The sequence below is a fragment of the Amphiprion ocellaris genome, chromosome 6 (genome assembly GCF_022539595.1).
Source record: "Amphiprion ocellaris isolate individual 3 ecotype Okinawa chromosome 6, ASM2253959v1, whole genome shotgun sequence".
Taxonomy (NCBI): domain Eukaryota; kingdom Metazoa; phylum Chordata; class Actinopteri; family Pomacentridae; genus Amphiprion; species Amphiprion ocellaris.
In genome coordinates, this window is record NC_072771.1 from 32,510,628 (window position 1) to 32,571,575 (window position 60,948).

Here is a 60,948-nt window from a genome sequence, read left to right on the forward strand (position 1 = left end):
TACTTTGGTTAGGCTTAAGCAACAAAACTCCTTCATTTGGTTTCGGCAATAAAACTACTTTGTAAGTTTAGAAAAAGATCACACGTTTGAGTTAAAATAGACCCTTTCACAATGCTAACCTCATGTTAGAAAGGCTTTCTGGCAGAAAAGCCTGAAGGCAAACTTCTCCCATGTGCACAGGGAGGCTGCCACTGACCTCCTTCCCACAATGCACTCCAGTGGCTTCAGGGCAAAGGGTGTAGCTCAGTGTCGCCAGGGAGCTATCCTCCAACCCTGTACCTACCCTGTAACAAACAGCCTTTATCCTTATTTCAGTTCTGCCTTCTTCTCTGTCCCTTCTCTTCCTCTGTGTTTGAACACAAAATGAAGACACAAAAGGCAGAGGAAGGTTCAAGAGAGAGCGAGAATGGACATAATGAACAAAGCTTTAAAAAAAAGGAATATATTGCATTATGGGAAAAGAGAGCAAGCCAGAGAAATAAAAAGAAAATGGGGGAAAAGAAGGAATAAGTTGACAGAAGAAAGAAAGGGAAGCAGATCAAATTCTGTCCAATTACAGCAGGAGCTGAGGCGTAAAGTGAAATGGTTAGAGAAAGGGAGGAGGTCCTTTCACTAAACTAATGTAACCAGACAGAGAGGAGAGGAGAGGAGAGGAGAGGAGAGGAGAGGAGAGGAGAGGAGAGGAGAGGAGAGGAGAGGAGAGGAGAGGAGAGGAGAGGAGAGGAGAGGAGAGGAGAGGAGAGGAGAGGAGAGGAGAGGAGAGGAGAGGAGAATAAATGCTGAAGGGATGTGAAGCCAGAAAGATGAGAAAACAGCAGGTCACTGAAGGATGATTTAGATAAAGAGGTGACAGAAGTAACAAGAGCGACAACAAGCTCGATTCTCAGTAATGATGAGCAGCCACACTGTCCACTGGAAGGGGGAGATTAATGGAGTTTGTCATAGGAATGTATTTATATTGTGGACAGTCAGACATCCTTTGGCTTTTTAGACAACTGAGTTAGAATCTTGTAAAGTAAAAAAGAAAACTATTGCGATAGATCAACAGTGTATAGCATATTCACAGCACTGTAAGCTAAAGTCAAACACAGCAGCGCAATTAGTGTCCAAGTTAACATTAACTCCAACGACAAGACGAACATGTTAGTTGGTGGCAAGCCTACGAAAGCCAGTGGTGATCTTCAAAACTCAAAATAAAGGCAAGTAAATCCATAAAGGTCACAAGAAAAGAGATAAAAAAGTAAATGATAACACGTAACTTCCCATATGTAGCAATTAAAAGCAATATATAAACATTATGCACATGATTGCTAACACTATAACACTTTTCTTGTGTCTTAATGTAGCTGTAACTTCTGCTCTGATGATATTGTATATTATTACACTGTCATTTATTCTCCACTTATTGAACAGGACTGTGTATTTTATATACACTACCAGTCATTTCTCATTCAATGCTTTTTATATATTTGTGTTGTTTTCTACATTTTACATTAATACTGAAGATGAACACTTTTTTGTTTACAACATAATTCCATGTGCATTCTTTTATAGTTTTGATGTCTTCAGTTTTGATCTGCAATGTATAAAATAATTGAATAAAAACCATTGCATGAGAAGGTGTGTCCAAACTTGACTGATAGTGTACACATGCAAAATGGGGTGATCTTAAATGAAGCGCTGCTAAAATACTGGCATTATACGCTCTCTTGAATTTTGAGGCTAATAAATAAATATTAAAGAATTCAAGAATGCTTTAATGTTTTAATTAAGGTTTCAGTGCTTTAAAATGCATCAAACATGAGCACGGTATCATGTAATTTGTAACCATTAGCTGACAGTAATTTCATTTTCAAGGACAAAATAATCATACAATGCCTCCCACAGACATTTCCTTTTTTATTTAACATCGTGTTTAATATTGCATAAAACCCATGAAGCCGCTTTGTGTAAAGTATCCCAGAAGTCTAAATCCTGCAGACTTTTAATGAGGAGCAAAAAGGAAAGAAGAGGAATTTCTCTGAAGCTGAAATACGTGTCTCCTCACAGAACCCCTGCTTGATCTTCTAACAGTGCCAGATCTTCCAAGGCTCTTTCATGCCATCATTGTTATTCCTTTAAACATATTCAACCCTGAAATTAGCTGTTTTCTTTTATGCTTCTTTCTCGTATACTACTTTGATATTTATATCGGGTAAGGGAAGCATTTAAAGTGGCATTTAAGCGAGTAACACACTACTTCTTGTGTCAACTCTTACTGCAAATGCACATATCTGTATTCAGCTGTTTTGCTGAAATGACTTTTTGGACTTGAAGAATGCAATAAAAGTGCCACAGTCTTGTTATTAAATGAAAATTTAAAGTTTCTTTGTATATCAGCAGTGCAGTCGGTCATGTAATTGCTGTGTTTTTCAGCACTAGATTATCTGTGTGATGGTGAGATAAGCGTGTTTATGCACACACTGTTGTTAACACTGATAGTCAGCCAGTGAATGATAAATTAGAAGCAAGTTTTAATTCAGCCACCACCACAGAGAATTATGATCAAAATAAAACCACACATACAATCACAGAGAGCGATATAAAGAAATGATTATAACGGGGAGGAGATTAGCGAGTAAATGAGTTTAGCCATACTCCATGACACTGATTACTCTTTGAGACAAATACCTTTCCCCCCATGATGCCCTTCCAATCACTGAAATGTCCTACATGTCTCATTATAGAGGGCAAATTACTGAGAAACAGTAAACGGCCTCATATTTAAAGGCGATGCTTAATATTTGCACTTTATTTTTCTTCACTCAGTTAAGTAAAGCTGTAAATAACATTTGATTCATTGTCACTTAATCTGTTGTCATTTTCCTTTAAATTAATTATCTAGTTGATTAAATGTAGGGCATTCAATATCCCAGATTTATAGTGTTTAGTATAATGACTTACTTTGTCCAACTAGCAGTTCAAAATCCAATGATGTTGCATTTACAACTACATAAACCAAAGAAAAGCAGAAAATGTACACAACTGATAAGATGGGATCAGTAAATGTTGAGCTTTTTGGGTTGAAAATGTTAGAAAAATAACCCTTAAAAGAGAAATTGATAAATTTGTTAGTGTCTGCAACTTTGATGAGACTGTGTCCAGGTTTTCTTGCACAAGTACATTCAGTCAGTTCTTGTCAGGTTCCTGCATCCTCTATAAACTGGACATGAAAATGAAATGTGTTCATAAAAACAAAATAAAAATGTACTTTAAGCATTTTTAAAGTGTTTGGTCTATTGTTTCAATCGGCAAGAACAAGGTTCTCAAGAAGTTCTCAAAAGTGTTTTGGTAGATTTCAAAACTGTGCCAAGACGTCATAGACATTAATTAAGATTGATTCAGGCAAAAGAATAGATTTGATACAGTTTACGTGTCCCTGAAGGGGTTTGTAAGGAATTCAAAACCTACAGATGGCATAAAAAGTCTCCTGAACGCCTCGCTGGCTTCTCTCGAAGAAAACCACAGTATCACCTGACAAAATAAAGAAAGAAAATCCACAACTGCCACTCTGACTGAACTAAACCCCAAAACAGACTCTGCAACACGAAGCAGGTCAAACAATTCTTATTTAGCTCTGAAAATGGGATAATGATGATAATGAGTATGATTACCAAAATGGACGTCTCGTAGCACAATAATCTAAACTGTCCGTCACAAAGAGAAAAAAGGTCCTGTGCATTATTTGTGTGTGCCTGCGTGCTACAGCTTACAGTACTACTCTGTAAATGAACTGGCATTAGCATGCACTGAAAGGAGCAGAGCTGGGGTTTGAAGGGAGCAGGTGAAAATCTCACTTTGAATCATTTCCCCTCCCGGTCCCTGCCATTGTTCCTGTCCTCACACATGGCAGAGGCAGAAAGAAAGGATCCTATTATTCCGGCCCAAGCCTGTTCTCCTCGTTTATCGTTTAAAGAGGGGGAAGAGAGGGGGAATATTCTGATGGAAAGCAGGGCCTCTGTGGCAGCCTAGCGGTTGTGTGCCAGCTGAAAAGACTCGGCGGGCTGAAGCTGTGGCGGTGCCCACCACCTGCCGAGTTCTTTCTCCTTCATCTCTCCCTCGCTCTCTACTCTCTTTCTCTGCCTTTCACCGTCAAGCGCTTGGTGACTCAGCAGTCCAGGTTCAATTCAGACTGAGGCCTCATAAAAAAAGGAAAAAAAGGGAGGGCACAAAAAGAGAGAGAAAAGATTAATTTCTTGAGTGGGAGAGTGAAAAGGAGGGGACAGAAGCAGGCAGATACATAGGTACTGTATTTTGTTTGGCATTAAAAGAAAGGCTTAAGCTGCACCTGGCTCAGGATTTTGAAGTGATTTTCACGCATGTTAAAGAAGGATGAGATTTATCGAACTCTGCGATTCCAGGAGCGTAACAAACCAACAAGCTACTTCTAGTTAACATGTCTCGTGCAGTTCACTGGCCGTGGTTTGGCCTGGTGTTCTTGACATAGCTGCAGCACAGACCTTGGATATCCTCCCAGTGGTCCATAAACAGACCCACTGAATTTAAGATCAAGTATTGATGCTCAGAGTGTGCTCAGTCCCCATCAATATTGATGGGTTATTGATGAAGGGTTGAGTGAATCCTTGTACTGCACCATCATGAGACCGGCGCTGTCAGGGAAACATCTGTGTGTGTGATGAAATAATGAGGTAGGGCTAAAGCAAGGTGTTGTCATATATACGTGTGCACACCCGCACGGCAAAAAAATCAATGAAATCCCACACAAATGGAGATATATACATTGCCTGCAGCGTTGCACTTTTGTGCCAAGACATGTGTCTTCCCAGTGGGACGGGATCCATTGCCCTCTTCCCTGAGGAAGAAGGAGAATGGAGGACGGCATAGTTAACTGCATGGATGGAAGGAGTGGCCCCACAGGCAGAGGCAGGGAGATGAAAAGATGCAACTATGAAAAAGAGAAGGAGACGCGTTGGAAGCAGGAGATGAACAGGACAGAGCTTTGTATCAGAGGGGAAGGCAGCAGTGAATCAACATTTCCCCAGCTTCTCCCCCCAATACTCAGCCAGGAACATCTTAAAACGACTGTACGGACAACCTGGGGCTCTGAGGCATTAATTCAACACATTGTTAATAATTGATGTGCATCAAAACATTGAAGATATATGCACACATGATCAGAATGCATAAATTCTACTTGTTGGTGATCCGCTATCTCAAGGGTGTTTTTTTTTTGTTTGTTTTTTTTTATCAGTCTAGTTTGTAGGTAGCAGGTTTATCCATTACAACAACTTTGGACCAATAGAAAACTCTTTGCGTTCATGTTTTGGAATTCGTATCTCTAATAATATTCTTATTTCTACTTTAAATTATACACAACCTGATCACAGAACAAAATAGCCTACAGAAGTCCATGGAACAGCACATTAAATCTCTAGTGTCTCCGTCTTTATAAAATCATGTGTTTTTTCAAGCATTTCTAAAACTCACACACCATAAATATTTTAGTCAGTGCAATCAAACACCTTTGGAGAAGTGCTGGAACAAGCATTTGTAATAATGTAAGAACAAGAATGCAGCCTAAAGAAATTTAAGGAGATAATTCAAGGAGAGCAACAAGGATTTAAAGGAAATGTTTGTAAATCTGGGAAATACATTTATTTGTTTTCTTGCCAAGAGTTGAATGAGGAGAGTGATACTACTCTTATGTGGTATCAATTTAACTCTGTGGTAAATATCAGCAGCCAGTTAGCTTAGCTTAGTATAACGACTGAAAACGGGGAAATAACCAAGCAAACTTGTTTTTCGATCATTACCTCTATTCTCCATTTCACTTGGAATATTTTCCTTTGAATAACATACAACAAGAGAAACATGCTTGCAAGTACACAAATCACCCTTCACTGTACATTTTTAAATGTTTACATCCTCAAAGTGACAGGATCAGAATTCTTTTTAGAGAAATGGAGACCAACACATTTGCCCTTTTTTCATTTACAAAGAGAAAATGAAAGGGAATTTAAAAAAAAAAAAAAGCTCTCTTGCGTCAAGGCCAAAGTAAAAATGGGTTCATATCAGTGTTTCTACAGTTCACAGGTTTATACATTAGATGGCTTTTGTTTAATTTGTGCAAAAAATTAGAGCAGAAGTTCTGTGGAGGTTACGTGAGCTTCTAGTTGTCGCTTCATATTTACTATATAGACATGTTGAAAGTGTTCTCAAATAACTGTCAGCAAAAACACAAATAGGTCTATTAGCAAAAATGCCAAACTATTCCCCACACAGAAGTTCAAACAAAGCCAGTGACCAAGACAAGACTATCTGCTTAATATCAGCACACAGACAGGACGGTCTTCTGGCACTGGAGATAAAGGAGGGTGTGGGTGTGTGTGTTAGTGTGTGTGTTAGTGTGTGTTTGTGTACCACTTATAACAGACGTTGTCCATCTCCCTCGCCCAACATGGGCAGGCCAGGCATCTCTCATCCGCATTCCTCAGATTATAGAGGGCCATCCCAGACGAGCAGAGGCAAGCCTGGACCCACCTGGGCAGACCCTGGTGAATTCCACTCATGCTCGCAGACCCACTAGGATAAGAAAAACTGGGGAGCAAGTGGGGACATTTTAAAGACTTTCGCTCTTAATCAAATTCACCAAAACAACAATAACAACAAATGAATCTACTGGCTGTTTTTGAAGAGCTAAAACAGCGGTCGATGTGAACGACCCCTAGCTGGCAAATCTGTGCTGTGGGTGAAGTCCTCGCTGTACCCACCCAATCCAGCCCCCTCGGCTCACACTATTGTGTCGGCTTGGCGCTGATGTTAGCGCAGAGAGGGACTCGGGTGGGGGAGGGCAGGGTAGGGCTATCGACACCAGGGCCATTGTTTTTCTGCGACCCCCATTCAGGGTCATTTAGCATGTGACACCTCCAGGGGCACAGTGCATTGCTAATGGCACAGAGGAGAAATAAATGTGCCAGCTCTCCACACTCTGACCTGAGCCGGCATGGTGGGATAGATGGATAGATGGATAGATGGGGGGGGGGTACGGAGAGGGAAAGTGAGATTATAGACTCAATATTAGGAACAAGACAACAGAGGGAACTCACAATGCAGGGAAGGCAGTGAGGAAGGTAAAGCAGACCAGACGGCTGAAGGAGCTCATCTACATACCCGAGGAGGGTGTGTCAACGAGCGAGTATGTGTGATCTATGCAAGTGCAATGTAGGTGATTGGCAGGTCAGCAGCCCACAGCCATGGGCATCAAAGGAGAATGTGAAAGAGTCACTGGGGGGTGGGGAATGGAAACAGGCTGGAAAAGGCTTGGTGTTTTAGCACAGCGGGCCTAAGTACAGGAGGTGAAAATGAATGTAGAAACTACTCACAATTACAGGGTGCAGGGTGATGGGCAATGACTTCATAGTAGTTGTAAGGGAAATGTTCGAGCACATTGAACCTTAACTTGTCATTGTTAACCTTTTTTTTTTTTTTTTAAACTGGGAGCTTATACTAGTTCATTTAATACTCATGTTGTCAGTTCAGTGCAGGCTTGTGGACAGTAGATCGTTTCATGTAAGTATCAGCAGGAAGCCAATTGCTTTTGTGGTTCTCTGCTTTGTATTTGGTGCCGTTGTTACCAGCATATTTGCTGTAAATGTCCCTCAATTATGGTTTGTGAGGATCTACTTGTGACCACATGTAGAAACCAGTCTCCCTGTGGCTGGTATTTCTCTTAAGGATTTTTGAGACATTTCCTGTTACCATAAAACATCCTTTTTACCGCGTTTGTCCAGAAGTAAGAAAGGAGCTACACAAGACAGCCATATGAATGCTAATTAGCAACACATGAGAGTACTTCAAAAAGTTCTTGGCCTCACCAAAAAAATGTCACTTCAATGCACTTGGTCGACTGATGTTCAAGCTTAGCTATGTCTTTGTGGAAAAAGGTCAACATTTTCAGCATGGATGACCTCATCTTTACTTTGAAAATGGCAACTATAGAAGTGTGACTTCACTTTGGTAGACAGAAGGTGCAGGTTGAGTGACTAAGGTTCGTGGGGCAACAGTTCAAAGCAACATTTGGCTGCTTCTGCCACTTGTGCTGTGTGGACGGACGCGTTGTCCTGCAGCAACAGCAGACCAGTTCAAAGCTTTCCACTCCATTTTTATTTGCTTCAAGCATTTGAGTTTTGGTGGACAGTAATAAGACCTATGTGACCTTGTGTGAAGTTATGTTCCAAAATGGGAGTTATGTTCCTTGTTTCCAGGTAAGGCCGAAAACATTTTTACATATTCTTGTATCAGACAGAACAAATGTCTGATGATCATGGGAGAGTTTTCAAGGCATCATAACTTACAGTAGCACAACTACGCCAGTAAAAGACACAGTGTGTGTGTGTGTGAACTGCCTGTGGATCACAGGAAAAATTGAGCAATGTTGTAAACGGAAATAACTCAGAGATCATGACATCTGTCAAACACACATAAACCACATTTGCATTAAGTACTTGTTGCCACAAATTGATGCTTTATCGACTTAAGACTCTTGGCACGACACTTGCCTCCTGTAAACTGTGAATTAAAGAATAACTGAATAATTCAGTCAGTGCCGTGTCAAATGCCAAGCGCTGGAAGCTTCACTGAACTAGTAACTACTGCAACGTGTCATTTCATCCCCACCCTTTACTCACTTCATTGTTCCCTATACATGCTGGCCTTATAACTATAGTATGCAAGGAAGACTGCCAACAGGTTTTCATTTCACAAGAATGAATTGCGTATCACGTATCGACACATCACTTAGGCACGTCCGTAGAATCTATACAAATCAACCCTGAGTTAAACTACACAGGGTGGCCATATCTGAAAAGAGAACAAGTGAGTGTGGCGTCCCAACACCACAATCAGAGGGGAAAAAAACAACTAACAAACACAGTTTTGGTTTTCAATCAAGCTTTTAATGAAAAGATCATAAAATAACAGTTTATTTTTCCTCACTGCTGTACATTAAGACTGCAAGGTTGTGAGTGCTGAGGTCAGCTGTATTACACTTTTATGACACTTTGAGTTTGCGAGCCCCATCGCTACGCACGGTGGCGGCTCTGACCTGAATACGAGCTCTCTGAGGAGGAGTGGAGATAAAGAGAGAGCCCTGCCTGGGTGCTGCCAAAAGCCACAAAAAGGGTCAGCGAATTTCACCTTAAATACTGGTGTGTGCATGTTAGGTGGTGCTTGAAGTCTAGACGGTGGCATCCGTGTTTGCACTGGTGGAGGTTTATGCGTATACATGCCATCAAAAGTGCACCTGGGCGTGTACACCTTTGCATGTGAAGTCTGTTTGCCAAGGGGGAGGGCTTCTTGCCCTTTAATTATTCATCAGCAAAGACCCTACATGTCCATTCCAGAGCCTCTCAGCCCATGGATCCTGATACATTATTGAGAGGCTGTTCCTGAAGAAAACCAGAGAGGAAGCTTGATACACCCACCTCATGGGCAGCTCCACGAATCAACTCTTCAAGTAGTGTTTTATTTTTTTTAGCAGCTAATTATGCCTTTCCATTAATGTAGTGCACATCAAGGTGACACTGTGCCTTTATAAATTCATAAACATAAGTAAATGAGAAGTTCTGTATGAAAATACGCTGCTCTAAACTAGTTCAAAAAGGGTATTTTGGTTACAGATGGACGGCAAAAAAAGTATACATGTAATGGCAAGATAGCACATTTCTGTAAACACTGAACGTTTTGAGGTAATTTGGTGTTTTCTGTTTTTTGTCACTACTGTACATTGTCACTGGAGGTACAGTAAATACTGAAAAAAATGCAGCAGAGCAGAGGAAGCAGTCCCCCTCCGCAGTAACAAAGATTACAGAGGGTCAAAGGGCTAAAGCAGGGGTCAGGTGTATCTGAGATAAAGCAAGGGACAATAAAGCTTAGGCAGGGTTTAATGGCACTGGAGGCCATTTTAAAACTGGCTTTGGTTTAGTCTGCCGAGGTAAGAAGGAGCATCTCCATAATAACTGGACAGACCAGCCCCTCTACAATACAAAATGCCTGCAGAGGATGGTAGAAGTAACAACCGCGAAAAGGTGTAACTACAATAATACCAAGAAATGAGATGGAAACTTGAACGCCTGCAGCCGAGCACAGTTTCTCGGTTGAGTTTCCTGCTTTGTATATGCAATTTTAAAGCTTTGTTAACACTGCATAATGATATGATATTTTAACAAACACAGCAACGATGATGAGGTAAGAAGAGAAAGACAAAGAGTAAACCGTCAGTTAAATCGGAACTGATATGAGAGCGTCCGGGTTCTTTTCCGGAGGCTTTGGAAAACATACAAAGTGCACTTAGTAAAGCTATCTCATCCAACGTTTCTAAAATCCTCCGATGTGGAACTAACAGACACTAAAAACTTGAACATCGTGTAAAAGAGATGGAAGAAGTGGCGAGTGGTTTAAGACAAGAAACGTAACAATAGTCAAGAGGAGAACACTACTGTTCAGAGGAGCGAAGTGTGGATTATGTGCATGTTTCTGCTGTGTAAATGGGTTTTTTTCTTTCGTGTCAGCAGCATGGCAACACCCAGGGAGAGCAAGCTTGAAAAGATACAGTAGTCTCCCCTCTGTACAGGCAGTGACAGTGTCCTGCCTGCATCCACAGACACACACAAGAGGTGAAAGTTCAACTCCCCCAGTGTGCAGTTCGTTCAGCGAGAACTCAGCAACGCATGGGCAAAAAAACACCCATAGTGAATTACATGAAATAAAAACCCTACAGACTGTCAGGTATAACTGAGAAGATAATAAATGCCATAGACCATTTTCTTTGAGTTGGAAAAAATAAAGTCAGTTCTCCCACAAAAAAAGGTCAACTTCACAGATTGTGGTTAATGGCTATGTTTTGTGTCTCATTTTTGATTCTCAGCTTGAAATCCTCAAAACAAAAATAAAACAAAAAAGGGGGGTCCTGCCTCCACCTCAGTCTCACACACTGAGCAAATTCTTTGAAGAGGTGAGGGCAGGCCCAGAAATAAATACATTCATCACTGACAATAGACATTTGATAAAAAAAGAACACTGTCAATAAGTGTTTGCACCAACTTTGTTTGAGGCTCGGCCAGCCAGAGGTTTGTGCTGCTTTTACCCACAAAACACAGGCAGCTAAAAAAAAAAAAAAAAAAAAAAGTTTCAAACCATCATAAAAGCAGAAAAAAAGGACAATAACATTCACAGTTAAGACTACCAGAGAAGCCTGTTTACATGCAGTGAACACAAATCAAAAGCTACATTCTCCAGATAGGTTTCAAGGACCGCCAGCATAAGAGATGTACCATGTTAGACGACTAAAACCACCCGAACCATTCAAGCATCACCCACCCACTCCTACATCTTAAGAGACCCACGCAGCAGAGGTAGTCCTCAAGTGCATTTGGGTAAACACAGAGACACAACATTGAGCTAAAGACCCTGACTAACAATGCCTTTTGATTGATACGTCAAGGACGCACTGCTCGCCCACCCCCTCGTCGCTGTGGTCCCATCTGAAGACAGGCCAGAGGGCAGGAGCACTGGGGCGCAGGGTCACCCCCAAAGCCAGCTGGCAAGGAGGGGAGTTTGGGGAGGGAGTGCCCCTAAACCATACACCCTCCCCTTAATTGAATATGCAGTAGTTCACCCCATCTTTAATGCTATGCTTTTGTTTTGGCAGCAACCTCTGTGGAAAAACATCTTCTTCTTTTCAAAACAAAACAAAACAAAACAAAACAAAACAAAAAAACCCCACACAAAACCCACCTCCCTGGTTGGCCGAGCCTCCACTGAGGTCTGTAAAACTGTTAAAGTTTATGTAAACAATGAGATAAATACATATGTTTCTTTTTAGAGCCACACATGGTTCCATAATCATTCAAATGTGCTTTGGTTTAAAAAATAGTTTGTGGATTTGGGTATGAGCTTTTTTTTTTCTTCTTAGTTCTTTGTACAACTTTGCAACTATTTCTGAACATACTGTGTAACTAACTAAAATGTAGACTTGTTTTGAGCTGCCTCGCCTTTGTCAAGGCTTTTTGTGTTAGTTGAAAAAGTACCCCCCTGTTTGTCTTAAATATGAAACTAGTGTTTTGCTTTTCCCATGATTAAAATACAGAGAAATTGATACAATGCTATATCTTACAAATGTAGCTGAGAGCCTGCATTCACAGATGCAGAACAATCCCTGAAGTATTTGAATAGTAGTAGTACTAGTAGTAGTAGTAATAGTAGTAGTAGTAGTAGTAGTAGTATGGTCACAGTTTGGAGTTCGTATTTTTTTTTTCTTTCTTCGTTATGTCATACAAGCAAGCATTCAAATGCAGCTGCAAAATCTTTTGCAGAGATGGCTAGAGATCTTGTTGTACAAAAACACTGCTTGCATTACAGACTTTACGCTGTACTGCAGTAAGTGCTGACAAGTACAATAACGTTTGAAGGCAATGCATTGTGGACTCCCTCTTATGCTAGAAGAGGTCACAAGCAACAATGTATCAGGCGATAAATAACATGTTTGTGGGTTGGGGGGGGGGTTGGGGAGTGTGAAGAAATCAGATGTACCATGCAATCACTAAACAGCAACTGCTCAACAGCAAGACACCGACATCCAACAAAACCAAGTAACAACTCTGGGAGTCCAGGACGCAGGTACCTTAAAACGGTAGTGATGTTTGTGTAACTGTAGCTGCATCCCTATGATAAACATTTCACAGACCATAACATGAGGACGAAGGAGGAATTAAAAAATAAAATCAAGAGGACAGATAAACCAACATAACAGAGGAATGCCTATACCAAAAACTTGTAGTGAAGGTTCATGCTCCACAGTGGAACTGTTAAGAGGCGATACACTGGACAGGTTTCCGTGAAACCTACAGACAACAGAGGGGCCATTTCCAACTTGTGGTTGCTTATGATGAGGTAAAGATTAAAATAGTTTAAAAATAATTTAAAGTCATTCTGTGATATAATGGAATACAATCAGAAACAAAAGGATGCTGCAGGAGACCAACGAGTTGTCCAGCTGTCCAGTGCATCTCTGTTTCTCCCTTCTTATTACAAGTTTTCACAAGTCTGGCTCAAAAAACTAACAAGCAACTTGAACTTCACATTAAAACTCTGATTATAATTCCTATCTTTTTTTTTCCTTTCTTTTCTTTTTTTTTTGGTCTGAACAGAACACATAAAATGTCATCAAGTCCTGTTTTTAAAGTCAGGGAATATAAAGTGATAAGGACTCTGGATACAAACGAAAAGAAACAAAAAAACACATTCAGGGAACATGTCTTTAAACTTTACCAGTTTTTCGTTAGGTGGTAAAGTTTACATTATACCGGCCCACCAATCAGCACAAGCTTTCCTTGCAAACCACAAGAATCTTCGTCAGTCTCAGAGTCATTGGCCAAAACTCCATCAAAAGAGTGAACTTCTTTGTCTGGACTTAGAATATAATTCATAATTTGTTTTATACAGCAAAAAGAAAATCAAAAGTGAAATAATTTAGTATGCTATATATCTTAAGTACATCTTTTTAAAACTTTGGTTATGAACTTGTCTAGCAATGTTTGTTAGTTAGCTCTGTTCTCCTCAACATTCATAAGATCTTTGGAACACTATACATCTAAACTAACCAACTAAGCACTACTTGCTCCAGGCAGGAAGCTACAGTACACTTTGAAGTGGGGCCACAATGAACAGGGCACCTGAAAAAGCTATATTTGACAAGTATAAACAACAGCTAAAAACAATATTAATGTGTAAAATCTATGAGCATCAAAAACCTGTGTTGAGAGATGGGCAGGTTAAAGCATTAGGTGAAAAGTTACCATAATCTACACACTTTTTACAATTAATTACATAGGAACTTTCAACTAATCAACATAGAATTCGTAAGAGTAATCAGAGGTAGCGAGGTCACAAGCCTATATAAATAGACTTTTCTTTTTTTCTGAGGGGAGGAAAGCTATACAGACAGAAAAATAAACGTACCCACTGAGCATAAAGTTCAGTCTAAAACACCCTCTCCCTATCCCCATTAAACCACCCTCCCAAACCCAAACCCACACCCCTCCCCTCCACAAGAAACATCCCAAGACCTTCCAGTTTAAACATTCACTGAAACATTACAAGTTCTTTAAGTAAAACAAGTACCTCAAGGGGTTCATCTTTCCAACCAGGAGTCACTCCTGGCAGCACTAGCAGGCAAAAACTGAAAACAATGAAAACCTTCTCTACATTGACGCAAACAGCCGTAGAGAGGACTTTGAATATTTGTCATCTGTTAAAACTAAAACTTAATCCAATGTCATCCCAAAATGACCCTTCTTCCAGGACTTTCAGTTAAAGCATGGAGATGGTCCCAAACCCAGTTAAACCTCTTCTTACATACAGATACCCATCACCAAGATAATGTAGGATATAAAGCTGTCAGGGTAAAAATAATCTTTTTGCTGAATTATTGCCAGTATTGTTTGCACGGGTTTTCTTTTTTGGTCAAAATAGCTCTGGAGTACAGAGGGGACTCTTCAGTTCATCTGCTTGAGGAACAATCTGAAAAACTCAAAGACTTCAATGCTCAAAGGTAGAAGAGAGGAAGGCTGCTGAAGGGTATGAGGTGAGGGGGCTTGACATTACATCAGTACCCACATTCACATTTAACAGACCAGAAGTCGTGCCACTTCACCATGGCTTCGTGACTTTGGAGAGAGACAGGAGTAAATCGTCCCTCTGGAACTCCTGAGAGGTGAGCAGACGTCATTTGATATAAATGATGACTTGAAGATGCCACCATCACCAAGAGCGTGTTGTGGCTAACAGCTACATCATTCACTTAGCCGGGGCTAAACTGGAATTAATGCGTAGAACTGTTTGTGTCTGCATGTGAATGTGTGTGTGTGTGTGTGTGTGTGTGCGTGCATTTCTTTGCTTTTGAGATGGAAAAAAGGTAGAGAAATGTTTCTTTTTTTTTTTCTATTCCCAGAGTTCTTTGGCTTGACGCATTTCTAAGAGGGTGAGGTGTGCATTCTCAGGTGACTGATGAGGTTGCGCTGCTGGGTAAACTTCCCTCCACATAGCTGGCATTCGTACGGCTTCTCTCCAGAGTGGACACGCATGTGCTCTGTCAGACGGTACTGGCGTGTGAAGCGCATGCCACACTCTTCACATGCAAATGGCTTGAGGCCTAGGTGGCTGCGCATGTGACGTGTCATGGTTCCCCTCTGGGTGAACATTTTGCCACAGATGTTGCAGGGGAAGGGCCTCGTCAGCCAGTGGCTCTTTTCATGTTGTCTCAGCGTCGCTGGGTCTTTGTAGCTCTTACTGCAGACTGTACACTTGAACGGACGCGTTTCAGAGCCAAAGCTGGAGGGACCTACAGGGGCAGAGAGGTCCTCAGCCTCCTCCTCATCTTCCTCTTTCACAAAAGTCCCTCCCTCCTCTTTGATGTAGAGCTCATCCTCAGTGTGTGTCTCCACGTGAGCGTTGAGCTGCTCTGAACTGGGGAAGCCTTTACCACAGGGAATGCACACATAGAGGTTGTCTCCGAATGCTGGCTCAAAACCTTCCTGCCGGTACACATAGTTGGCGCTGTGGTGTCCCCCTCCTGTTCCTCCTCCACCTCCTGCACTCTCCCCATCACTTTGACCACTTTCCTCGCTGTGGTCCTGGCCGTTCTCTCCTCCTTCTTCCTCATCTTTACACTGGAAAGACTGGTCAGATGCAAAGCTGCTACCACTGCCCCCTCCAATCCCACAGGAGCGGCCATCTTTAGGACCCACAATCACACCATTGACCAGGGGCCTGTCGTGATCTTCAGACTTCAACCCTGAAGCCTCCTTCTTAGGCCATTCATTCTTGCGAGCACCGTGCCGGGATTTTTTCTGCGGTGGAGGCCCATCAGGCTGGTTTTGAGTTTCCTCTGTAGTTTTAGAGGAGGAATTGAGCTCCATGGTCTCTGAGGCGCAGGTGTCACCACCTGGTAGGGTAGTAGAAGAGTCGTCCAGTGAGGCACTGTTGGTTGTGGATACTGAGGCAGATTGAGGGGATTCTTGGGAGTTGCTGTGCGGGCTGAGGGCATCAGTGGCTGTGCCCGCAGAAGGAGGACTCTTCTTGGACAGGTCTAGTCCAAGGTCTGGCTCCCCAGCACTTCCTCCACTACTGAGGTTACCGTTACTGCTGCCGTTGCCCCCATTCCCGTTTCTCCCAGAGCTGCCAACAAACATCTCATCATCTGAGAGCTTGTCCCGAAGGCCTTCATCTGGCTGTGTTTGGTCAGTATCGGAAGGGGTTGGAGGATAGTGGTTGTTGGGGCCAGCAGGGGTAGAAGAGGAAAGGCGCTGGTTGTTGAGGCGTAAGCGGCTAAGGGGACCTGGAGTGGAGGGTTTACCTGGCAGGGGTTTCCCACCACTGCGCTTGAGCTTCTTTCTGCACAGAGCAGCGAGGTCATGGAGCTGGAGGTAGCTGGCTGCGGTTAAGAGGGCACTGAAGTTCTGCTCACTGCTCTGGTCTGATGAGGACAGGAGCTTGCCAGTGTAGATGAAGTCCAGAACTTGTCTGAATACAGAGGGGTTAACCATCTCTGTGTCGAGGTTAATGAGGTTATCGTGGAGGACCAAAGATTTGAAGTAGATGCTGCTTGCCGCCAGGATGTTCTTGTGGGCACGGAAGAGCGCATTCTCCACCACGATGATAACATCACACAGGAAGCCCTTGGCTCTCTGCTGGTTGAGTTGCAGCAGCAGTTGTTTGGCATGATTTGGCAGTTCCATTTCCTCCTTCCGTCTTTCCTTCTCTCTCTTCCTACACGAGCACCACCTGAAGCTGGAGGAAAAAAAAAAGAAAAGGTGGTTAGTTTGATGTGAAAAGTATGGTACTGTCAGAAATTCAGCTGATGGGCTGTTTAATACAGTATATGAGCCATAGTAAAGAAATTAAGAGTCGTGATCTTTACAAAAGAGTACAAATAAATGGAGTTGACATCTCATGAGAAAAAAGCAAAAATGTTGAATATGCAGTGTCTTATGTTAGCTTGGTCAAGGCAGAATGCAAAGCTTTAGTACAAAAACAGAGCTTGCTTATCTTCAAAACAGTACTTTTTTTCCCCCCCGAGACTGGTTTAATTAACATGTACAGTGCTTGCATGTCCCACACAACGAACAATTAAGCTACATTTCTTATGACTCCCACTGCGAGTACATCAATCGAAGCTTTTAGCCCTCGTGGGGAAATTAACAAACTATTAGCACAGCATGCCACATAATCACACAGCGGCCTAGAAACTGGAACCTATCCCTCCCTCTCATCTTCCTTTTTAAACAAATTGCAACCCTACATGGATCAAGTTCTGATTGTACACATTGCCACTGTTCTGGCACAAAAGCCACAGGGGTGGAGAAGAGGAAAGGGTAAAGTAACTACTTTTCTAAGGTGCCTCCCTCTCAGCTCGTCTTCCCTATCTCGCTGGAGTAACTCTAGTTTCGGTGGGGTGCCCTCTTTGGAAACTCGGCTCACTCTAGCCTCCATTAGGTCATGGTAATGTCAGCCCTGCCCCATTGTCTGGGGTGGGGGGTCGGTGGCACAGCAGTGCCGGGGGGGAGGGATTAGGTGACACCTGAGCAGGTAAAACTACACAGGAACTTGGGCTGAAGAGGAGGGGGGAGGGTGTGGCTCAAAGACAAGGACAGCACCACTCGATCCTCCAGAGAGGCCTTAATTTATGAAATTAGGACAATCTCATTCACTGTTAAACCACATGCTAATGACCTACTACATGCCACAGAGCTCTGTTTCTAGTCTGACACTAAAAACTTACATTTTGTTAATGAAATTTAATGCAAGAGATTCAAAGATGGTAACAGTAGCAGTGTGCTTTGGTTGAGGCAGGAAGTTCTGGCTGTGGCTCATGTTTAACACAGTCTTAAGGCAATGGGCATGCAAGAAAAATGGACACACATCTTTAATGCCCCTGACTACAGCCGGGTAAACGGTATTACAAGCGATTACACAGTAATGCAGAGAAATACTTAACTCAAGCCGTAAATACATGTGAAAATTTGCCATTTTAACCCCGTGCCAACCTAGAGATTTACTGTTTCATAATACACTGCAAACCCTAGTGACTGATACACGCATGTACTGTGTTTTATCCAAACAAGCTGCTATGCAGGCTCAGAAGCAGCTAGTCTGCTGCAAGTATTTTGTGTGTATACTATCCAAGCACAAATGTATAAAATAAAAAATGCAGTTCATCATTAAGATGGTCTATTGACTTTGAGAAAGTTAGGTTTTAGCACACTTGCATTGGCTCTCTATACATCGTCAAAAAATCTGAAATTTCCAGCCCCATAACTACATTTTGCATCACACCTTTCTCAGATTATCAAATATACTAGCAAACCCCTACATTTAAGTTTAATAATCACCACACAGCCTAGGGACAGTATAACAAACACACAAATTAAGAATGTGTACTGGTGGTAAGAAAATGACAATGTAAGATGAAGGCTTGTAAAGGGTGGTAAACTGAAAGGTTTCCTTCAGTTAAAAGAGTTTTTTTTCCTTTCTCACCGTCACCAAAGAGCTGCTCAAAGGGAATCTTTGGAATTGTTGGGTTTCTCTCTACAATATAACATTCTATGGTCTTCATCTAATTATCTGAAGTGAACTGACAACATGCCATTGTGAAAACTGTCTGGTACTGAAAACCCTACAAGAACAAGCAGGTTAGAACTGTAAAGTGGTGATGGCTGGTTGATGTGTCAAAGCTGGCTCTGCCACAGTCAGACGAGCTGATACAATCAGCTGGAGGATCATTACTCTCTGGTCCAGGCCTGGACTTGCCTGCTCTGCTTTGACACTTCTACTCACGGCCTTCCTCCCTTCCCCCGTTTTTCCTCCGCACCATCTCCACCTTTCTCTTTATCTTCCCACCTTCACCAGCCTCTCACCGGGCACACAAGACGCATCCCAGGAACAGTTCATCATCCCCAATGTGAATCATAATGAGCTATTCGGGAACGGATAACCCAGATCTGTTAATCGCAGAAATGTGCTACAGGGGTCTACGGCATTCAACCCTGCAGGCGGTAATGGAGAAGAGGGCTGCGAGAGAAAGAAGGGCCTCTGCTACGATGCCAGCCAGGAAGCCATATATCATTCAAGTCTCTCGCTTAACATACACACACACCTCTGCAGGCTTTATGGGGGGATTCAAGAGGCTTTTCCAGCAGACCGACATAAAAGGGGGCTGGGCTCAGAGTAGAGAAGCCAGCTCAGGAGGGGAGAAAAAAAAAAAAAAAAAAAAAAGTCCTCCCCCACCCCCTCCTCTTCTCATCCCTCGTTCTCCCTCTCCTCCCCCCATCACCCACACAGCTACGCTCTCCCCCTGGCCCCTCCAGTGCTGTGCCGGCTGGATTCCAGGGAGCTGCTAATGGATTACGGCTGATCTATATGCAGCTAGGGTGGGACACGTGTAGGCCCAGCTCCCCTTCCAGCGATGCTGCCCAGGAAAACAGGAGTTATACCACAGGGGATAGACAGGGCCTGTACCATCACTGTAGCTCCATCTGTGAGTGCATGACACTCTTTGCACTCTAAAAAAAAAAAAAAATTTCAACACTGCATGTTGTCTGTTGTTCTCCCACTGCAGCGTCACAGTTGGAGTGTAAAGTCAGGGATGGGTGAACTGTTAGAAAGATGATCCTAGGAGAACAGCAAGAAAGGTGTTTCCAGTATGCAGGATGACTAGTTCCTATGCATAATGTTACATAGTTGGCCAGCAGCTTTCTGTACAGAGGTTAGATCCCCGTATTTTTAAGCCCCCTGCGATGACTGGCATGGACATTGAGAGGTGGCATGATAGCTGGTCAGGGGGGCAGGAAGAAGGAGACTTGCTCCCACCAAATATGGCACCACATACCAACCAAAGCCAGCCTCGGACTGTAACAGACCAGGGCAGATGTTGCCCTTCAAGCACAGGCACAGGATCAGCTTACCTTGCCTGCAGTGTTAACCTTTTCAAAAACTATGGCTTGATGATGGAGAGGGCAACCTCATTTTAAAAACACAGCACCCCGCTGCTTGGCCTCAACCTTGACTTGTTTCAGAAGCCTGCTGAGGAGGAGATGAGCAGACAGAGATGTTTGCACACAACTGACAGACATGATCAGGATAAAGTATCCGTGTGTGTTGGTTTGGCACTGCAAACTAGCGACTAGCGTCAAAGTGCCCCAAGCTGTGAATAAATGTCTTTCTCTAAATTTAGCTGGTTAAACTGGAGATCTGGATGATTAGGTTTGACTTCATTTACTGCCACCTGTCATTGCATCCTTTTTTAAAAGGAGTTTATGAATTAAACAGCAAGTTAGTAAACCTTTCAGAGCCGGTGTTTGTGCATGCAGGGAAGGTGATCGAGGGAGCAGTGGGCTGTGGCACTAATCTCCTGAGCAGAGGGTAGAGAGCCAAGAGAGGCCAGAGGTGAGGCAAAGTCCTGTGGCGCAATAACAAAGCACACCCTACTACTGCGAAAGGTCATCTGCTGACAACCAATAGAAAACAGGAAGAGCAGGATTTTGAAAAAAACATATTCAGCCAAGGTTTTATTGCAGGGTTTTACTTCCAGGTTTCCTTTAAACAATAGCCAGTAATGACTGTAGAACTGGTATTGTGGAACGGATCGGTAGAGGAGACAGGTAGGTAGGCAGGAGAGACTGAAGTGGACAGAGAATGAGAGGCAATCACGTACAGGAGCCAAAGGACTTGCAGTGCACCAAGAGAGACAGTGCACTTAAACAAACACACACACACACACACACACACACACACACACACACACACACACACACACACACACACACACACACACACACACACACACACACACACACACACACACACACACACACACACACACACACACACACACACACACACACTCAGAGTATGCTGGTGGGCAGAGGCAGTGGGGGAGGGTTTAGGGGGATGGTACAAAGCCAGTTTGAAATACAAACACCAAGCAACCACCTCTGAGCCATTTCAAGATGGCTGACGCTGCTGCATGGGTGAAGGTTGATCCATGCAGCACTTGTGGGCGCCGCAATTATCTGGCTTTTCCTCCGAAGTGAAGGGACAGCTCGACGTACAAGGAGGAGATTAAACCAAACAGCTGGGCTTTTCAGCTATCCACTCTATGTGTTTCTTTACACTTATGTAATGTCTGCAGCATCAGAGGAAAAGCTGCAGGCCTATCACAAAACATTTATTAGGATTCCACACCTTTGTCCACAGCAAGGCAAAAAGTAACAGGTTATTGTTGCAAATCAGGGAACTGGAGAACACATCTGCACTAGCCTTGGTACTGATAAACTTGCAGTTACATGCAGGTGATAAGCAGGTGATTTTAATCCAGGCATACTTAATGAGTATCGGGGCACCTAATTGGGGCACTTAACTGTGCAGTGGGAGAACTTCAGGTATTTCCTCAGTTTGCATGTTTTACAACTTCTTTTTAATGCCAGAGGTTGACTGGCTACAAAGGTGATGAATAATGATGTTTCTTTCCATCCTGCTACTACTACGGATACTTTGCCTGTCTGAACTTTTCACACAAGTAAAACGTCTCTTAAACATACACGTTAAAGAAATTAGGCATCTCCAGCTGAAATCTACCGTTAATTGTTTTATCCTAATCCCTCATCACATTTATGGAAACCTTGCAACTTGTTTCCATCAAATTTACAAATCCAAGTCATGAAGTCAGCAGTACTTTAGTGATTTCGATGGAGAAAGGGAGCAATGCTTCAGTTTTCAATTAGAAAGCATTTTAAACACACAGTTCAATCTGAAAGCTTAGTACAATTACATTTTTTAAAACTATAACCAGTGATAGATCAAGAGAGAGTTCATCATGGGGGCAGAATACACAGATTATTTATTTCATTGACAATGGAGGGTAAAAATAACAATTGAAATCACTTGCTGTGCTCTTTGCTTGAAATAAAATCTTGCCTGTGCTCACGTCTCCATAGCAAATGGTTGAAAAGCTGTGAAGCAGAGAGTCTGCTGGAATTCTGAACACTGATCCAATTCTGGATATAATCTTTTCAGAAAAGCTGCAGGAGAGACGTCCTGCTGTAGTGAAGCTCAAAAACATTAAGACGAGACATAAAGGCAGATCTGAACTGTCTCAGAGGTATGAATTTTTGCAGAACTGCTGGATCTAAAATGCTAGTGAACAGGTGCATGATCAGAGCGCTGCACGGCAGAAGGGGGGCTACATGAATTACAATAACTGTGCCACAGTCTGGGCAGAACCCTTCCAATTAAGACTCATTTTGTGTCAGGCACTTCATGTTGCAGACAAACAAGTCCTGCCTAGGGTGCAGGGGAATGAGAAAAAGTCCCGCTCACTTCATCACAGGACAGCTAGCGGTGGCTGCTGTGTACCTCAGATGTGCCAGCGCTGGGCTGCAATCACTCACAAGAGTCCTCTGCAAGACTAAACCTGTAATCAAACCTTTTTTTTGCATTTCAGGCTCTACTTTGTGCTGGGCATCAACACTAGTCAAAGGAAAAATAACTGCTTTTTTGAGGATTTCCTTTGTGTGATAGAACTGTAAGGTGTGTTTTTTTTTTCCTATATTGTAACTTGACAAACAGGTATGAAGTTATTCAGTACCACAGTTATTCTGTGGTAGCATGTCATCAACAAGCAACCCTAGATGCTACAACTGCAGCCAAATCTAGATGACGACTAGGTATAGAAGACTGCCTTTTCATGTGTGCCATTACTCCTCCTCCACATTTATTTTAGAGGAGGGTGCTAGACGCAGTTGTCTAAACTGGGCCACAAACTCCACCCTTATATTTTATAGACTGTGGCCCACTCCCATTTAAATCAAGTCAAAATAAAACATGAGCATGAAACAATTTAATGTCATGATTTAAAAGCTACAGCTAAACATTAAAAATAAGATGTGAGCCCATTAAAACAGACAGGACAGGGCAGAATAATAATAGAGAACAAAGTAGAAGCCACAGAGACCTTTTGTTTGTAAATTTTCAAACAAAAATTTATGTTTTTGTCTCATAAGAAGACTCATATCCAAAAGAAACATTTAAAGTCTGAGGAAAGTGGATCTGAATGCTTGTCCTTTACAACGGCATATGCAACTAATCCAATATTTCTGAGCTGACAGAACTGCTTTTAAGCTTTAATCAGGTACTGAATAATGATGAATGATCATATCCAAATCCTATCATATGCCTTGTTGAATATTGCAGTTTCAGCATCAAGCAGTTTTAGGTTAAACAAGTTGGACACAGTTTATTTTCAAATACTGTCACAAGAATCAAACATCTAAACATGTAAAACAATGCTTTGGCATATAGAATGTAGAGCTGTATGATTAGTTGATAAATCAGTTTATTGTCAGCTTGCTTGATAATCGATTTGAGCCATTTATTAAGAAAAGAAATTATTTGATTCCAGCTAGCTTCTTACATTTAAATATTTTCTGGTTTCTTTACTCTTCAATGACAGTAAACGTATTATCTTTGGGTTGTGGACAAAACAAGACATTTGAGGTTTTCATCTCTGACTTTGTGGAAATGCTGACGGATATTTTCCACCATTTTTTTCACATGACCAAACAACAAATTAATTGACTGAGAAAATAACTGACAGAATAAACAACAAGGAATATAATCATTGTCTGTTGCAGTCTTAAAAGTCTGCATTTTTCTTTCTTGTTGACTGACGACCTGAATGTGCTTTCATTGTTAAAAAGAAAAAAAATATGAAGGTAGAAGCTTACACAAGCGCTTAGTTAGACTTTAAGAAGAACAATCCAAGTATTTACCAAGATGCCAAATTGGAAACTTCAAAGCCAACTCTACTTGGTGCATTACTACTATTTCTCTCTGTCATGGGTGTATGTACAAATGTGCACCTCTGCTCTGAGTTGTATTTTGTGATTCATCCAAACTGCTCCCTGGAGAAATTAAACCAAGACTGAAACAAACGCTGAGACTTTCAATTGGTATGCACGCACATTGCATCCCACTGTGTTCCCTCGCCAAAAGTAATCAACCACTCCACTGACAAATGAGCAGATGATTGGTGTGATAAAGGGGCCTCTGTCTTGAGAGAATAAACCTGATGGGATAACCTCAACCCACCACCAGCTCACACCTTTAAAAAGCTGCATTAGCACATGACCTGGTGCCTAAAGCCTGGGCTGAGGACAGCATTGCTGGGTGAGGCGAGACCCTGTATGGTCCAAGGTTTAACCAAGCTGCCACCCCCTCCTCCTCCTCCTCCTCCAGCCTTTAAACACTGCGTAACCTTCTGGCTATCAGCACTACATTCCACATTCTTCTTCTTAAAGAACAACAACAACCCTGCCCCGAGGTACTTTATTCACTAAACAAACCAAACTAGCCCTCGGACAGCGAGGCAGCGCAGAACAGAAGACGGATCCGTACGGCTACAGCAGCCGAGCACAATCTATAAGTCCTCGCTCTATATGTCAGCAGAACATATAGCCTAAGTAGCCTTCTTACTGCATTGTGCTGCCCACACATGCCACTGTAAGCCATGATCACACTCTACACAGGTGTGTGTGTTGAGAAGGGGAAGGGACAAGCAGGGTGAGGCAAGACCAGCCGATCATGAGGATCATGAGGCACACAAACAAACACAAACACACACACGCAAGGGCCTCACATTAGCCTCCAGGCCTGACTTTGTAGTCCACAGTAATCAATGAAACTAGTCACTCTGATCAGCTGACTTGACTTGGTCGTTTTAATGGCCTTAATTAACTTGTTTTACTCTTACATCTCCTATGTAAAAGTGCACTGCATTACACTGAATAGTCAGTATTAAACCCTTTCTGGTGTTTCAGTAAAGACACTAGTTTGCTACTGATCTGCCACATGAGCCTAAATAACACATTTTCAGGTTGATATTTATAACACTATCTGGTCAATTACTCACAATTGCACTACTGTCTTCAAACCCTATTGCTGTTACAGATGCAGCACTGATATCATCACACGCTTAAGGCAGGACAGCCAGGAGGCCCTATTCTAGCTTCAGAAGCCTCACAAAATTTGATAATGTACATAAAAGCGCAAAATGTTGTTTGGATGCACCTCGTCCAGGCTTGAAAAATCTTGTGTTTGTTGAAAAGCACAACTGAACTAATCATTCAGCCAGCAGGCGGTTCGACTAAACACTCCAGCAACACTTCAGGCTGGGTGTAGCCAGCCAAAATAACATCTTGTAATCTTCATATTATAGGCTGCAGCGCCCTGCAACTCTGAACAGGATAAGATGTTGTGAAAACAGATGGGATTTATCTTTATATTGCCGTAATACACAACTTTCATAAGACATGAGTTTTAAAGGACAGTGCCAAAAAAAGCAAAAGAAATGCCTGCTTGAAATGAGCTTACAGTAACAACTGCAGAGGGTGTATTCAAAGTAGAGAAAGGCAATTTTGTGCAATTAAACTGCAAACAAGAACATAAATATCATCATCACAGACTTCACTGTAGCACCAACACGAGTGACATATGGTGAGACACATAATTGCCATATAAATGTAAAAACAAACCACAGGGGAAGTCCAGTTGCTTTTTACTGAAGCTCCTATGACCACCGTGACCTGCATGACTGAGAATCTTCACATACATAGAATTTAACTGCATCTTGTTTACTCTGCCATTTTTCCCCCAATCGAAACTAAGCAATGTAAAGCAGAAGTAACGTGAAAATATTTTTGCAGAACTGAAATGTGGTCATACAAAACAGCAGCCAGTCAAGAGAACACACATTACTGGCATTCCTGTGCCTTATTATCGCCATGCCCCTTGGTACTTCAACAACACTAATCACCCGGGGAGCCGAGCTGCCTTCACACCTGAACACATACATTGTTTGATAAGCAACCGGGTGATTTGTGGTTCAATCGAGTTTGATAATCTAATTTTCGATTAGAATTACTTGTTTTTTTCTACCCGAGCGGTCATTTAAAGACAGAAAATCACCGTCATGCAGCCCTGTTGGTATGAAATACAGCAGTTTTGGGTCACAATGTAACGTTACACCCACCCAGTATCCGATCACAAAGATGGTCGATGTATAGCACCAGTCCACCTATAGGCTATGAAGACATACACAATCCACCGCATCGGTAGAGTCCATGTTGGGTAAAGAGCGTTTTAAACCCAGAAACTATCTGCGCCCTCACTGTACTGGGTTCATTTGCAAGTCAGTCCTGTTGAATCATATTTTAATCAGCCCTACCCAAGACCACGGTGGCTTAACCTACATATAAACAATGCAGGTTACACTATTGGTATCGACTGCAACATCTCCACGATTATCAAGAGAATGCGCAAAAAAACCCCACCGTGCGTAAAATCCACAGAATCGCTTCATTTATCACAGAAAGTGCAATTCAATTCCATTTAGAAAAGTCCGCTGTGCTTACATGACCGCGATCGATTTAAATGAAACCTTCCGCTCATCACCACGCATTCTGGTAAACAATTCATTCAACACATCGGGTTATAAAAAGACGATTAAACGTGGTGAAGTGTGGGAACATTTCGCTAAAGCCGTTTGTGAATCTTTTCCCCCCCGTCGCCTGGTGTGCTTTGCCAGCCTGGTAATTATCTGGTACACTCCTGTCCTGTGGGGCATCTCATGGAAGCCCACGACGCTAAAATAAACGCCACAGCATTTGCAAACAATCTACTTTGCGGTTTCGCGCAAGGATCCGCGACGTGTTCGAGAGAATACCGGATTCTCTCGGCTTGCCAGGCAGGCTGGTAGAGCCAGAACAGGCACCAGCGGAGCCCCTTTTTGTTGGCACGCCGTTGGGGAAAAAAAAACACGCACCACCGTGCCGAAAAGCCTTGCGATTCTTGCAGCAGCTGTGAGGGAAACCGATCCGAACCAAACAGGCACGAAAGCGGCTCCGTTACGCGTTTACAATCCACGTTAAAGAGAAATAATGGAGGAGAAATACCTTATTACATCGGTAGGATCGTTCTCAAGCGTTCTTTACCATCCTCTTGCTCATCTCACAGCCTTCGGGACGCCATGTTGCAAGCTTATGACGTTAGGCTTCCTCACCCCTGACCCACATTTGAATAGAAACCAGCCCAGAGTGCAGCAGAGAAAACATCCCACTGTGGGAGGGTTTGGCCACTTTCTCAAACTCGGACCCCTGGCAACTTTACCTGCAAGATGGCAGAGAAAGGGAAAGACTGGCGGGTTTGGTGCGTTTAAACTCTGGTTTTAGGCCTTCTTATGTCAGCAGCGCGACTTAGTCATGGGACTCAACTGATCAATGCAGATATGCGCAACAAAAATATCCAAATCGACAATTATTTATGTAACATTTAGGTTCGCTTCTACAATTACAAAGAACAATTAAGTCAACATATGATGTTGATAAAGGAGTGTCGTTGGAGTCCAGTTTCTCCTTAACGCTGCTCAGCTGGTGGATTGATACAAAATGTTGATCAGTGGGGGTTTAGTCTATAAAGTGTTTTTTTTTTTAAATGAAATTATAACGTATCCTGGTTTGAATATAAAAAGCTGATGCAGAATAAACAATTTGACACTTTTGCAGCGTGGCGTGTTATTTCTGTTTTTTTTCTTACAGTGTGCACCACGTTTCTCTGCAAGCGGCATTTCTGACGTTTATTATACATAATACAGCACAGAAAACTGCTTCAACTTTGTAAATTAGTTGGACTTAAGACAATAATTGCTTAAAAGCCTGAAGGCTCAGTCTCTCAAGAATGACAATATGATTGCATCCACTTTCTGTGTATTTTTCCATTTGGTCATTACGACTACAGACAATGCACCGTTTGCAAGTGTGTTTTTACGCACGATTCTCTGGGTCTTTTGTGCAGTATAATGATGTAGCCAGTGACGCACAGGCCGTCTGGTGACCGGGGTGACTCTAAACCCTCCTGAACTGACCTGATGATTTAAGGAGTGTCAGCAAGTGTGTGTGTGAGTGAGAGAGACAGGGGGAGAGGGAGGGATTGTTGAGGTTCAGAAACTGGGCACCAGATGTGCGGAAGTGTGGCCATCCGCAGGCTCCTCCTCTTAGCACAGAGAGCCCTTCAGCCAATAGAAATCTAGATCTAACCCCACTTAAGGGTTTCAGCAACATATCTTGTTTTCAGTCTTTATTAACGAGATTTAATTCTGATAATGCTGCCCGCAGTTAATAATGAGAAGGCGCTGGAGGCTCAGCCAGATGCGGCATGGAGTGTAATCTCCCATGCTTTGTGCTTATGGTTCACATTCCGTGGATGTGGACGTTATGGAGGCGTGCCAAAGTGCTCTTCTGACACTGTGCGGTTGCCCAGGAAACTGCATCCTCTGCAGAGACGCACACAGAGTTGCGTAATCAAGCTGCTGAGAGTCGCTGAGCCGAGGAACCAAAACACAGAAAATATGTGACAACCCACAAATAAATTTCATTTCTAATAGCTAGGATCACAGTTTGTTACAGCTACACAACTACTTTTCTGTTATTCTTTTATACTTCAGTGGCAAACTGTGACATCTTCTGTGCATTATGCATGTTGACAATTACAAGAAAAAACAACATGCAGAATGCTCAGTAAATAACTAAAAGCTGGCGCACACTCAGTTAAGGACGCTTTAAATTTTTATTCACTATATTTGACTATAAGCTCCATTCAGATCACACAACATTATCAGAGTCAGTTTGTAATTTGCATCACTTCTGTGCAAAATAACATCGTGTAAAAGTATGTGAGCAACAAAATAATAATAAAAAAAGATGTAAGAACAGACGTTAGATGTGCTCATGAATCAGTTCCAACATCTTCCAAGAAACCAGGACTCTCAGCTTGTCCTCAGCGTTTGACAGCTGACGTTCATCCGTGATGTTATGTTGGCATGAGTTTAAAAGGGCGCTGACTCTGACATTTATCCGCTTAGAAAGGATCCAAGTTTGAAATCACGCTCCAGGGAGTGGCTGTTTGGTGCGGCCAGGCAGTTGAGCACGAACTCTTTAGTGAAGGAGAAGGAGAGAGAAAGAAAAAAATATGTCACTTTGGATCAGTTTCAGGATTTGATTGCTTAGTCCTCAATGCACCTGAACATTTAGGACACTGGTGTGTTCCTGGCAGACAAATAGGCGGCACAATCTATCATTTCAACTAAAATCCAAGCTAAAAGAACATGAAAAACACCTGAAATACATCATGCTACAATGCACCATCTGCAATACATTCGTCAACAAATTTAACAGACATTCAGATTCAGAATATTGACATCCATGACAGGTTTTTTCTGGTTTCTGCACAATCAGTTTTCTGCGCACCAGTAAAGTGATTCTGGGCTCCACAAGTCATCACAACCACTGCTATTGAAATATCACGACAGGAATCTGTGCACAACACTGAGGAGTCAACCAGAATCAGCCTCTCACCTCCTCCTACAACAGGGTCTCCACACTTTGCTGAGCAGCGTCGCTCGGAGCGCAGCGCAGCCTCGGATGTACAAGAGGGGGGTCAGGGCGGCGTTAACCCGGGGCAAAATGCGCAGGGGGTCAGTGCCTTCATTCTTAAAGGTGTAGCAAACCATGCCAATGAAATTACAAGCAGTAACATGACAGAATATCGGAAGCCACGTTCCCAGGAAAAACACAACCACCACCAGGATAAGATACACCGACGAGCGTTTGTTGTCTGTCTCCTCAGAGGGCTGCTCCCTCTCCAGCTGGAACTTGGCTATGATGAACAGTTTGATATTCAGCCCTATCATTATAATCACCATCACTATGTTCCCAAAAAACGAACCAATGCTCGTGATACGTTTGGCAATACCGACTGCAACCAGGTTGTGGATAGCCACGATGAAAAACGCATAAAACCAGTAGGCAAAGATGACCATCAGGGTCTTGCTTCGGGTCATGCGCTGCGAGTATGTAAAGGGCGACACTATTGCGTGATACCTGTCGGCCTGAGCAGCCAGGATGGCCATGAAAGACAGCCCTAGAAATGTGGGCACCACGAAATAGGTTCTGGTGGGGGAGTCAAAGCTGTCCTTCACATCCAGAACGCCCACATAGTAATAAGACGCGCCGGTGCAGATGTCGCTGAAGCAGGTGCTCAGCATGTACATGAAGCGGTTCTCTTGGCGCAGCGCCCGGTTGAGCAGGATGGAGAGAGACGTGGACACGTTGAGGAAAATGATGGCTGCGGCCAAGAAAATGCTGAAGAGAAACATCAGCACATTGCCAAAGCTGGTGAGGGGCAGCACGGGAGACCAAACATGGCTGGTGTTACTCATCTGTGCGGAGAAAACGTGAGTGAACCAGAGGGATCAGGTCTTCATCACACAGCAGAGATCTGGCAGCAGAACGGCTGTAATGTGCAGCTGAGGGGCTTCACCTCTCTTCTGGTTTATGTAGGAGGCACAGTCAGGCTGAGACAGGAGGTCGACCTCAGTGGTTTTAATTCCCCTGGACAACCAGTGCACAAACACCTGATAAGAAAACACAGCAACTCATTCAAATGACTGGCTTTTGACTTTTATCATCATCTGACGGCATGGATACATTTTTAATTTCACTTTAAAGTCGCCATCACAACTTGCAGTCCTGACTTCAATACTTTTAATTTTAAAAAGGAAAGCTACATCAAGAGAGGCCTTGTAGTCTGTGCAATAAAAATCTTCAATCAGTGATCACAACTCAAATACCATTTCACTGTAAATCACATCTGGCAACTTTTCAGTCCAGAGTTACATGTCTGCTGGTTGAGCAGGGTGCCCAATATTTCTAATCAGCTGGCTATCTAATTGTCCTTATTAGGTTTTTTTCTTTTAAGGTAAAGCACAACGTGTATTAGTAGACACCAACCCATGGAAATGTGTATTTAAATTTCAGGGTATGAGCAAGAAAGTAGGCAAACAGGAGTGATCTACTATGTTTAAAAGTATTTTGTGCAGCGCATGACAAAGCTGGGTCTTAGAAGAAGCATAGATTCAGTCTTAATAATAGGAACCGTCCTCAGTTTTATCTAAGTTATCTGTCTAACTGTTCCATGAATCCCCTCTGTTTCCAATTATGAATATATAAATTCAGTTAATTGAATATAAGCATTTTTTTCAAATATGTAAATGAAACACAATGTTTCTCAGTCATTGCAGTGTGAACAAAGAAGCTGCCAAAGCGTGTGTTACCTGTTCAAAGTGTTCAGACAGATTGACTTGGAAAGAATGGTACAACTCAGTGTTTTATTGATATCATATTTTTACAATCTACACATCCAGGTCTGTAAAGCCTCTTGTCTGGGCCAAGAAAAAGATGTTATTAAATATGTGTGTTGAAGATGGATTCATATCCATCACTGCTGTTATTATCAGTCATTTTAATAATACTGTCCTTATTAAGTGTGTAACTGAAAAGTTAAGTCAAAGCAAGTCACTTGTTTTTATACCACACATTTAAAACAAAGGCCATTGCCCCAAAGTGCTTTCTAGCAGATTATGATTGTTGTTTAATATTAAGACCCCATTGTGTTGTTTATGGCATGGTTTTACTTGAATAATTTAGATCAGAAAATGCAACTTTACCTGACTAAAACAAATACTAAAGCTGAGACCCGACAGTGATATTACTTGTGGAGAATATCTCTGTGGATAAAGCAGTGAACCAAAAACATTTCTACCTACAAAATGTCCACAGTGAGGGCTGTAAGACATTAAGACTTTCTACACTGACTGCAAATGGTAATGGTAATACAAACAGGACAGTTAAAGCTGACTATGCGTGAGACAAGACTTGGTAGAGCCTCATGGTTGCCACGTTGGAGTGCTGCTTACAGTGAAGTATTATGTGAAAAAGTGCTTATTCCTCCCTCTAGTGGCTGAAAAAACGCACTGTGTGGTATTGTGATTCAAAAGCCTTTACATAGTAATTTGATCAAAAACCAACAAATGGTTACACAATCCAGTGATAATACAATGAGCATGGCCTGTGAATGATAAATATTTATTTGCTTGGAAACTGACACTAAATTGTTGTTGTTTTTCCTCCTGTCTCTGCATTACAAGAGAACAGACGGTCAGTCCAGGGTTTTGCTTTTGATGTTGTAATACAAGGTAAGATGACTGAACCATGCAGGATATAATGGATGAAAAGAGGTCATTCATACAGTGAAGGCATCTCTGTTAAAGCATGGAGGGCATTTTTCTGCCTTGGTTTGGGTTCATTTGTTCCCTTAGTCCCCAAAGTTGCTCTGATGGAAGTGGTCTCTTCCAAGATGGCAATGCCCCCATGCATGGAGCATAATGGGTCATAGAATGGTTTGATGAAAATGATGCAGATCAAATGCTGTGGCATTCACAATCATCAGATCTCAAAGCAATGAAACAATCCAACACCATCATTAAAATACCAAATGTCATTCTTCCCAGTATTCTCCATAATCTTGTCCAAATCATTTAAAACTCTGCTTCTTAAATCATCACATGAATCAAGTCCAATGACAAAATCACAGCATAATCGGCTCAATGTTCAACAACACATACATCACAAGGTTCTGCTGCTCAAAACGCCTCAATAATGCAGCTCTCCCACACTTTTCACACCTTCTCCCCACTGGAAAAAAAGAAAGTTTTATAACAGTTCTCAACTGTACATTTTTTAAACAATTTGCTGCCATTTCACAGATTTTCAGTTTTAATAAATTACACAAAATCAGTCAGTACAAACCACCAGTCTATCACAGGGCTACACACAGGCAAGCAAGGCACACTGTAATGGTAATTCCTTCTTTTAAAATGTATGACCCCACAATCTGCAGAAAATCTAATTATTTTACAGATATTTGCCATTAATTGAAAGAAAATGTGCTATTGAATTTAAATTAAATTGTTATTTAATATTTTTCCTCCAGATTTGTTAAATTACAGATAACTCGTAAAATCACTGAAACTAGGTATGAATTTACATAGTAACAATACAAAAACAAACAAGCAAAAAAACATGCCAAAACTGCAAATACCATCTGCATTAAAAATCTGTTTGAACTTGTCCCAGCTCTGCCAGAACCTTCAGCTGCTCTGCACAAAGACTTCAGAACTCACTACTGCAACACATCCATCAGCTGCACAGTTCAAATCACAACTGAAAACTCAAATAGAAAAGCAAACCTGCAAAACTCAACCTCTATTTTGATGTTATTTTTGTTGCTTACTTCCTGTATTATTATGCCTGAGGTTTTGTAAGGTGTTCTTTGGTGTTTTGAAAGGCATACACAAAAAATACTGTTTGCAGTGTTACAAATGTGAGAAAATCTTTTGGAACAATGGTGTGCATCCCTCCAGTAGAGTCCCAGAAAGCTTGAGAACCAGTGCCATGGCCCAGTGAATCTGTTCTGGTGATACGTGGTGTCCTCAAGTACTTTGCTGGTTTTTACTTTAACTTATCTGAATATGATCATTGCCTTCATTTGTCATTAATAAAAAGGGACTGCAGAAGCCAAAACAAACATTTGTGAGAACATTGTAACAATATCTTACTGCTGTATCATAAAAAGAGAAGGCAGAGTTGAGAAAAGGGCGTTTGTTACTGAGGAAACAATCAGTATATTTAGATGAAGAATCATTATGAAATATGAAGATGTTGAGAAAAACAGATAAATAATTAAAGTAGTCCTGCATCATCCAGTTGGAAGAAGGCCGCAGTATACTTGCAGTATATCTTGTTGTGGAAACCAAAGAGCGCACAGAGAGATGACAGGTGAACCGCGTGTTTTTCCCTTTACCAAACACATGTGGGACCTTTTATCATTAGTTCTAATTTATCCTTTCATTTGACATGCGTCACCTGTAAACATGTCACTCTGTCATCCTCCAGAGATCCAGAGATTTGCTTCGGCTCTGAACGTTCAGCACCGTTCATCTATAAATATCCAGGATGCTGGTCTTGCTGCGGAGCGGCAGGATGCTCCTTAACGCCACCGTCCCTCTGTCGGTGGATTTCGACACTCCGGAGGATTTCCTCATCTTCATCTTCCACATTCTGTTCGCCACTAGCGCTGTGCTGGTCGCCGGCTCGGTGGTCATCGGGATTTCCTCCACCCGGTCCCTGCGAGGCCAGAACCGCTTCATATTCATGCTGAACACCAGCATCAGTGACACTCTGACCGGCTTCTCGGTCTACTACCTGGGCCTGTTCGACGTCAAGGAGGGCTACCCCTCCAGGAACGGGACATACTACATCCTTCCGTCATTTCTAGGTGTAAATGTGTTAACCTTCCTCTTTGCTCAGTTTGATCGCTACTTTGCTGTGTGCCATCCTTTCTTTTACAACCGCTACATATCCAGATCTGTAGTGATCGGAATTTGCGCATTTTGCTGGATCTACACCTACTTCATCCTCACGGTGCAGAACATGGTGCCCATCTCCAAGGCGGCGCAGATAAACGCGTTTGGTGTCATGACTCTGCAGATTATAGTTCTCATTAAAGTGCTTATGACGGTTAAACTTTACATTATAGCCAGGAACCAGCTGGTGAGAGAGGCGCCCAGCGCGGAAAGAGACAACAAGAAGGAGTCGCTGCGCATCATTGTGTTTGTGGTGATTTGTTTCTTGGCTCTGTGGTGTCCCTCCTTTGTTAATATCATTGTCAGACAGTTGACCAGGAAAGGTTTGAGGTTCAGGAATGAAGCCACCAACCTGTTTGCCATCATGGCGCGTCTGAACGCACTGGTCACTCCAGCTGTGTACATCTGGGGCAGTCCTGCGCTGCGCGGGGCCGTGTGGAGAACAGTGTGGAGGAGGGTCTGTCCGAGGCACAGGGCGAGGTAAGACATGATCTGGACAATAAATGTGGTGCAAAACGTACTTTTATTTCAATTGTATGCATGGATTAGAGATATTAGACTAACTGTCTCTCTCCGCCCCCCGCCTTGTGTCTCTTTTACAGAATTGGTTTCAACTTTGCTGGAGTGACAAAGGTATCATAATGAAGCAGCAGGTTATCATAAATACAGCAGACTAAATCACCAACTGAAAGGGCACTTTTAAATTCATGTGAGTCAGGTTTTGAATGTTTCCTTAAAAAACTGATCAAAAAGCACTTAGCAGATTGGGAGGTTTAACCCCTTTTTTTTGCTTGTGAATTCACCTCTTTCAGAAAATGTAAATATGATCTGTTATGATTTAGAGAGGAGAAGTCAGCTGGCATTATTTCTCGAAGTGCCATTGCCACAAATTTCGAGGGTAATCCTTCTGAGACCACGAATTCTGACACTTTCTTTGGAAATGATGATGTGTTTCCACTTTAAATACCTCTGTCTGTCTTTTCATTAAAGCGTTTAACAGAAGAAAATAAAGTAATGTGTGTCGATTTCCTTATTTTTATCAATTGCTTCTGTGGCTTATTGGAATATGGATTGGGTGCTGTATTGCAGGTTTCAGATTAAGTGTTTTGTTTTTGTTTTATTTAAGTATTGTATGTCCAATATCTCAACTTGCTTTTCTTTAATGCGCCTTTTGCACTTTTTGAGACACATTTTAAGAATAAAACGAAACAATTTTCCAAACACCTCCATAAATTGTTACAAATTCTGTTGTTGTGCTGTTTTTGGACAAGTTCAGTGTCACCTAACCACGATTACAGTAAGAGCTGTAAAGCTTATCTTCATATATTATGTAAAAATGACTTTTCACGACCTATTCCATGGATTTTTATGTTTCAATTTTTGAAAAGGAAACAAAAGCTGAGCAATTTGAAAATGTCAGTGATAATGGTCTTGCACCTTTCTTTCAGGGGCAGGTTTTTAAGCAACGCGATCATCTTTGTGGGTGACAAAAGCAATGTAAATGAAAATATTAGTACAGTGAAATAATGTGTCCAGCTATGATTAAGGCTCCAGAATAGGCCTGTTCAGCTAAAGTGGATCATTTAGATATTTCTACATGCCCGCAATATTGATCCTGGGGTTTCCTTTCTTTCCCAAATATGCAAAAAGCAGCAGTCTGTATTTTCTAATTGGAGTGATAGAAATGTCCTGTAAAGTGTGACGTTCTGTTGATTTATTCTGACGTTTTTTTTTTCAATTCTTGGGCCAGATGCAAAAAAAATGTCCACATGTACGACGAAAACTGATGGAAATACGCATAGAGTTATAGGCCTAATCATGTTTTACAAACCTGAGTCATTGCTGGCGCATTTGCATGAGCCTGTTGTGAAAAGTTGACCTTCATAAATGATCTGAATACAACTTCCACCACTGATTTATAGGTCATCCTGAAAGAGGCTTCCCAAATGACATCATTGCACAGTTGATAATTCAGTAACTGGGGAAGTGACTCGTATAGAAATCAAATGCAAGGTTAAAAGCAACATAAAAACATAAAACTAATTATTTTAAAGTTAATTATCATTGGACAAATCAACGGAAACCAAAATTGGCGAGACACCCGACAGATGGCATACTAAGATGCCTCTCAGCTAATCTGATATGCGCGATGTGCGCTAATTTTTACGCACACTCGTCTTCCGTGTGGAAGGTACATTGTGCATTGATACATCTGGACCCTTGTCTTCGACTTTATGATGCAGAACCATGCTGTCAAGTTGTTTCTGACTGTGTTGAATTTCCAGCAACTGAGCCAAAAAAAAACCCTTTAAGATATCAAAACAGAAAATTACGATCCAAGAAAAGAAACTCAAACGCAAAAAAGATGTGAATCTGTCCGGCGGACCGGAGGGCTTGATCTTATTTCTGTACATGAAACACAACGGCCTGAGACAGTTTAAAAAAACAAATAGACTGGGTAGAAACACAGAAGGCCGCTGCGTGTACACTGCAGCAGTACACGTCACATAAGGGCACGAAATGCGCAACAGGGAGACGCAACAAGAAGGTGCAGGTTCAGCACCTTGGACAGCTCAGTATTTTCGACACGGTTCTCCCAAAGTAGAGGAACCAAGATGATTAGGGGTTAAAGAGGTTAAATTTGAACTATTCTACTCTCATTAATAGAAATTTTCTATTGTTTGCATGAAACAAACGGCACATTAAAAACTGATTATCACAAAGTTAACAACAGGGAAAGTTCCTCCAATGTGATGTTTTTAAATCAAACATTTCAGTCTAATGTTCAAAGAATGTTTTCAGCATACTTCTAAATTCAAATAATGTTCCTATGAGATTAAAAGTGAACCAAGATATTTAACATTCTGAGAAACCAACATTCAAAAAATGTTCAAGATGTTATTGAGGCCTCAGAAGACAGAATGTGTTGTTGTGAAACGTTTCTGTAACGTGACGTAAAAGGTTGAACATCTTGCTTGAAACATTCTGAGGATGTTTTGGGGATGCTGTTTAGGGAACACAATATGGAATCAATATAAAATTTCCACAATGTTGCATAATAACAAGAAGAAGCATCTTTAGAGAAATCCTGACTTCTAAAATACACATTCAGGGATCTAACAGGAAAGTGCCTGCTGACAGCACCACTAGAACTTTCGCAGAACGTTTTTACAACATACAAATTCTGTATGGAAATGGCGTCATTTAACTTCTCATCATGTCTCCTCCTGCCTGCATCCCGCAACATTGAAATGAAAAGTCAACACGAGTGAAAGGTTTTAAAACACCGCTCTTGCTCAGTTTTGGTGGCATTTGTGGTTCGGCTGCTCTCAGAGCACCATGAACCTCTCCAGTACTCCGATTCCTCTGTGCGTTGACTTCAGCAGTCCGGGGGACTATTTTCTCTTTATTTTCCACCTCTGTGCCGGGGTGAGCACCGTGCTGGTCGCAGGCTCCGTGGCTTTAGGCATCATCAGGACCCGTGCGCTCGTCAGACAAAACCGGTTCCTGTTTATGTTGAATACAAGCATTTGCGACACGATGAGCGGCTGCGGCATTTTCTATCAATTCCTGTTCGATGTGCGGGTTGGATTCCCGTCTAAAAACGGCACGTATTACATCCTTCCCAGTCTCCTCGGGGTTAACATCATGACCTTTCTATTTGCACAGTTTGACCGGTATTTTGCGGTGTGCCACCCCTTCTTCTACGGCCGCTTCATCAACACCAGGGTGGTAATCTGCGTGAATGTGTACAGCTGGGTGCACGTGTTCGGCCAGCTGCTTATACAGCACATGGTGCCGCTGTCTAAAGCCATAGAGATCGCCATATACAGCAGGATCAGTCTGCTGCTGATTATCATCACCAAAATCACCATGACGGTGAAGCTGCTGATCGTGGCCAAACACCAGCTGCTCCGGGAGCCTCCGGGCCCGGACCGAGACAGCAAGAAGGAGTCGCTGCTGATCATCGTGTTGGTGGTGGTGTTCTTTCTGCTGCTCTGGGGTCCGTCCATGCTCTACACCATCCTGTCCTCGTTGACGGGGAAATATCTCGACATTAAAAACGATGCGGTGAACCCGATGAAGATCTTGTCGAGGAGCAACGCGCTGTGCACTCCGTCCCTGTACCTGTGCGCAAGCCCTGCGCTCCGAGCGGCCGTGTGGAAGAGTGTGTGGAGCAAAATCTGCTGCTGTAAGAGACCCGCGAGGTTGGTCGAACGAAAGGAATTGGAAAAATAATAATGCTTGCTTATAATTGCATTTTTAAAAAATTTTGTACATCTAAAAATACTGCTAAGGTCTTTAAAGCAGATATGATTTAAGTTATTAGTTACACACCGTCATATTGGCTGCTGGAAAACAGGCCCATTATCGTTGTTCAGAATATTGCTTTCCAGGCTGATTTAGGCCTCATTTACTACCAAAACAATCAGAAGAAAACTAATCATAATTTCAAGATCCAGGGGGAAAAAAGTCATGAAGATACCAAGCTTTATGTCTAAGCTGCACACAGCATGAATGTAATTATTTTAATTCTGCTCAGTCCTGCAGCATTGGCCATAGAAAATGTTTAGAGTATTTTATGAATAAATTCATAACCTAACGACGAAAATCTACTATACTGGAGATGTAAAGTATAATTTAAAGAGGATTTTTTTCCACACAAAGTCAGCAGCAACACAGTTAATAAACGCCAACATCCTCAGGCCATGTGTTAGTTTTTTCTCATAGACTAGCAACAGAATAATTTTTTTCCCCACTGAGATACTGCAACAACAATTCGATTCTAAAGAAAATTAAATTATGAGATGAAGTTAAATTGGCCAGAAACATATAAATGTATAAGTGTTAAGCGATGTAACTAGATTTGTAGGTAAATATTATACATAAGAGACATCAAGAGTCAGAAAACCTCATGCCAGATGTGTTTTTAAAAAATGTATACATTTTTAACTACGAATGTCTTTCTCCACTTTCTCTCTCTCTCTTTGCAGAATTGGCTCTAAGTTTGATGGAGTGAAAAACAGCAATAAAGCAGAGAGCATCAGCATAAAGTTATAACGACCACCTGTGATTAATGTGAGTTCTCTATCGCTGCGTAAAAACGTGTTTTGTAAAGACTGAAATCACTTCTGAGACTGGACGCTGCAGTTTTTGAGGGAGAATCTAGAATGTCAGCTATATGGTAAAAATGGCCTGAGTTTGAGATTATGTGACGAGGCATCACGTTTTTCGGGTAATCTATTCCAGTTTGGGGCTAAATTTACTAAATCTAACATCTAATTTGGAAACTTTACATTGTTTATCACACGAAACAAACCTGCGACACTTATCAATACAATTTTGAACAGAACAAAATTCAATATTTGCAAAACGTTTTTGATCACGTGTTGATTTTGTTGCTTAAATGAAACTTATTGGGAGATTTTATTTTCTAGAAAACTTCAGTCTGGTGCTGTATTGCTGGTTATAGAGGCCTGTTTTCCTCCCATTATTTAGTGTCTTTATCTTAATTGTTTTAAAAGTTGTTTTTTCTGTTTTACATCTCGCATTATGGGAGAGCAATTAAAATGTTAGAGTAAAAGATGTGAAGTTTATTATAAACTAGTGCAACAGAAATGAAATTAACTAATCCCACAGCAAAATTAAGTTTGTTTAACACATTGAGCTTATAAACGGGTGTTAGATGGACATTTTACAGATGAATGAAACATGAAAATTAATTTAAAAAATTTAAACAAATAAAGTTTTACTATTGGATAAGTCATAAATATTGAGCACCATGGACAGTTCCACCTCAACTCACATGTTCAGCATCCTGGACAGATCTAGAATGTGGTTTTTCACCTCAAAAAGAGGGACCCTGATGATAATGATAGCAGGAGGATAATCTTTAATAAACTATGAAGGCTCTGCTCTAAAAAAAAATCTGTGGTTTTAAATTGTCCATCAAATGAAACAAAAATGGCATTTAAAATAATTTTAAACACATTTGATAAAATCTGTTTTCATTTATGTTGAACTCAAGCATGTGTGACACATTGAAAGGCTCTGGTATATTTTTTTCATTTTTTTTAAACTTGTATTTTTTGTTCCCATCTAAAACGTGGACATATTACATTACATACATTACATTTTAAGTGTCAAGGCCTATTTTCACTTGTATGTACAACCCTGTCTCCCTGAGATTACGAATGCATGCTACTAATTTGCAACCACAAATAAGTTCTTAGCAAAAATTTGTCACCAGAATTAGTTTTTCAGTCAGTATAACGAGGAACATTAACATCTGAGGTGTAAGACTTTGATGTTAAATAATAACTATGTTTCTTGCGCTAATCTTATTTGAAAACAACCACTTTAAGAACAATGTTTGTAGAACACAGGGTTGAAACAGCTTAGCAAAAAAAAAAAAAAAGAAAGAAATTCTAACTAACGTATGCAACGTATTATTGTGAAAGCCATGAAAGAGGTTTTGCTCTGTAATAATTTTAACCATCATGTGAGACAATCAAAATTGAGATTATGGCAACATAAAGTCTTGAATTTAGAAGGTTTTTGTTTTCTCTTTCTGCAGAAATGTAACTCGGATTTTACTGATTTAAAAAAAAAACTATTGAGTTACGCTAAACCCTAAAACATCTATTGAATTATGTAGTTCAAATCCTAGCAAGAACATTAATTGTAATATTGTCTGTAAATTTTGCAGGAATAAATACTGACAACAAACTTGACAGTGACCTTGACCCCGGCTGCTGGAAGGTTGTGAAATAGATATTTTCTCTTAGACTCACTTGTTTAAATCTTTACATGAAACAGGTTTTCAAATTGCTGATGAAACCATAATTTTAAATTCAATAACAATAATAATAACATTAATAAATAAATGACAATTATTGTTCTTCTACATTTGGTAAGACTGGTGCAGTAATTTGGATGACTTTATAATAAGTGTAATAAGTGTTAAAAGTTTTGAAATATGGTTGCTTCATCTTCCTCCTATAACTGTCCCACCTGTTTCTAACAGCTTGCAGGCCTCTTGTTATAACTTGACAATACTACATAAAATTTGCTGCTACTGAACCGCTTGTCCTTGTATCTGGAACTGAACAAGTACATTCTCTGCTGTGTGATGTTAAAGTAGAGGATTTGTATCCACCTGGTACATCTTTTATTGCACCAGAACATGAAACAAATCGGTTTAAGAGCGGAGTTGTTGTGACGAAGCCGCACTCCTGCCAGATATAACGCCCTAGTTACACATATGATGCCGGATCTAAGACTGAAAAATGGGATGAATTTTGTGTTTTCATGTTCTGGTCATCAAACATCTTTTATATCTTGTGTAAAGAACTGTAAAATGCATCTATGTAAACAATTAAACCTTTCTTACTCTGGTTTTCAAGCATTAAATATGCAAAACTACAATAAAGTTGCGCTTTATGCTGTTATATTTATGTGGACATGGACGCAGCAGAGAGAGCATCCAGGTGGCTTGGGCTGAAAAGGGCGAGCAGTGGGGAAGCAGAATGCCACTTGGACACAGGCTGAGGATTCATCAACCTCAGCTGGGTCGACTGGACGAGGGTGTGTGTTGTAAGACCCAAAACACCCAATGCCTCCAGGAAACAACACTGATGATGTGTCCAAGTGTGTGTGCATCAAGAGATGCTTTCAATACATGTTACACTGCTACCATACTGACCTCTCCATACAGTTTGTAAAGTTGTTTTTCTGTACCAGAAAGCTGTTGGCAGCTGCTGATTATTACCTCTCCTTGCCCTGTCAGGCTATTCCAGCCATGACATCTAAATAACAGCAACAAATAATATATGTCCATATCCATAATTGGGTTATTTATGTGTTTGCTTGCTTGTATATGTATTTTGTTTCTTTTCTGTAGCCTAATAGATATATAGTATATGTGGATAATGAGACTAGTGATGTATTTCTGTAGATTTTTGTTTGGATTTTTATATTAAAATGACTTGGAGAAAGATTCAGTGCACAATTTGCAGTTGTTTGATTAGTGTGTATAATCTGTACTTTTTAGATTTTCAGATCAGATTTTCTCAGTTTTGTTAAATTAGATAATGACAAGTAAAATCACAGAACTGTTTTCATATATTTCACTGTTTAGCATGAAAAATAGGCAAAAATAACTGATCATGTCCACATAAAAAAATTGCAGATTTACAAATAGTAATTTGCTCTTTTACAATATTTGACTGTAAAATACAAGTAAAAAACATATTAAAAAGTGATATATATTTGTCATTCTAAAATGAATAAATAAAATCACATGAAAACTCTATTTTTTACAAATAGAAACAAATTCTTTTAACTACTTTTACTGTATTTAAATCAGCAAAAAGATCATTATTTTACAGATATATGCCATTATTTGAAAGAACAATTGTTTCAAATCACCAAATATAAAGTTAATTTACAGTCATTTTAGGATTAAAATTATGAATTAAGACGTGGTAAAATTCTTCTATAAATTCATATAATTTCATATTTAATTTTTATTTTGTTAAATTACTTATTACTATATTTTACATATATGCAGTTATTTGATGAGTGTAATTTAATGCCTCAAAATCTCTTCAGTGGTGACACTGAGTTTACAACAAAAAAAGAGAAAAGAAACTGAAATGAAAAAGGAAAAATTAGAAAGAGAAAGTGTTAATTAACTTCATTAGGTTTGTTTCTCAGGAATAGCAATGATGTTTCTGAGTCAGTTAATTATCCAAAACTGTCAGAAAATAAAAAACATTGTTTATATCACTTGTTTTTCATAAAAAAATATTTTTTTTTAAATGCACACTGGAAAGACCTATATATAAGACAATAGTTTTACATGGCATTGATTTTTTTAAATGTTTTATTTTACATTTTAATTTATTTTTATTGTTTTATGGAGTTGATAAATTAGCAAGAGACGCCTCTTCTGTTCAGGGTTAGTTTGCAAATATGTGAAATGAATCATCTCCATAAAATATTCAAAAAATACTTTTAACAATTTCTTTTTGTGTTTCTTTATTATTCTTTTTTTAATTATTGCATTTTTAAATTTTTATTCTTTACTTTAAAATGGGTCGAGTTGACTCGCAACATAACAAGAGGGTTAACTTGTCTAAACCAGCCTCAGATTGGGTAAGTGAGATCAGATCACGTCTCAGGAGGGAGGACAGTTCAGGATTTAGACGAGCAGCTGCTTATAAACCAGCAGCATAAAGTGACTGAATGACATATTGCGCTAATGAAACGATGCTCCTCTCAAACATCACACACTCTCTGTCTGCAGGAGTGCCTCTCGCCGTGAACTTCGACAGTCCCGTGGAGTATCTCATCTTCATTTTCCAGATTCTATTCGCCACCGCTGCTGTTCTCCTCTCCGGACCTGTGGTCGTCACCATCTTGGTCACCAGAACGCTTTACCTCCAGAACAGGTTCATTTTCATGCTCAACACCAGCGTTTGCGACACTCTGGTGGGCTTTTCGGTGTATTATCTGGGTCTGTTCGACGTCCAGGAGGGCTTTCCTTCCAGAAATGGCACTTATAACCTGTTGCCCTCTCTTCTTGGGGTCAACATTATGACATTTCTATTTGCGCAATTTGACCGCTATTTCGCAGTTTGTCATCCTTTCATCTACTCGCGCTTTGTGAGACGGTGGATGATCGTTTTTGCAAATATCTACTGCTGGTGTCACGTTTACAGCCAGACGATCGTTACGGTGTTCTTGCCACTTTCCAAAGCGATACAGATGTATGTTCTGAGCATCGTCAGCTTGCAGCTCATCGTGCTCACCAAAGTGGCCATGACCATCAAACTGTATGTTGTCGCCAGATACCAGTTGGACAGAGATCCTCCCAGCGCAGAGAGGGAGAGCAAGAAGGAGTCACTCAGAATAATCATTTTTGCTGTCATAACCTTCCTGCTGCTGTGGTATCCCTCTTTCGTTAATATCGTCCTCAGATTGGCGCTGGGAGTCGGGCTGAACTTCAGGAACCAAGCCACCAATCTGTTCGCCATCATGGCGCGTTTTAACGCAGTGTCCACGCCGGCGGTGTACCTGTGGGGGAGTCCGGCCCTGAGGAGAGCCATGCTGAGGACGGTGTGGGCCAGAGTGTGTCCGAGGTGCAAGAGGAGGTGAGAAGAGCAGCAAATATGTCAATTCTGTCATTAAAAGACGTGCAAAAAGCTAAGCAGCTGTTAATTTGACTCTCTCTCAGAGTCTCGTCCTGTTCTGTGAGGGGAGGAAGCCGCTGGAGATTCACTGACTGTTTACTGAGGACTCCAACTACCGCAGGGATAAGAGACTGCATGGATGTTACTAAACGGGACCAGGAAAATAATTAAAATTGAAAATGAAATTAATAAAATAAGCAAGTTTTCAAGCAGCTTTCAACTGCTTCAATTTATAGATTTTCTCTGTTTTGTTAAATTACAGATAAAATAAATAAAATCACAGAAATGAATTTCAACCATTAAAAAACAGTCTAATACTCTGAATAATGTCAATGTTAAAATCTGTGCTTTTATAAATTCTAACACGTAATCATAAAATTATACGACTTTTTATTCACTGGATTTAAATGTATTTATTTACATTTTTTAATAGAAAAGAACAAAGATTCAAAAGAATACTGTTATTATAGTAATTTAGTTTTTTACTATCATTTTATAGATTTTACCTGTTTAGTTCAGTTACACATGGTATCCGGTAAGCAGGACATGATGCCCACATCAAAACTCTTTTATCAAGAGAAATGAATTCTTTTACAATGTTTGGCTGTAAAATGGCACTTTTTACTGCATTTAAATCAGCAGAAAAGATCAATGTTTTACAGATATATGCTATTATTTCAAAGAACAATTATCTATATTAAGGATTTAAAACGGTAAATATTTTTCACAATGCGTGATTGTATTTAAATCTGCAAAAATAAAAGTAATTCACAGTCATTTTATGATAAATTAAGAACTGAAAGCAAATCTTCCTCACATTTTACCGATTTTACAGGTTTTATTAAATTACAGAAAATGTCTAGTAACAATCATAGAAAAAAGAAAAAAACAAAACTACACTAAAGTGAAAATATCAATATCAAAAACCTGTTTTTACGAATGCCAAGTATTCTTTTGTTTTAGTGTATTTAAATTAGCTAAAAGATCATTATTTAACATATTTTACCCCCAGTTGTTACAGTTTTGAATGTGACAGTATTCCACTATTTGTCTGTGTATTTTTTGTTTATTTTTTAAAGTTTTTTTTCTGGCACCCTTATTGCTGCCAGATTTTCATATATGAATATTGTGCATGGAAATAGTTGTGCAACATAGGAGAGAAACTGATCCAGACTGTAAAGAGACCACAGCACCCTCTGGTGGTGAAGTTGATCAAAAATAATCCCAGGCACACATGCAGTACTCCTACATCAAATCTCTTGCAAACTAGACTATATGAATGCAGTGCTCCCTGACATTTTATTAAACTGTATTTTTTCAGTGATATTTGTTTGTCACAAAAACTACCCCGTCAAAATGTCATGAAACTTGTTGGAAGGGTGGAACGTGGCCAAAGGAAGAACCTATTTAGGTGTGGATTAGGATCACTTTAGCTGGAAATAGTTCCAACAATATTGAATATATATCAGCAACAAGTTCATTATCATACATGTATAACATTAAAGTTGACTATTTTATATTGTTGCTACTTGAATGAGGACTTACAGCCCAAGAAAAGCTGAATACAAGTCTAATGCACTGCACTGTACAAGAAAATCCTGTCTAATAACTGTGAAAATCACCTGGAGAAAATACATTTAAAATTATATAATACTGCAACATCTAAAACTTGTTTTAAGAAAAAAATTTACTGTCAAAGATGGCTAAAAATAATGAGTATTTGTTTATTTATTTACAATTTTAAAACACTTTTTTGTGCAGTGGAGACAACGTAACAAATGAGCAATTTAGCCACAGTTTTCAACTCTATGTATTTGAACAATTTACAATTATTTTAAAGATTTTGCCTTTGTTGTTAAATTAGACAACAACTACAAAATTATTAATTTACCAGTTAAAAAAAAAGGGGGGGGGGGATGACACCATGAACTTTTTAAAATCAACTAAAAAAATGATTATTTTACAGATATTTGCCATTATTTTCAGCGTTTAAAGCTTTTTGAACGTCACAGTGTAACATTATTTTTAAAATATTTTTTCTGACAGCCTGCCAGATGTTTTTTTCAAGTTCATGTTAGGAAAATATGTGAACTCTCTGCAGGGCTCTTGCATGAAAGAGAAAACAACACGACATTCACTGGTATCATCCCACAGGATTAATGCTGCTTACTTCATGGTTTGGGCTATAAAATACTGGTTGCGCATAAGAACCATCTGCGCATAAACGATGCTCCTCTCCAACATAACAGACTCTATGACAGGCATGGTGCCTCTGTCGGTGGACTTCGATAGTCCTGAGGATTATTTCATCTTTATTTTCCAGATTTTATTCGCCACAGCTACTGTTCTGGTGGCTGGAACAGTAGTTATTGGCATCTTGGCCACCAAAGCGCTGCGCCTCCAGAACAGGTTCATTTTCATGCTCAACACCAGCATCTGCGACACGCTGGTTGGCTTTTCTGTATATTATCTGGGTCTGTTTGACGTTCAGGAGGGATATCCTTCCAGAAACGGCACTTACAACGTGTTACCGTCACTTCTAGGCATTAATATACTGACGTTTCTGTTCGCGCAGTTTGACCGGTATTTTGCAGTGTGCCATCCCTTCATCTACAGCCGCTTCATCACCAGACATTTCGTGATTGGCATCAACCTGTACTGCTGGGTTTACAGCTTTGCGCACTTGCTCGCCAGGAATTTGCTGCCGCTTTCCAAAGCCATACAGCTGTACGTGTTCAGCATCGTCTTCTTGCAGCTCATCGTGTTCACCAAAGTGGTCATGACGATCAAATTGTATGTTATTGCCAGATACCAGCTGGCGCGAGATCCTCCCAGCGCAGAGAGGGAGAGCAAAAAGGAGTCTCTGAGAATAGTGATATTTGTGGTCATAAGCTTCTTGGTGCTGTGGTGTCCGTCCTTTGTTAATATCATCATCAGATTTGTGGCAGGAGGAGGGTTGACTTTCAGAAACGAGGCCACCAATCTGTTCGCCATCCTGGCTCGCTTCAACACCTTGTGCACGCCGTCTGTGTACATCTGGGGGAGTCCTGCTCTGAGGGAAGCCATGCTGAAGACGGTGTGGGGCAGAGCGTGTCCACGGTGCAAGAGGAGGTGACTGGGGAAACACTGCTCGCAAAATTCGACATTTATGATTTTACGCATGGATTTAATTGTCTGTAACTCTTTTTATTTTTTATTTTTATATTCTAGAGTCGAATCCTGTCACGGGAAGGCAGATACCAGTAAGTCATGGAAATAACAAGGACTCCACTCAGCACTTTATTCTGACATCCGTGGGTTTGTCATCTCTTTATCTCCAGCCTATTTAATATACAGCCAGTGAGGTTTTCGTTTTCTAAGCTGCTTGCATCACCGAATTTAAAAATTTGTACTAAGTTTCCATCTAGCTCTAGGTGATGAATCAGTAACAATGTCTTGATAGTCCTAAAAGTAATGTATATTCACAACAGCTAGAATTTCTCAAAAAGAAAAACAACAAATTCATTAAACACATAAATAATAGTGACAAAATCTGTTTACTTTAAATAGCTTATGTGAAGTAATGTTGTCTCACAAGTGTAGTTACAAAAAAATGACAAAAATTGATCATCCTCTTGTCTCTGCTTTATTCTACCTGCTCTGTGCCCCTAATGTTAACTAATCCAGTTGTTTTTACAGGTCGAAATGCTTCAAAGCATCAGTTAAGCTCATATAATGCAGGTTTCCACTTGTCTAAAAGTTATGGCAGCCACTACATTGTTGAAATATGATTATTGCATCAAAATGACTTCCTTAAATTCATGACAACTATAATTTAAAGAATAGGATAGTTAGGGGGAAAAAAGCTAATTTTTCACTTTATATCAATATATATATATATAACCCATCCACAAATCAGGTTATTTACACTCTATTATCTTTTAATGTGGCCTGTAATTGTAACTATCGTGATTATTTACACTATAAACTTCTTGGATTTCTGACAATTATTTGTTTACAAGAAATAGAAAAGTTCCACAAAGATGAACTTTTACTATCAAAAAGATTTGTATAACTTTTTGCACATTATGACTGTTTGATGTAGATAAAAGCAGCTGTAAATGTACAAACTGGGTGACGAAGCTTTAACCAGTAGCACATCAACTTTTGGCACAACATCTGAATGCAGAATGTTTATCTGGCGAGGGGATATCTGTCCAGGATAGTATCGTGGCTTATTGGGTTGATGAGTATTAGAAATGGGGAAAAAAAAATGTGATTAATTATCTAAGTTTACATTGAGTTTAAGGTCGTGCTGTCGTAGTGTGTAGTGCTGAACCGCAGCCAATTTTTAATCAGTTTGTGTGAGGACAAGGGAAGCATTTGCAAAGTTTGTTTACCCTTTTTTGTTTGTTTTCTGTGCTTCCTGTATTATGCTGGAATGGTTTGGAGTTTGTTCTGACTACGACTGATTTTTAAACTTGCAGACTGTCATCAAAGCAAAGCACAGTTGTTGGGCAACAACTGAAATGGTTCTGTCACCTCTTACAATATGTAAGCTTTCTCTATTTTTGGACGTTAAAAAGGAATGAAAACCTAATAACATCTAAATACAACTAACAAACAATCTAAACTAAAAAAAGCTAAACCTCAATACAAAGTTTGAAACTTAATGAAAGCAAGACAACTTTTAAACCGCCATCTTAAAATGTACTTTGAGTAAAAACAAAAGTGCAGTGTAGCCTTACTTGCAAACAAAAGCCACAAACAATCTTTACCTTCTTTTCTCTGCTTTTCTTTCAATGTGCAATGCTTTCTGTCACCTGGACACATTTTCACAGTTTATGAAAAAAAAAAAAAAAAACTTGTCATATTGCACCGTGCAAGTGTAAAAAAAAAAAAAAAAAAAAAAAAAAAAAGGAGATTAAACATGCTGAGTGGCTTAAACTGCTTCAGGACCACGGTCAGCTCAAACTGCTTCAGGACCACAGTCAGCTCCACATTTGATGGCTGTAATCAGGCATGAAACCTAAATTCTGAATAGAATGTGCCGCCATGAATGAAAACATTATTTACTTATTCTATTGGATTAAGTCTGAGAAATGCATTTAAATACATTAAACAATGAAACATTACAAGAGACAAACTGTACTGGATGTCATTTTCAGTTTCCAGCCTCTCTGTTACTGTATCCTCCCATCCCATTTTACAGTCTTCAAAAGCTCAAAAACAACGTAAACAACAGTTCAGGGGAATTTCAAACGTGACACAATTTCAATATAGTATGTAAACCAGAAACTGAACACACTGATCTAATTATTTCAAGTTTGAATACATGTAATAAAGAACGTTTTGCAATGAATCAGCACTAAGCTGCTTTATAACTTTCCTGACAACATCCTTTTTTTTTTAACTTAGTGAAAACTCAAAGTAATTTCCAAAACAAGCACCAAAAGTGCAACATGATTATATCTCCCTACTGATCACATTGGGTAAAAAAGTCTGCAATATCTGGAGCTTATTTCACAATAAACTGATTGTCACAATCACCAATTTCTTTTCTAACTCACTTCCTTAATTCACAATAAACTTCAGTTTTAGAATAGATTTTGCCACATCTTTATTCAGCACTCTCTGAAACTAGTTTAGAATATAAACCTCCACATCTCCACAGCACTACAATGCAAATTAAATTTTAACAATCCATTTGGGATAACATTAATAATAGTAATTAACTGAGCCAAACTGTACAAAAACATACAACAGAAAACTGTGTTTGAAAAACACGTTTGTTATCATTTGGGATAAAAGGGGAGTTGCTGTAAAAGGCTATAGAAGCAGAGAACTGACTTCGATGAATGCAGGCAGCCTTTCCCACACAAAAATAGACATTTAGTAAATTTCTTACTTGTTGCCTAACATTTAGCTGACAATAAACCATGTGGGATATTGAACTTCTGGATAGAATCATGACTGAAGAGGTACATTTTAATTTTAGTCTAACTTATAAACAAATCAAATACTTGATCACCACCTCTCTGTTTGGAATGTTTGAATTTTGAGACCCCCTACAAAAACATTTTCTGACTTCTTTGTAGTTCAGTGAATGTAATGCAGCAAGGCAGTAAATATACTTACACTTGCACTACTAATATATTTTACACTCACCTACAGTGCTGACATTATGGCCGAAAATACACACATTTCTTATTGGGACACTGGACTCTGTTTTTTTATCCAATATTATTACTGCAATAGCTATTATTATTATTGCTGAACTGTAGCTTCTGGTTACCAGATACAATCTTTTCAACCTTAAATAAGCAACTGCATTCAGAGGGAATGTGTAAAACTTGTGGTTCTTGGGGACAATACTGTAGCAGTGAGTGTCTTTTGTTGAACAGTGCATATAACACAGGATTACCTCTAGTGGCCAGTACTGCATGGAGCTTCACCAGAAAGGCCCTCCATGCGTTTTTAGCAAGAAAACAAGGATTTAAGCTGTATCTCAACTGTTTACACTTCTTTCCTGTTACTGTCCTTATTTTGTGATCATTTGCCCAGTCTTGTTTATTTAAACTGATGTAAACACATTTTTGAATATTGTATTGAATGTCACTGAATATTGTAAACCACAAGCATATTATAGGCATCAGCAGATAGATTTCACATATTAAAAGTAGCACAGATGTCTAACTCAGAAAGGCAATAAATGACAGCAGTTTGTGCAAAAATTAATTTCATCTTCTATTCTTTTTACCACAAGAAAATAAATGTCAATTTCTCATTAGAGTGCAAATGTGTTCGAGTTCATGCAGAAAAAACAGGAGTGTCACGGCCCGTTTGTTACAATGAGTTTCGTTGACATAGTGGCAAACACAAATGTTTTTCATCTGTGTGTGTTAAATTAATGAATAACAACTTCTTCATCGTTTCAAGGAAAAATCAACAGATGATCTAAAAATAAGTTCTTGGAGACTTTTCTCCTGGAAGATACACTCACAGAAAAGCAGTGTCTAATTTTTTCTACCTTAAACTGAGCGTTGACAATAAATTTTTCAGTCTACCTCCACCTAGTTAAAAAGGTTTGCACCATACACCTTTGGCTGTTTAATCGTGTTTACATATGATAATTTTACTGATTCTCCACTGCAGCATGTGAATTTGTTTGAATTTACTTGTGTGGCTTTAGGTTGACACGATGATGAAAGATTGTTTGCTGTGTGAAGACGTGGATGAAGTCGTAGGTGAGCGATTTCTACCACAGTGTCCATGGGGGCTGCTTGAGCGGGAACGAGGCCAAGGCAGAAACATTGACGGGAATTGAAATGATGGCCCAGGGCAGTGCCTGTCTCTGCAGAGATCGTCTGATCATCATCCTAGAACACATGGAAAAGAGGGAAAGGGTCAACATCCAGGAATCTGATGGACTGATCGTTCAATAAAAACAGATCTGGATGACTTCTGTATGTGTTGTTTGTGCACCATGTCTTACCCATCGCGTCCCAGCAGGAACAGAGCAGGTATGCTCGGCTTGGTAGTGCTTCCATCAGAGACCATATCAAGGTACTGGCTGTCATTGTCCTCTGCATTATCAGCAATCAGTACAGCTTTTCCCCCGGCTTCCTCCACGTGTCGGGCCTTTTGTACAAAGGAGCAACCTCTGGAGTACACAAAAAAACAAAGACAGGAATGTGAGAAACTATTTCAGAAATATGCTAGCAAACATAAGATGTTTAAGTAACAGTCATTATATAATTGATAAGACTCTGTCGTGCTGCAAAGATTGTTGGATTTGCAGAGTTTGCAGCAAAACATTACAAAATAATCAGTCCCTGTTCACACAACACCCTGGTCAGTAACTGTGTTCTCTGCAGCTGAATACAGCTATTTATTTTCATTTTGTTATTATTGTTAGGGCCCATACTACAGAACAGTTTAATGCAAATTATGCTTGTAATTATGCTCAAATACATTCACAAGGGACAGAATTACATTCATGAGTAAGAGGGTTTGATTATAATATTTTATGTTTGTCCAAACCATGGGCATGAAGTCATGCACAGAGCTGCAATGACTAATGAACTTATAAATTAATCGGCAGGTGCTCAGATAGCTCAGCTGGCTGAGTGGGTGACACATAAACAGGGGCTATAGTCCCCAAAGCAGCGGTCATGTGTTCGACTCCAGACCATGACCATCTACTGCATGTCATTCCCCCACTCTTCTACCCACATTTCCCTTCTCTCTCTCTCTCCACTGTCCTATACATAATAAAGAAAAAGAAAAATGTGTTGTCTTAAAGGTGAATATTTTCTGGTACTTCTCTATGATAATAAATTGATTTGGGTCGTATACACTTTAGGACGTCGTCTTGGGCTTGGAACGAAATAGATTTTTCCCCTCCCTGCCGTTTTAAGACATTTTATAGACTAAATAACTACACGAATAATCAAAAAAATATCAACATATTAACTGACAATGGAAATATTTGTTAGTTAAAGCCCTAGTTGTGCAGATAGTGCTGATAGACTGTACTGACATTGTAAACATTAAGTACGGTTTGTCATTTACTGCAGCATGGGTGAGATTAAAGCTGGGCAGTTCCATGTGAAATATGATATTCTCTGTGTAAGACAAACTGCCTCTCATAAATTATTACTCTTCCTACAATGAAACTGTAGAATGATGAAGAAAAATTTCTAAGCACATGTTTTACAGCCTCCTTAAGGACTTTTCTGTGTATGAAGGAGGCAAGTAACTTCACTGATATGAACAGGGCACTTTAGCAAGAATAAATGTCTTTTGAATATGTTTTATTCCAGAGGTAACTTATACTTTGCATCACCTACATTCATTCTTTGTTGTTTCTTCCTCTGTTTCCTTCCCTACCCTTGAATTTCTAAATGGCTCCATGTTTACACATTCAGTGGCTAATAAATGCTGTAGCACACATACCCTCTTTCCACCAGGACTACTTGTCCATGAAGGATTTCTTTGTCTTTCATTTCTGAGCAGCCGTCTGCAGGGTCTGCTGGTACAAGAAAAATCTCATCGTAAGATGACGTCTGAGGGGCAAAAAAAAAAAAGAATATATATATGATTAGAGTGTGAGTGAACGTGCATCTGAAGCTTGAACATTTGGACAACACATGGAATAAATAAAACAGAGCAGCACACTCACAAAATCTCCTCCAAAGTCTTTAGCAGGTGCAGCACTGAAAATGTACCCGATCTCCTCTGGACTGATGATCCTGAAATACAGCAGCTCATTGACCCCAAGACCTGGAGGATACAATAAATAAATAAAAGAAACATTCATTAGGACTGGCTTAAGTTAGAAATGACAACTATATGGTCAGTATGATGTCAGTGTTGATAAACCACAACAGCAGGGTGATATGAGAGGGAAATCCCCAGTTAATGACAGCAAATGACGAATAATGACAGAAGCAGACAGAAGTTTTTAGACGTTTTCATTTAATACCCGGTTACCAGGTTTGAGACGCTGTTCCAGCGTCTCAAACCTGCCTCCTCCTCTCACACTCACCTGTCGTGCGACTGAACAGCACGAAAACCGTCCACAGGTATGAAATTAAAGCCGTATTTCGGGCAACATTCGCCATGTTCAGGACATTTGTAGAGCTCCACGACGTGACAAAGATGAATCTTCCGTGTGGTTTTATCCTTTAGGGTGGACTAGCGTCCATTTGTAGCCGCGCTTCTGTCGGTGAATGACGAACAACAGAGCAGCAGGTTAGCAATCACTTCCGCGCTTCTTTTTCTGCACATGCGTAGAGCGCACAGGCGGATTAACCTGTGAGGCGGGCTGCAGGGCAGAAAGGAGCTGCTGGGCCCCTGAGGCCCCCCGTTTCTGCACCTGATACAGCTCGTGGTCCACTTTCTAGGAAATGTTTTTATTTGTTTTTGAGAGTTAGATGAGTGGTTTGATGTCACTCCAATGCCAGCATGTTTAACGAAGCTACAGCCTTCTGATGTTTATATATAAACTCGGGTCTGTAGGTGCAAATTAGTCAGAAATTAAATCTTGAAAACTCTTAGTTTTGATATTCTTTTATGATTAAATTTCACTGGTGAATTTGTTAAATTATTAATATTGCAGAGTAATAATTATTTTAGATCAAATAAGCTATCTTTAAAAGAGTCCTTCCACAGTTTTGATAGATACACTTGCACATACTATTTGTTTTTCTACTAGATGCTGTATTTTATGTTTGAACATTTCTTATTGTACTTTTAGAAATGTCTGATTGTGTGAATGCACAGACAGGATTGTTGCTTAACTTCATTGTGCACTGTGTAATGACAATAAAGGAACTGTGTTGTATTGTATTGTATCCTATTCATGTTAATAGTTAATTAATAGATATTAATATAATATTTAATTTATACTTAACATTTAATTTTGATATATTTTCGTAATATGTAAAAGTAGAGTTTAACCTAAATCAAATCATTCATTCAAGCTTGTTAATTCATTTTTTAAGTAAATTATTAAAGAATGAATCATCTGAAAATGTCATCTATGATAATATACCAGAGGGACTAACCAGCACTTTCACTTAGATAATATAAGTAAATCCTCCTGTTAATACTTATGTACTGTTACTCACGTAGTATTTTGAATGCAAGACTTTTACATGAATCCTGCATACCTTCTCCACAGCCGAATCTGACTAATTCTGATGGTAATTAACATATTAAATAATATGTTAATTACACAGCCTGGGAGTAGCTGGGTTGTAAGTATTTTGTTAACACTGGATAGCGGCAATAGTGGTCCACATTTACCATACAGGCATAGCTATCTGACTTTTGGCAGGAAAGTGTTAAGGCATATTTCATAATGTGTTGTTGTATTACTTTTACTGTAATTTTGTTCTCTTTTCTGCTCCTTTCCTAACATGTCCCATAAAGAGCCATGACAGTCTGGCAGTGAACCATCACAAGACTCTAAAGAAAGACAGATGGATGATTAACTTTATTCTTTTGTGCTGGGATGTGAAAATGCCAGTTTGGGAATATGCAAAATACAATACTGCAATACAGAAAGTCTCTAATCTTGTCACAGGGATCCACTTTAAAACAATTTCCAGTTAAATTGACCCAGTTAGTGAACATACAGTAAGCATATACCACATGACATTTTGGTTGTGAGAGAACGAGATGCCTTTTTTCAAATTAGAGCTTTCCGAAGTCCAATTTAAAATCCTTATGATCATCTTCAATCTGACCCAACAAATCAATGGCATGATTTAATTCTACTGTAAATAAGCATCCTAACATCTTGTTTCTATTCCCAAATTTGTACACCAGCCCAATCCCAGTTGAAATGCATGTTTTTGTTGAACGTTTTTTAAGATGCCTGATTCAACCCTGCATCTTTATTCTTTTTTTCTTTCTTCTTCCTTCTTTCCTTCTTTCCCCCTTTCTTCTTTCCTTCTTTCTTTCTGTACTGACATGGGTTCTTTTGCCCTGCTCTCACCTGCAACGAGTTAATGACAGATTAGGGTTTAAAATGATTTCATGAAAATGCTTAAAATCTTTAAAGTTCTTGATGTTAGATTCATTTTGTCTTTGCAAGCTTTGCAAGCTCAGGTTCTGAATATCAGTAATTATTGTTAAACCATTGTCATTACCATACAGTATTACATCCACACTGCAGAATGCTTTTTCTCTGCATTAGCATCATTTATTGTGCACGTTTTAAGCAAACTAAGCTCTGCTCCAGGTCTGTCAAATTATACAAAAAAAAGTCCATTTGTGTACTTTTTAAGGCTTCCAAAGAAAATGTTGAACTCAGAAATCGTCATCTATTTATACAACAATGCATGAATTTCACCATCAGCATCATCTGTAGGTGCAGCCTTGATAAACCTTTGCTGCATTTTGCCATTTGTTTACTTGAGTTAGTCTCAGGGACTCTGTATTTCCACAAGCTTCTCACTGACAATGACATTAATGCATGAAAACTGCAAATAATCACATTATACAGTTGCTAATGTTACACTGTTTGCTTCATTTTCTGCTTTAATTTGAATTAGTTTCTCTGTTTAAAAATATGTGGAGTTGTAAAAACTACTCAACAGATGTCAGATATGCAATATACAGTATGTGTGCTGTCTATTTAGTACTGAACTGAGCAAGAAAAGAAAAAAAACACTTATTTTTTATTTTAATAAACAGTAGCATGTCTGTTAGTTGTTGGTTTGTCATTGTGTGTACTAACATAAAATGATTAGTAAGTAAAAACGATTGCATCCAATTTTGTGTTTGTAAAAATGACATTTCCTTTTAAAGTCATTCTATTGTAGAAGCCATTCAGTATTTCCAAACATATGACCTCAATTCTGCTGCTTTGACAGAATTAATTTTCAAGGAAACAATCAGTGACTAAAGCTTCTCATACTTTGTCCACAATATACATGATGTACATGCATGTGGGTTTACACAGTATTGCAATAAATGGGACTTTCTATTAGTTTAGTCAGTCAGCAAGACACAAATAAGGAAGGAACATACAGCAGTTGAGGAAGGAAGTACAAAGCTCTTTTAATAGCCGTTTGGTTTGCACTGCACAAACCACCAAAATACACAGAAACACCAACACACTGATACAGAAAAAACAGCCAAGAAATGTGGAAGTCTGTGTAAAGGTCAGACTGAACCAGACTACTTTAACTTCTGATTTGTATTAAATTGTGCATTGTGTAGATTTCTGCAGTTATAAGTGTCCTTAAATGGACAAAACTACCCATTAAATGCAATCTTACAATTTTTTTCAATTTCATCTTGAGTCTAGTGTCTATATTCTATTAGTTTCTTCAAATTGGTCAGCAGTAGTGTTTTTTTGTCTGTAACACTTTGTCTTTCATTTTTTTGTGTGTTTAATTTAAAATAAATAATAAATACATACAAAAATCAATAGTTTGAGTACAATCATAAATAAAGTTAATGTCATGCTGATCTTCTGTAAATAAATATGAATCAAAATGAGTGGTGGGTGCTATACTATCTCTTGGCCATCACTGATAGCAACGGACATAAAGATGAACACATCATTAAAAACAGGTGAGAGGACATGAGCAGACGTTGCAGACGTATTAGAACACAGAAAGAGCGAGAGCCGACAGTGTTGGCTTCAAACAATATCAGCAGTTTACATTTTTCCAGGGAGTCCACTGGCTCCAGGCTGAGACCACCAGAGGGTCTCTGCAGCGAACCCTCAGCTTGCTGATACTCTTTGGTATCAGCGGGGATAAGGAACGTCCAGTCTAAAGTCAGACAAGTCATACAATTAGAAAAAATTAGAAAATGGGGGAGAACGTCAGACATTAGGTATCAGCAGATTTATTTCAGAGTGAGATTTGCTTACCTCGCCATCGTCTTTCAGCACATATTCAATCTGATGCTCCAGAGTGAAGAAGCTGTGAGGAGTTGACCAGTTGGTTGGCGGATCGATGGTCACGTTCAGATTCTGACCCACCTCCTGACACTTGACAATCTGGGGACTATCAGGTTGAACTGGACAGAAGAAAAATAAAACAATTTAAAAAATTAAATAAAAATAACAACATGAGGACTTGTTAAAATATACCTATGAAAATAAAAATTTAGCAGAAAAAATTAGGATTTACGTACTAGTAAGAACTGGTATGAGTGCCAATATTTGCCTTCTTTTCCTATTTGTACTCCCCCCCCCCCCCCCCCCCAGATTAGATTAAAAATTCCTTTATTTCTCATTTCTCTGTGCATCTGTGTACATGAAAAAATAAAATATTATCCCCTCGAGTCAGCATCAATACCACAGAAAACACAAAAATCAACAGTAGGTTAAAAGAGTAATTAAAAATACAATAAATATAGGTTGTTAGAAGACATGTAACATAAACATATTCAAACACAATAACTTCACTTTAATGTTACATTTTCAGGCTGAATTCACAACTGTTTTAGAACTGTCCTTTCATTTTATATAGACTGATTATATGGACTTTCTATTTCATCAGAATGTTGCTTTACTGAACAATGTATCAGTGGAATCCAGTCATTGAACCCAGTGTTTAATTTCACCCTTTAGGGTCAATTTCTGCATTTAGTCTGTGAACAAGCTTGTCTGTAAAAGTTTTAAAAGATCTTGTTTGCATGATAATCTTCTGCTGAATCCTTTCAGTTTTACTCACCGATGTCTCTGAGGTAAAAGCTCTTGGTTCTCCTGAGGATAGTGTAGTTGATGATAGCCTCAGCAGTGAGTTCCAGCCGGTTGCTCTCCTCAGCGTAGGGTGAGAGGGAGTGAGGCAGCTCAAACTGGAATCCCCCATCCAGGAGCTGCTTGTTGTCGTCGACCCAGTGACAAGACTTCAAACCTTGACGGCTACAGAAACAAGACATAACACAGACATAGATACATAGATTTTTACAGACTCTTTGCAATGGTTTTGACCTTTTTACTCAAACTTTTTGTTGCTGTTTTCCTTTACCAGTCGTGGCCCAGTCCAAGGCGCACTGCTGCATATTTACTGTGGGTCCACGTGCAGCTGAAGCTACAGCCGTAAGACTTTGCTCGACAGCTGATAAATGAATCTAGAATGATAAACAAAGTTAACGATAGACCATTTCTAGATTCAGAAATGTCTTTGACATTGCCACATGTTGGTATATTAGTACTCATTGCTGATGCATTTGAGAAATGCCATTCACTTACAGTGAATGAACAATCTTACCTAACTCATCCTCATCCTCATCCTCCAGCAGCAGGTAAGTGGATGATAACATCTCTCCTCCTCTCCAGCAGCTATATTCTCCCAACATGGGCGAATCTACTTCAGACAGGATCAGATTTGAACCTTTCTGCTGAATGTTGTCCTCAAAACTGTCGTCCTCCATCGCTTCGCCATCAAACTTCCATGTGACGGCTCCTCCGGTCTTTGTATCGCAGATCAGTGTAACAGGATTTGCATCATTCCTTTTTGCCACCACAACTATAGAAACATGCAAAACAAATACATATATATATATATATATATATATATATATATATATATATATATATATATATATATATATATATATATATATATATATATATACATATATATATATATATATATATATATATATATATATATATATATATATATATATATATATATATATATATATATATATATATATATATATATATATATATATATATATATCAAGATTGTCAGATGTAAAACAATTTGAGATTTGATAATGTGCGTATCATAAATAAGACATACAATTTTCTGGAAAGTAGTTGATTCCATTTGCTGCTGTGAGGCTGATCAACAGAAGCCCAAATATCCACAGTGAGCAGGTCTTCTGAGAGACAACAGGATTAGAAGATAATTATTGCAAGTGATACTTGCATTAAAACCTAATTAATTATCCTGTGATTTTGTAGTGATTATTACATATTTCATCTTCAACTGGGAAACAAAGTATGTAGTTAAACTCTTGTAGTCAGAATAATGTGCTATAATAATGAAAAATAACAAAAACAGTGAATAAGGTGGGTCATTTACTCCTTATTCTATTAATATACACATTTAAATTAACTGACCAGTTAAGAGTTATGATTAAAAATATGTATTTGTAGCATCTAATGCTCTTTGATTCTCTGGAGTTTCTTCTTACCATTTTAATGAAGTTACACCGAAGTGATGCTATAATAAAAGGCAGGAGCAGAAGTTCAGCCGTGGTTGTCCTGATGATTGTATGCTCTCACTGCCCACTGAGCATAATTTTTATACGATTGCCGACAGCATGCATCATCATCATCATCATCATCAACATCATCACCGCTTGCAGAGGTGTGAGAGAAACTAAAAGATCTGTTAAACTGATAAGATCCTGTTGACAGAGATGGTCTGCAGTGCATTTCCTCTATGCTGTTTTGCATTTCAAATTTAGACTGATAAAGTGTGAGTTTCGAATAAGGGACTGAATGATTGAGATAAGAAGTGTAGGTGTAAATTGAGGTGGGGGGTTGCCCTCAGGCTTTAATGTGAAATACTGCAGGCTAACACAGCGTCTGAGAAAACAGCATCTGATTAACAAACATCGATACACACAGACAGGACACACACCCACACATAAATACACACATCTGACCTTCAAGCATTTACGATAACTGAATGGTTATTTTAATGTAGGATCAAATATCACTAACCGGACAGCATTGGTTCCTTGTATGTTATTAGCTGATCACTCAAAACAATATGAATGTGAATGAATGAAGGAAGGAAATTAGGCATTTTCACATTTTGCTCTCACTTGACTAGTCACTTGAGTGAAAATTCC

General features: G+C 39.9%; 8 protein-coding genes across 9 annotated transcripts; 4 read left to right on the plus strand and 4 right to left on the minus strand.

The window, feature by feature from the left end:
• Window positions 1-8,932: 8,932 nt before the first annotated feature.
• On the minus strand, window positions 8,933-27,218 carry hic2 (hypermethylated in cancer 2). 2 transcript variants are annotated; one of them, XM_023293922.3, is made up of 2 exons: window positions 27,063-27,218; window positions 8,933-16,845 (listed from the first exon to the last, which is right to left on the minus strand). In XM_023293922.3, the coding sequence occupies exon 2, from the start codon at window positions 16,791-16,793 to the stop codon at window positions 15,030-15,032; it is 1,764 nt and encodes a 587-aa protein (XP_023149690.1). In that variant the 5' UTR covers window positions 16,794-16,845; window positions 27,063-27,218; the 3' UTR covers window positions 8,933-15,029. The 2 variants fall into 2 exon arrangements, with proteins under 2 accessions (XP_023149690.1, XP_054867546.1); XM_055011571.1 differs by lacking the exon at window positions 27,063-27,218 and adding an exon at window positions 26,141-26,161.
• A 1,499-nt stretch (window positions 27,219-28,717) lies between these two features.
• LOC118469149 (beta-2 adrenergic receptor-like) lies at window positions 28,718-30,476 on the minus strand. The gene is made up of 2 exons (XM_035940831.2): window positions 29,520-30,476; window positions 28,718-29,097 (listed from the first exon to the last, which is right to left on the minus strand). Exons 1-2 carry the CDS (start codon window positions 30,380-30,382, stop codon window positions 29,046-29,048), a joined length of 915 nt encoding a protein of 304 aa, XP_035796724.1. The 5' UTR covers window positions 30,383-30,476; the 3' UTR covers window positions 28,718-29,045.
• A 3,540-nt stretch (window positions 30,477-34,016) lies between these two features.
• Window positions 34,017-35,638, plus strand: LOC111584711 (G-protein coupled receptor 15-like). Its single transcript, XM_023293926.3, has 2 exons — window positions 34,017-34,906; window positions 35,029-35,638. The coding sequence occupies exons 1-2, from the start codon at window positions 34,017-34,019 to the stop codon at window positions 35,066-35,068; spliced, it is 930 nt and encodes a 309-aa protein (XP_023149694.2). The 3' UTR covers window positions 35,069-35,638.
• Window positions 35,639-37,733: 2,095 nt separating this feature from the next.
• On the plus strand, window positions 37,734-42,425 carry LOC111584709 (G-protein coupled receptor 183-like). Its single transcript, XM_023293925.3, has 2 exons — window positions 37,734-38,634; window positions 39,421-42,425. The coding sequence occupies exons 1-2, from the start codon at window positions 37,766-37,768 to the stop codon at window positions 39,485-39,487; spliced, it is 936 nt and encodes a 311-aa protein (XP_023149693.1). The 5' UTR covers window positions 37,734-37,765; the 3' UTR covers window positions 39,488-42,425.
• A 1,274-nt stretch (window positions 42,426-43,699) lies between these two features.
• On the plus strand, window positions 43,700-44,990 carry LOC111584708 (G-protein coupled receptor 183-like). Its single transcript, XM_023293924.3, has 2 exons — window positions 43,700-44,583; window positions 44,667-44,990. Exons 1-2 carry the CDS (start codon window positions 43,700-43,702, stop codon window positions 44,791-44,793), a joined length of 1,011 nt encoding a protein of 336 aa, XP_023149692.3. The 3' UTR covers window positions 44,794-44,990.
• A 1,601-nt stretch (window positions 44,991-46,591) lies between these two features.
• Window positions 46,592-47,970, plus strand: LOC111584707 (G-protein coupled receptor 183-like). Its single transcript, XM_023293923.3, has 2 exons — window positions 46,592-47,733; window positions 47,833-47,970. Exons 1-2 carry the CDS (start codon window positions 46,850-46,852, stop codon window positions 47,879-47,881), a joined length of 933 nt encoding a protein of 310 aa, XP_023149691.3. The 5' UTR covers window positions 46,592-46,849; the 3' UTR covers window positions 47,882-47,970.
• LOC111566711 (protease-associated domain-containing protein 1) lies at window positions 47,889-54,369 on the minus strand. Its single transcript, XM_023267458.3, has 5 exons — window positions 54,152-54,369; window positions 53,786-53,886; window positions 53,560-53,669; window positions 52,097-52,264; window positions 47,889-51,980 (listed from the first exon to the last, which is right to left on the minus strand). The coding sequence occupies exons 1-5, from the start codon at window positions 54,225-54,227 to the stop codon at window positions 51,860-51,862; spliced, it is 576 nt and encodes a 191-aa protein (XP_023123226.1). The 5' UTR covers window positions 54,228-54,369; the 3' UTR covers window positions 47,889-51,859.
• Window positions 54,370-57,028: 2,659 nt separating this feature from the next.
• si:dkey-88e18.2 (interleukin-12 subunit beta) lies at window positions 57,029-60,341 on the minus strand. Its single transcript, XM_055011676.1, has 7 exons — window positions 60,283-60,341; window positions 59,886-59,967; window positions 59,346-59,603; window positions 59,103-59,205; window positions 58,806-58,996; window positions 57,998-58,146; window positions 57,029-57,896 (listed from the first exon to the last, which is right to left on the minus strand). The coding sequence occupies exons 1-7, from the start codon at window positions 60,283-60,285 to the stop codon at window positions 57,774-57,776; spliced, it is 909 nt and encodes a 302-aa protein (XP_054867651.1). The 5' UTR covers window positions 60,286-60,341; the 3' UTR covers window positions 57,029-57,773.
• Between the last annotated feature and the right edge of the window lie 607 nt (window positions 60,342-60,948).

What these genes read in the sequence shown, in the direction of transcription:
- hic2 (XM_023293922.3), bottom strand. Translation starts at nt 16,793, where the DNA reads ATGGAACTGCCAAATCATGCCAAACAACTGCTGCTGCAACTCAACCAG.
- LOC118469149 (XM_035940831.2), bottom strand. Translation starts at nt 30,382, where the DNA reads ATGAGTAACACCAGCCATGTTTGGTCTCCCGTGCTGCCCCTCACCAGC. An exon ending in AGACCCTGTTGTAGGAGGAG is followed by an intron (nt 29,098 to 29,519) that starts GTGAGAGGCTGA and finishes CCTTCACTAAAG; the next exon opens with AGTTCGTGCTCAACTGCCTG.
- LOC111584711 (XM_023293926.3), top strand. Translation starts at nt 34,017, where the DNA reads ATGCTGGTCTTGCTGCGGAGCGGCAGGATGCTCCTTAACGCCACCGTC. An exon ending in TGTCCGAGGCACAGGGCGAG is followed by an intron (nt 34,907 to 35,028) that starts GTAAGACATGAT and finishes TCTCTTTTACAG; the next exon opens with AATTGGTTTCAACTTTGCTG.
- LOC111584709 (XM_023293925.3), top strand. Translation starts at nt 37,766, where the DNA reads ATGAACCTCTCCAGTACTCCGATTCCTCTGTGCGTTGACTTCAGCAGT. An exon ending in TGCTGTAAGAGACCCGCGAG is followed by an intron (nt 38,635 to 39,420) that starts GTTGGTCGAACG and finishes CTCTCTTTGCAG; the next exon opens with AATTGGCTCTAAGTTTGATG.
- LOC111584708 (XM_023293924.3), top strand. Translation starts at nt 43,700, where the DNA reads ATGCTCCTCTCAAACATCACACACTCTCTGTCTGCAGGAGTGCCTCTC. An exon ending in TGTCCGAGGTGCAAGAGGAG is followed by an intron (nt 44,584 to 44,666) that starts GTGAGAAGAGCA and finishes ACTCTCTCTCAG; the next exon opens with AGTCTCGTCCTGTTCTGTGA.
- LOC111584707 (XM_023293923.3), top strand. Translation starts at nt 46,850, where the DNA reads ATGCTCCTCTCCAACATAACAGACTCTATGACAGGCATGGTGCCTCTG. An exon ending in TGTCCACGGTGCAAGAGGAG is followed by an intron (nt 47,734 to 47,832) that starts GTGACTGGGGAA and finishes TTTATATTCTAG; the next exon opens with AGTCGAATCCTGTCACGGGA.
- LOC111566711 (XM_023267458.3), bottom strand. Translation starts at nt 54,227, where the DNA reads ATGGCGAATGTTGCCCGAAATACGGCTTTAATTTCATACCTGTGGACG. An exon ending in AAGACTTTGGAGGAGATTTT is followed by an intron (nt 53,670 to 53,785) that starts GTGAGTGTGCTG and finishes TTTGCCCCTCAG; the next exon opens with ACGTCATCTTACGATGAGAT. An exon ending in GTAGTCCTGGTGGAAAGAGG is followed by an intron (nt 52,265 to 53,559) that starts GTATGTGTGCTA and finishes TGTGTACTCCAG; the next exon opens with AGGTTGCTCCTTTGTACAAA.
- si:dkey-88e18.2 (XM_055011676.1), bottom strand. An exon ending in CAACTACTTTCCAGAAAATT is followed by an intron (nt 59,604 to 59,885) that starts GTATGTCTTATT and finishes ATGTTTCTATAG; the next exon opens with TTGTGGTGGCAAAAAGGAAT. An exon ending in TGAGGATGAGGATGAGTTAG is followed by an intron (nt 59,206 to 59,345) that starts GTAAGATTGTTC and finishes TTATCATTCTAG; the next exon opens with ATTCATTTATCAGCTGTCGA.